The sequence below is a fragment of the Astyanax mexicanus genome, chromosome 9 (assembly GCF_023375975.1).
Source record: "Astyanax mexicanus isolate ESR-SI-001 chromosome 9, AstMex3_surface, whole genome shotgun sequence".
Lineage (NCBI taxonomy): Eukaryota > Metazoa > Chordata > Actinopteri > Characiformes > Acestrorhamphidae > Astyanax > Astyanax mexicanus.
In genome coordinates, this window is record NC_064416.1 from 43,625,469 (window position 1) to 43,690,786 (window position 65,318).

Consider the following 65,318-nt stretch of genomic DNA (forward strand, 5'->3'; position numbering starts at 1 on the left):
CTTGCTCTAGTTATTTTCAAATAGAAAACATTTTGTGTTTAACTCTGCTGTCACGGAGGACCCAGGCAGGGAGACGAGGAGACGGACGCAAGTGCAGGTAGGGCGAAATAAATAATAATTTAATAAATAAATAACAAATATAAACAAAGAAACAAGTAAACACGTAACAAAGATAATAAAGCAAAATAAACGAGGGTGACTAGAGAACATAAACTAGAGATAATAACAATGATAAACAAACAGGGAATATATACAAGGAGCTAAACTAGAAATAAACACAAAGCAGGGTATATACAGGGAAATAAACAAGAAGCTAAACAAGATAAGGAAAACTAAACTAAGCAGGGCAAGGGAGAAAACAATGGAAATAAACAAGGAACTAGAAATAAACAAGAAGATAAACAAAGAACAAAAGACAAGGACTAAGGCCATGAAAACGAGGGCTAAGCTAGAGAACACGAGATCGACAAAACAACAGAGGTTAGAGCAAAGACCGACGAGGGACAAGTGACAGAGGAGGGCTATTTATAGTAACATGAAACACACTAGAGGTGGAGACACCTGGGGAAGGGGCGGAGCTACAAATGAGACACGTGGTGGAAAACTACTGAGACAGGGGACACAGAGGAGCAGGGGTCACGTGGGAACCAAGGGCGTAGGAGCGGGTTTGATACTGGGGGGGGGGACACATCTGCCAATATAACCCCAAGCTCACCCTATAGTTTCCTAGAACAACATTTGTGGAAATTACTTTTAATTAAAAGTAAATTATTATTATGAGGTGATTTTACAACCTAAACATGTTACTCCATGTTACAGTTACTGTTTTTAGAAGAAATTATGCATGCAATGTCTGAATTATATACATATGACAAAAATGATCAGTTATCACCTAATATTTAAAATAATATAACAGATTTGTTTATTATTATTATTATTATTATTATTATTATTATTATTATTATGGCATGTCAATTCTGTCGTACATTTTCTCCTGCGCTTTGATTTTTTTTCTACTGAGAGCTCTTCTTAAGATGGTGTCCTTTTATGTAAAAGAATGTAACTTTACGTTTCATAGAGACTTTTATAAACGTCAGGACATGTGGTCTTACTGTAAACTACAAATGAACAGAAGTCACTTTACAGCAGTGTTTCTCAACCCTGTTCCTACATATTCTACTGCATATTAACACTGTTCTCCATATTCTAGAGCTTCCTCTGCTTTAAAGGCATTTCATAGAGTAAGTGGTGGTATGATGTGTTTAATACACTGCTGGATATACATGATTAATTTAGGATCCATAGGGGGCTAAAGGATTTTAACAGGTAAACTCAGTAAAGGACTGTTTATTAGCTGATCAGCTGGATCAGGTGGAAAACACTATTTTGGGGCAGTGATGATCAGGGTTAAGAAACTGCTTTAAAATACAAACATAAAGTACTGTACTAATCTCTGGCTATCCACTACATGCAGCTTCTAGATAACTAGTTAACTAAATGAATTTTTGTTCTTTATAGCTCACAGTAAGTCCAGTAATACTAAATTAATAAACACAGTTTGAAAATGAAATAGTGATTAGCTGATCAGGTACAGGGCAAGTTGAACATTATATATATAGTTTTTTTTTTTTCTTTAACCTTGACTCCCAATCTAGCTCATTCCAAAGTTAAGCTAACTCACTAACAAGCTCCAGTTTATTAATCATAGTGGGTTTAATCTGTGTGCTGATTCAGATACTGTATTTTTAACCAGCTATCAGAAACATCTCATCACAGTTTACATGGTTAGCTCTGTTAACTTTCTTTTAGAAAAATCTATATACCTATCTATAACATATATGTTTTAAAATCAGCTGAAGCTGCTGCATCCCGATCCCGCTGCTAAATCTCACAGCGAGGGGGCGGGGCTTCCCCAACAGCACACTGCCTCTCCTCCGTGTGCCGCAAAACCAGCAAGCTGATTGGCTGTTTCTACTGAGAGGCGGGACTTAATACCTGAACCGGCTCCGTAATTGGTCCGGTCTGTCTCCTCATTAATATTACAGCTGATCTGAACTGATATCATTTTTGGGGTGACAAATCCACCTGTGTCCCACCCATCCCCCCTGGTTCCTACGCCAATGGTGGGAACAACACACAAGCACGAGAACAGACAAAACAGGGCGAGGACGTGACATCTGCCTTTAAGCTTCTTTCCCCCTTTCTTTACTACAACCTTGTATAGCAAAGAATCACAGTTCCACTGCTGTACATTTGCCTTTATTTTAGTTAGAATTAATGCAATAAAGAACATTATTCTTGCAAAATGTGTATTTTTGTGTCTTGTTTATATTAAAAATAACACTGCAAAATATGACAAAGTAGAACAAAATAAAATAACTTTAATTATAATAACTTTATAGTGCTGCCTGTGTTTAAATACTGTACATATTAAAAACCATATAAGGCATATTAACTGCAAAACATGTTCTTTTTTAAAACGCTTGTAAACAGTCAAGTGAAATATATCCTTTCCTCTTCCTGTAGCTCTTCTCCTATTGGTTGTTGATATTGTTGTTGTCCCTATTTGCGTGAACCAAGTCTCAAAACTTGCAATAATATTAAACACGGTTGATTTTATCAGAGCGCCAGGACGAGAAAAAGACTGACTAAAACTTTTAATCCAAACCACATTACACTAAACAATCAAGACGACGCAACCACAACTCAACTGCACTGCAAAAAACGAAATCTTAGCAAGTGAATTTTTCTAAATTTAAGGCAATAAATCTTATTTTCTTCTCTGATAAGACTTTTTTGTCTTAAGGCCCTGTCCCACTGCGATTGCGTCTAAATATCCACTAAAGTACGTCCAAATTTCAGTGGACGCAGTTTAGTGGATATTTAGTGGATATTTAGACGCAATCTGGACGTAGTTTGGTGGATATTTGGACGGCACCGTCCAAGTGGACGTAGTTTAGACGTTGCCGTCCACTTTAGACGCAAAAGTGGTTTTGGTACCTCCCAAAATTTTCGGAATAGACGGCGACTAATATGGACGTTTTTTAGTGGATATTTGGACGGCACGTCCATAAAAATATTTGTCTGGCGTCCATCGCTTTACCATCAGCCAGTCATACAGTCCAAACTCCACCCGGCGTACAATCCAAGGCCTGACCCATACAGTCCTCTCCTGCTGCCGCCTCCTCCTCCTCCCGGTCTGGTCCAGCACATGGAGGAGTATGTTCTGCTGCTGCACCATCACTGCAAGGAATCTGTGGTCCATGGTTGTGTAGAAGAGAATAGATGTGCTCTCTCTTGTAGCTCAAGAAGAAATGATGATTCACTAGAAAAAACAACCATATATAGTTCCAAAAAGTGGAAGTCGACGTACAAATTTGGAAGTCGGCGTCCAACTTCAATTTAGACGGAATATTTGGACGCAGTGCGTCTATATTTTGGACGCAGCGCGTTCACTCAGTGGACGCAGTGTTTTCTGATAAATTTGGACGTACTTTAGTGGATATTTAGACGCAATCGCAGTGGGACAGGGCCTTTACTAAGCATTGTGTAAGGGTTAGATTATTTTGCTTATTTTAGAGATAATTATCTTAATCATTCTTACTTAGAATTTGTACCTTATTTTAAGTAATCAAGTTATTCTGATTCTTGTGTCCAAAAACAGTGACTTTTGCTTGATTTAGGTGTTACTTCACTCATTTTGAGACTTTGCCTGTCATGGTGGGGTACAGAATACAGACACTCGCGGAACCAGTTAAGGATTTTATTAAAAACCCACAGGGTACAGAGAATGAGATTAGCAATGCAAACAAAACACCAGTAAAGGTATACCTGGGAGCGAAGAGCTTAACAGGATAGTGAGGCAGTCCAGTGGTCATACACGAAGTAAGCAGTATCAGAGGCAATCCAAGAACAGAAACGATAAACAGTCCAATGGTCATATACGAGGCAGGCAGTATCAAAGGTGATCCGAAAAACATAAACGATAAACAGTCCAGGGTAATACACGAAAAAATCCACAACGAAGGCAAAGGCAAAAATCGGTAGTCAAAAACAAAAGGCAAGGTCATACACAGAAAAATAATCACAGAAATAACGCTTTGTAATGTCGGACGAAACCTAGGCAATACGCGGTGCAGGTGAGCGTCTGAGCAGTGCTTTTATACTAATGCTAATACTCAGGGCTTACTGGCCGGGGTAGGTGAGGTGTCACGTGATCAGCAGTGTGTGTGTTGTCAGCGGGTGGTGCATTCTGGGTATTGTAGTTGTTAGGCTGACAACCTCCGTTGGAGACCAGTGTGGAAGGACAGGAAGTCCCTACAGCACCAGACATGACAGTGCCATTGCTTTTTGTAAGAAATCTTACTAAGAAAATTTTGCTTACGTCATTGGCAGATTTTTTTGCTTAATATACATATATTTGTCTTAATTTGCATTTATTTTTGCCAAAGGATTTTTTGCAGTGTGAAGCGCGACTCTCATGATTTTATCCCGACCCTGTATCCAAACAAATCTAGCCCTGTTTGAAAAAGTATTTGCCCTCTAAATCTATTAACTCAGTTGTGCCACCCTTGGCGGCAACAACTGCAATCAAGCTTTACTGATATCTGGCAATGAGTCTTTCACATCTCTGTGGAGGAATTTTGTTCCATTCTTCTTTACAGAATTGTTTTAATTCACACACATTAGAGGGTTTTCCAGCATAAACGTCCTGTTTAAGATCATCTACATCATCTCAATCAGACTTTGACTAGGCCACTCCAAAACCTTCATTTAGTTGTTTTAAGTCATATAGAGGTGAACTTGTTGGTGTGTTTTGGGTCATTGTCCTGCTGCAGAACCCAAGTACACCTGAGCTTGAGGTCATAAACAGATGGCCGGATATTCTCCTTCAGGACTGTCTGTCTGGTAAACAGCAGAATTCCTGCTTCCATCTGTTACAGCAAGTTCAGATCATCACACTACCACCACGATGCTTTACATTCAGTATGATGTTCTTTTTCTGAAATTATATGTTTATAGTTTTACACCAGATGTATCGGTTTGAAACACACCTTCCAAAAAGCTCCACTTTTGTCATGTCAGTCCACAGAATATTTATCCAAAGTTCTGGAGATCATTAAGATGTTAGTTGGTAAATGTGAGACAGGTGGTTGTGTTCTTTTTGGTCAGCTGTGTTTTTTATCTTAGAATTCTCCCATATAAACCATTTTCCCCCCAGTCTTTTTCTTATTATTGAATCATTAACACTGGCCTTAACTGAGGCGAGTGAGATCCTGCAGTTCTTTAATAAATGTTGTTCTGGGTTCTTTTGGGATCTCCTGGATGAGTTGTTGATGCCCTCTTGGAGTAATTTCGGTAGGCCGGTCACTCCTGGGAAGGTTCACCAGTGTTCCATGTTTTCTCCAATGATGAATAATGGCTCTCACTGGGTGTCTGGAGTCCCGAAGCTTTAGAAATGACTTTGTAATCTTTTCCAGACTGCTAGAAGATCAATGACTTTGTTTTTTTTTCATCTGTTTTTAAATTTCTTCAGATTGGGGCATAATGTGCTGCTTTTTTAGATCTTTTATCTGCTTCATGTTGTCAGACAGGTTCTATTTAAGAGATTTCTTTATTCAGACTTAGCATTCCAAAAAGTGATGAATCACTTTTTTTTACGCCACTCTTTATGAAGTTTTACACATATTAAAAATTAACACAACTAGTGATTGGTTTCTTTAAAACTTTTTTTCAAAAGTTTGAGTCGTCTCAAAACTGAAAAATCTGGTGCAGAAATTTGCCTTGAAGTTTTACATTTCCTCATTTTTTAAATGTTTGCACTGTACACTGTCCTGGTCTTGACTTGGACTCCTCCTCTGGTTAGGTTAGTATGTATGGAGTAAATTATTTGAGAATCATCCAGAGCTACAGTGTTTTATAAAGGACTGAAATGACATCACATGAAAGAAAGTCTACTACTGAACTCCAACACTATTATATAATATCACCAGCTGCTCACACTGTATCCTAACAGTGCCAAAGCCTCTTAACCACCACACTGGAGAAAGCGTGCCATTCTGTGTTGTGTTTTTTATAGAGGGCAGTCCTAAAGTACGCAGTCCAGACAAACATGAACAAACACAAACCTCTTTACTGTTTACTGCTGTCCTTAAATAGCAAAGCAACTACAGTCTCAGAAATAAACGTACATCATGGTACAAATTCTGTATTTAAAAAAAAGATCAAAAACTGATTACATTTAGCTTTCTAGAAACACATAATATGTCTTTTTTCTATTGACTTATACAGATGTTGGACAGTAAAACTAAAACACCTGTCATTTTAGTGTGGGAGGTTTCATGGCTCAATTGGAGCAGCCTGGTGGTCAATCTTCATTAATTGCACATTATTGCACCAGTAAGAGCAGAGTGTGAAGGTTCAGTTAGCAGGGTAAGAGCACATTTTTTTTTTTTTCAAAATATTACAATGCACACAACATTATGGGGGATATACCAGAGTTCAAAAGAGGACAAATTGTTGGTGCACGTCTTGCTGGAGCATCTGTGACCAAGACAGCAAGTCTTTGTGATGCATCAAGAGCCACGGTATCCAGGGTAACATCAGCATACCACCAAGAAGGACCAACCACATCCAACAGGATTAACTGTGGACGCTGTAAGAGGAAGCTGTCTGAAAGGGATGTTCTGGTGCTAACCCGGATTGTATCCAAAAAACATAAAACCACGGCAGAATTCAAAAAAGGCACAGCACACCATCATCAAAACTTCATCCCAACTGTGAAACATGGTGGAGGGAGCATCATGGAACTGCGACCTGCTTTCCGACCTTTAGTTCTAACAGTTCTACAAGGACTACTGGTTCATTCTTTACAAACTAACATACAGACACTCTGCCAGAAGCTGGAAAGAGACCGAATATGTCTGTGAAAGCCAGAAAATGAGAAAGAGAAACTAAACGAGCACAGAATCTCAATCCTACCTAGTGGAGCTTTAAGTGTGGAGTTTAAAAAAAAACTTCAACTTCTACTAAAGTCACTTTTTTAAGCTCTTAACCCTCCTATTATGTTTGTGGTCAATTTGACCCCATTCAGTGTTTAATGCCTTTAAATAAGTAATTAATATTGTTAATAATATGATTTTATTTACTTCATATTTACTGACTTTTTCTAATTTAATGGGGACAACTGTGTAAACATATAATTAACATGATGGTATGTTTTCTGTATCCTGTACACATGTTGTATACATCAGTGTTTTTTGGGGTCAATTTGACTCCAGGCTGTTTTAGCTGTATAAAACATATAAAAATATCAGAATGTTTCACACATCATGTTAAATGATGTGAAAGAAACAAGGCAGGGCTGATGAGAGCTTGAATCAATTCACAGTGATATGGGATGTATGGAACAGGTAAATTCACAGATTACCCTTTTTCTTACAATACAGACAATCCAGAAGGAATTATGTTAGTTTTTTTTTCCCTTAAAACCTAATACTTGTTACTATTCTTGATAAAATAAACTCTTTTTCATTCTAAATGTTTTAGTTTTTTATTAAATATGTACTTAGAAATAATATGAAGCGATGATATTGTATATTTTATTATTAAGATATGCATATTTCTCCATGGTCGCATTACATGTATGTATTAAATTTTAAGGGTATTTAAGTACTCAACAAACAAATATAGCATGTAACATAAACTTGGGTACCAATTTATTTCTTATATAATACATTTCTGGCATTTAAATTAATGCAGTCTAATTGACCCCAAACATAATACATGTTACTATTCTTGATAACATAACATATTTTAATTCTAAATGTTTTAGATTACAAAAAGTTAGAAATATTAGAAATTATTAAACATTAGAAATAATATAAAGACATTACAATACCAATAAGATTGTGACGCGGGGATGAGACGGGAGGCGGATTTATATGCGGGTAAGACCAGACTTTTAATAAATAACAAATAAACAAATAAACAAACAGGGGAATAACGAATATAAATATGTACATAAACAAACAGGGAAAACAAACAAAGAGCTAAACTAGACAGATAAGTAGCTAAACTAAACAGATAATAACTAAACAGGGCTAGGGATATATATACAAAGGATAAATACATAAATATATACAAAACAAGGAATATAAACAAACAAGAGATATAAACAAATAATACAAACTAAACAAAGAACTAGAAACATGGAGATGAGAAAATAGGATACGTGGCAAAACTAAGCAAAGACGTGACGAGACAGACAACGTAGGAAGGTGCAAAGACCGACAGCAAACGTAGACTAACAGGTACTATTTATACTAAACATGAAACAATGAACACCTGGGGAGACAGGTAACGAGGGGCGGAGCTACAAATTACACACACGTGATGGAAAAGTACTAGAGAAACACACTAGGAAACGGGGAAAACACAGGAAAACATAGCGAGGGCGTAACAAAGATCTCTATTTCTTTTTTCTATATATTTTTTGTTTGTAAAATAGATTAGATTTTATAGGTACAGTATAGTTGGTAACACTTTACATTACGTGTTGACTAACTAACTTGAATTAATGCATTAGTTACAATGAACAAGACATAAGGTAATACATAAGCAGTGCTTTAACAGTGAAATAAGAATACCTCATGTAAAGGGAAAGCCAATAATGCCTTTGTTAAGCATTATTAACATCTATTATCCATTACTAAACACTTAATCATCTTAACAAATGCTTCACTTGTAAGGTTAGTTCAACTATTTTTCCTGTGAAAGTAACATTATTTAATGCTGTTCCGTGTTTAGTTAACATTACCTAAGCATTGTTTTAAGCTATGTATTACCTCATGTCTTGTTCATGGTAACTAATGCATTAATTTGTGTTAGTTAGTCAACACTTAATCTAAAGTGTTACCATATAGTTCATAGTATAGATTTATAGATATTTCTCCATAGTCGCATAACATGTATTCTGCTTGTATGAGATTTTTTTAAATGGCTATTTAAGTAGTCAGCAATCAAATATAGCATGTGACATAAACTTGGGTAAAAAGTTTATTATTATATGATATTTTTTTATAGTTCAAAATAGCTGGTCAAAAATAGGGTCAAATTGACACCAAAACTAAGTAAGTAATGAGTAAATTTGAAGGTAACAGGAGGGTTAAAGTACGTTTTTACTGAAGTCTGGGTCTCTGGTTGTCACAAACCTTGGCATCATGGGACCCATTCAGAGCTCCTGCCTTGAGGAGATACTGCCGTCCAATCCCAGCAGAGGGGGGCGGGGCCTGAGTGAGTAGAGCGTGTAAAGATAAACAGCCCGGTGGAGTTCAGGTCTATAGCTGAGCTGCTGCTGGTTGTAATTGAGAGCAGCCGGGCTGTAGATCTGGATGGAGAGAGAACTCAGTCCTTGTAGCTTTAGGTTATACAGTAGTTGGTGTTGATGAGCTCCTGATTGGATAGTTCCTCTCTGTGTGAGTTGAGTTAGGAGGTTGGGAGGATGATGAGGGACGCAGGGAAGCTGAAGAAGAGGAGGAGAGAGGTGCTGCTGGCTGTTCTGGGGGTGGTGATACTCATCTACTGCGCTGTTCACCTGGTTTTCTACATCGCTGAACCTGCTCGAGATCTGAGGTCCTCCAGGATCCGCCGCGCAGTGGGTAAGAAACTAAGAGTCAACTCCTCCCTCATTATGAGTAAACATTGAGTAAATGTTCATTATTTGGTTCAATCACATCTTTTAAGGTATAAGATGAAAAATATATATTTAAACTATAATATATTTAAAATATATTACATTTTACATTCGAGACAGCAAAATAACATTTAATAATTGTTTATTCTTTGGTTGCATCACAGCTTTTAATGGTTAAAATGGAAAAACATCCTTAAAACAATCTTTAACATCCTGTTCAAGTAATTAATATATTCCCTGATTGCGAAGAACATTGAGTAAAATGTTAAAACAACCTTTATTTAACATCCAAGAAAGTTAATGACCATATCATAAACTTTCATTTACTGGTTGCATCACTTAAAAGCATCATATTTAAGGTTGATGATGGAAAAGCGACATCTGAACTATATTTATTTAACATCCCAGATAGCAAAAGAACATTGAGTAGATGTTCATTCTTTGGTTGCATCACATCTTTTAAGGTTGATGATGGAAAAACTGTCTTTAAGCTACATTTTTTTAACATCCCAGATAGCAAAAGAACATTGAGTAAATGTTCGTTATTTGGTTGTTTCACGTCTTTTAAAGCTTCTAATGGGAAAATAACCTTTATTTAACATTCCAGATTGCAAATGAACATTGAATAAATGTTTGTTATTTGGTTGTTTCACGTCTTTGAAAGCTTCTGATGGGAAAACAACCTTTATTAAACATTCCAGATTGCAAATGAACATTGAATAAATGTACGTTCTTTGATTGCATCACATCTTTTAAGGTTGATGATGGAAAAGCAACATTTAAACTACCTTTTTTTAATATGCCACATAGCAAACGAACATTGAGTAAACGTACATTTTTGGTTGAATCACATCTTTTAAGGTTGATGATGGATAAGCAACATTTGAACTATATTAATTTAACAGATAGCAAAAGAACATTGAGTAGATGTTCATTCTTTGGTTACATCACATCTTTTAAGGTTCATAATGGGAAAACAACTTTTATTAAACATTACAGATAGCCAAAGAGCATTAAATATATGTACATTTTTGGTTGCATCACATCTTTTAAAGTAGATGATGGAACAAAAACATTTAAACTACATTTATTTAACATCCCAGATAGCAAAAAAACATTAAATAAATGTTTGTTCTTTGGTTGCATCACATCTTTTAAGGTTTATAATGGGAAAACAACCTTTATTTAACATTCCATATAGCTAAAGAACATTAATTATATGTACATTTTTGGTTGCATCACATCTTTTAAAGTTTCTGATGGGAAAACAACTTTTATTAAACATTCCAGATAGAAAAAGAACATTGAATAAATGTTCATTCTTTGGTTGCTTCACATCTTTTAAGGTTGATGATGGGAAAACAACATTAAAACTAAATTTATTTTACACTCTAGATAGCACAAGAACATTGAACAAATGTTCATTATTTGGTTGCATCACATCTTTTAAGGTTTACAATAGAAAAACTTTAAAACTACATTTATTTAACGTCCCAGATCGCAAAGGATTATTAAATCATTGTTCTTTCATCGAATCAATGTTCTACCAATCTTTCATCGGTAATGGAAGTAAAACTAAAACATCCTTGATCTCAGATTTATTTGTGCACATCAATTTTATGTTGATTCAACATTGATACAGCTTTAAAGTTTAGTATTTATGGCTTGTTTTAACTTACATTACTTACATTACATATGTAGCCTATATCTTGATAGCATATGTCTTCTATTCTTATAACCTGTACTGTGGTTCAGCAGTGTAGAAAGGGACATTTATCTAAAAATAAGTATTAATAATATTGCATACATATAAAACCATGATGGTGAATCAATGTTTAATCTACATTAAATCAATGCGTCAGAGACCAACATTGTCTCAATGCATTAGTGATGGAAAAAATAACGTTTGAATCAACGTCCTTTAGCTATCTATTAGACAATGTTAAAGTAAGGTTGTATAAAGGTTGTTTTACTATCATTACCATAAAAGATGTAATGCATTTAAAAAAAATCACGTTTTTTTTAGATTGTTTGTTATCAGGAGTTGCTTAGTTTGCATTGGTTAATGTTGAAATTCTGACATTGAATCAACGTTCATTCAAAGGTTTTAAAGGGCCACAATACTTTGAATCAATGTTGAATCTATGTAAAATTGATTGATTGTGCACAAATAAATCTATTTTAGCATTGGAGATCAACATTGTTTCAATACATTAACGGTGCAAAAGTGAACGTTGAATCAACGTCCTCTAGCTATTTATTAAACAATGTTAAATGAAGGTTGTAGACAAGTTGTTTTTGCTGTCATGAATCGAAATAGCTGCTACTAAAAAATATAAGTTTTCAATGTTCTTTGTTTTCAGGGGTTGTGTAATTTGCATCGGTTAATGTTGGAATTCAGACATTGAATCAACGTTCATTAAAAAGTTTTGAAAGGCCCATATGTATAAAACCATAGTGTTGAATATACATAAAATCAATGCATCAGAGATCAACATTGTTTCAACTATAAAAGATGTAATGCAAAAAAAAAGAAAAAATTAAGTTTTCAATATTCTTTGTTATCAGGGGTTGCTTAACTTGCAAATTATGACATTGAAGCAACGTTCATTTACAGGTTTTAAAGGGCTTTTGAATGGCCTATACATATGAAATTATAGCATTTAATCAATGTTGAATCAATGTGCAATGTCGGAGATCAACGTTGTTTCAATGCATTAGCGATGCAAAAGTGAACGTTGAATCAACGTCTTCTATCTATTAAACAATGTTAAATGGTTGTAAAAAAGGTTGTTTTAAGGCCAATAAGTGTAAAACCATAACATTGAGTTAAGGTTCATTTAATGTTTTTAAAAGGCAGAAAAGTATAAAACCATAACATTGAATCAACGTTCATTTAAAGTTTTTAAAAGACAGATAAGTATAAAACCATAAAATTGAATCAACGTTCATTTTAAGTTTTTAAAAGGCCGATAAGTATAAAACCGTAACATTGAATCAACGTTCATTTAAAGTTTTTAAAAGTCAGATAAGTAAAAACCATAACATTGAATCAAAGTTCATTTAAAGTTTTTAAAAGGGCGATAAGTATAAATCCATAACATTGAATCAAAGTTCATTTAAAGTTTTTAAAAGTCAGATAAGTAAAAACCATAACATTGAATCAAAGTTCATTTAAAGTTTTTAAAAGGCTGATAAGTATAAAACCATAACATTGAATCAAAGTTCATTTAAAGTTTTTAAAATACCGATAAGTATAAAACCATAACATTGAACCAATGTTCATTTAAAGGTTTTAAAATACCGATAAGTATAAAACCAAAACATTGAAACAACATTCATTTAAAGTTTTTAAAAGGCAGATAAGTATAAAACCATAACATTGAATCAATGTTCATTTAAAGGTTTTAAAATACCGATAAGTATAAAACCATAACATTGAAACAACATTCATTTAAAGTTTTTAAAAGGCAGATAAGTATAAAACCATAACATTGAATCAATGTTCATTTAAAGATTTTAAAAGGCCGATAAGTATAAAGCCATAACATTGAATGCAAGTTCATTTAAAGTTTTTAAAAGGCCGATAAGTATAAAAACATAACATTGAATCAATGTTCATTTAAAGTTTTTAAAAGGCCGATAAGTATAAAACCATAACATTGAATCAACGTTCATTTAAAGGTTTTAAAAGACAGATAAGTATAAAACCATAACATTGAATCAACGTTCATTTAAAGTTTTTTAAAGGCCGATAAGTATAAAACCATAACATTGAACCAATGTTCATTTAAAGGTTTTAAAATAACGATAAGTATAAAACCATAACACTGAATCAACATTCATTTAAAGTTTTTAAAAGGCCGATAAGTATAAAACCAAAACATTGAATCAACGTTCATTTAAAGTTTTTAAAAGGCAGATAAGTATAAAACCATAACATTGAATCAACGTTCATTTAAAGGTTTTAAAAGGCTGATAAGTATAAAACCATAACATTAAATCAACGTTTATTTTAAGTTTTTAAAAGGCTGATAAGTATAAAAACATAACATTTAATCAATGTTCATTTAAAGTTTTTAAAAGGCCGATAAATACAAAACCATAACTTTGAATCAATGTTAAATCTAGGTAAAATTGATGGGCACGAATAAATCTGTTCTAACGTCGGAGATCAACGACGTTTCAATGCTTTAGCGATGCAGAAGTGAACGTTGATTAAACGTCTCTGGATTAGATGAGCTGGAAGCTGCAGGCTGGGCTCTGAGACACTGTAGGGACTGTGTGCTGCACTGGTTAGAGTCGGGACGAATGGATTGGTTTCAGTAAACGCTGTATTGGTTTAATTGGTTTAATAGCCGCTAAATTTCAAACACCAACAGTTTATTTTCTCCTGTTTTGTTTTTTTTCTGTAGAGAATGAGACGCAGTGTGTGACCCCGCAGTCCTCCGAGTTCCCGGAGGGATTCTTTACCCTGCAGGAGCGCAAAGACGGAGGGATTATTATTTACTTTATGATTGTTTTTTACATGCTTTTAGCAGTCTCTATCATTTGTGATGATTATTTTTTACCTTCTCTGGAAGTCATCAGCGAGCGTAAGTTTGTATTGTTGATAACAATGTTATTATTAAATTAGGGCTGCAAGATATATATCGTTTTAACATCGTCATTGCTATGTGGGTATGTCAAATGCATTTGGAAACAAAAGCAAAAATAAGATTATATTGGCCCAATATAATTTATTTTACATTAATCTTGGATAAATGGAGTGCATAATTAGTCTCATAACATGATGGATCATTGACTTCTGTTGCAATCTGGTTAAAATCTTTTGATCAATATTGTGCAGCCCTATATTTACTGTTATGTTATATTATGTTTAGATATTATTAGTATATTTTTATTTAGCATTAATATTATTATTGACAACATTGTTAACTTAATTAATGAATTGCATTATAATTAGTATGTTTTCCTCGTGATGGATTTGTGTGCGTCTTCAGGTCTCGGGCTCTCCCAGGATGTGGCCGGGGCAACCTTCATGGCGGCCGGAAGTTCAGCCCCTGAGCTGGTCACTGCTTTCCTGGGTAAAAAAAAAATTTTACCACTAATTTATTTCATAATATCAGCCAAAAACTATTTTGTTTAAAACTTCTAGAGCAGTGAAACAAACCTAAAGAAATTTCACAAAGACTCCTGCTTTATACCCCACCCATCACGTCTTGCATTTTGTGAATATATCTACACTGATGCTCCTGGTGGTCTTGAAATAAAGTGTATTTAGGTAAAATTCTGGCTGACTAAAAAAAAACAGACAAAAGTCAACAGTCAGACGTTCATTGCTATCTTGGCAATACAGGCATGCCATACATACAGCCCCGCTCGTTACACACACACAGACAGCAGTGCACAAACCCAACTTTAACATCAACAATAAACAGAAGACAAAATAATATAACACTGGTGTTCCTGTAAATTATCTGCTTCGACACCTTCACAGTGTGAACCAGCAGGTCAGTTTTATCTGTTGAGAAGTGCAGAAGTGCTGCGCCGTTAAAATGCCAATCCGCCAAAGTCTGAGCACACTTGGCTCTTAAATGGAATGACAAGTGACAATTTTTCCCATTTTCTCCCTAATTTACACGGCCAATTACCCATCCCACTCATAAGGACTCCCCCTATCACTAGTAAAACCCCAACACACCAGGAGGGTGAAGACTAACACATGCTTTCTTTGATACATGTGAAGTCAGACTCCGCCTCTTTTTGAGCTGCTGCTGATGCAGCATTACCGAGCAGCATCACAGCGCTAACGCTCGGAGGAAAGCGCAGCGACTCGGTTCTGATACATCAGCTCACAGACGCCCTGTGCTGTGGACATCGCCCTTTAGTGATGTGGTTTATTTCATGTTACTCCCAAAACACACCCGTGAGTAATTAAAAGAATAGAACATGCCTTTTTTGCATTTCGAGTCGGGCATAGCATACTGTTCCCGTCGTTACGATAGTAAAGACAGAATGGCAGTCCCTAAATAAGCAGTTTGTCTTTAGATCGCTAAATTAGGACCCATACTGCTGCACGATGAAATGAATCTTTATATTCTGCTTTAACCAGAAGAAATACAACATATCCCAACTCATTTCAATCAATAACCTCCTTATTAGTCTCCTTATTCAGTGCTAACCTCTAAAATGTATCAAATAAGCTATCTGGTGCCTAGTTCTATGTTTATCAGACCCTGGATGATGGGACGATGTTAATCTGGAGCCCTGGTGCACAAACTTAGATCATCTCAGATTTTCATTCGCCATCTGCATTAAGCAGAACCCATTGCAGCAAATGTTTAAAAGGTTTGAACAATCGATGGATCATTTTCCACATACAGACACATTTTTATTTGGAGCACATTGTAAAACACAGACGTGTTTCTGATGCTCAGTCAGCCTCTAGTGTATTTGCACTTGGGGTGTCATGATTCTCTAAATCCTCGACTCGATTTTATTTCTGATTTTAGGGTCACAATCGATTCAATTCTCGATTTTCTTTTTTTCTTTTTTTTTTACAGCAGAGAGTCCTATGCCAGTTTTAGATTAGTCTATGATCAGTCATTGGTTTAATTCATCAAATTTACAATATCTTATTTCAAAAGGTGTTCTTGATATAAGTGATACAAGTGATCTGTAATACACCACATTAGGCACTAATGGTCAAATTTAAACAATTTAATAAAGATATATATGTAATGCCATCTAGTGGCTTTTTTTGGTAGCAGCAGTGTGCACTATTATATACTAATAATAGAACAATTAGAGCCTTTACAAACTGAACTCTATCCTACTATAACAGTTAAACATGAAAAATAAGACTCGGTCCCTAAGAATGACAAGTTTTTTTCTTTAATAAAGATATATTATTAACTTTATCTGAGAGAAAGATGCTCCTTAAGGTACCAAAACTATGAGCATATTTAAGGCTAGACAAGACAACAGTTATTTTTATATTTTCAAATTTTCTTTAAGAAGATGAGAATGTACACATTCTCTGGAGAAAGAGCTGCTCTTTCAGCAGTCACAATGTCCGCAGCGTCGGCTACAGTGTGCTGTGCTATTTGCGTAGCGTGGGTGCCTGCGTAGCTTACAGTGAGGGATCGTTGATCATCTTTTTGACTTTGAGGCTCGAGACCATGAAATAATTTTGAGCGATTTTGATGAAATATTGAAATCGTGACACCCCTAATATGCCCCATATGGTGCCAGAACTCAACTGCTCTTCTATTTAAGGTGATTTTGTTGAATTCTGTCTGAATTTACTCAAATTTACTTTATTTTCGAATGAACCCCATGTATATTTAAAGCGCTAAGGCATGTTTGGGTTCTGAGGTTTGCCTCTTTAGCATTACACTAAGCTATAAGCCTAAAAGTTAACAAAAATGCATGGAATGCTGCAAGCCAGAAAATGGACTGAAGTGAACTATAGCATAGACTGACTGTGCCCATGTTTATAGGTACCACTGAATGAGATATATGATACTGATTCCACCAGCTTTATTGAGGATGTGTTGCATTGGGCTTGAACAGGTAACAGAATCCCTGTGCTTCTCTCTCAGGTGTGTTTGTGACGAAGGGAGATATTGGCGTGAGTACAATTGTGGGCTCGGCTGTGTATAACCTGCTGGGCATCTGTGCTGCCTGTGGAATACTAACTGCAGTGGTATGTTCTATTAATGACAACACACACATGAACACTATGCTACTGTTTCCAATGGTCATAAGCAGAGGTGTCAAGCAATGAAGTGCACATACAGTGTTGGTAACAATACTTCACTGGAGTAATTATTTATTTTTAGACAACTTTTAACTTCTACTTCTTACAATTTCACACAATCATCTGAACTTTCTCCTCCTTACATTTTAAAAATAGCCTCGTTACTCCTATTTCATTTCAGCTGGTTTTCATTCCGGCTTCTCATCCTTCAATAAAACCCCCATCCAGATAAATCTCTCCATCCAGATAGAGTGAATCTGATTGTGATTGGATGTAGAGAAGTATAAACACATACCATTCTGACTCCCTATTGGTTTATACTGTGATCCATCACACCTGCATGACCCCCCCCCACACACACACACACACACTCCAGCAAGAACATAGCAGATGTATTTAGTCTAGTCTGAAGATGATCCGTGCAGAGACTCAAGAGAACTCCAGATAAACTCCAGCTCAACTAAACTTCTTTAATATATTTACTATATTCTACTAAAATACATTCATTTACAATCAGCATTTATGCAGCTGAAACAGGGAACAGCCTAGTGCATCCCACATTATATTATCAACATTAACATTTTAATAAAACATTATAGTCATTATGGCTTTTAGAAAAATGTGTTTTTAGTGCACTATGGGACTCTGTGGGCATGGCTTAAGCTTTTTTTCTCATTGGCTTTATTTTTTTTCTCCTTAAATCATTTTTCCTAACTACTTTAAGTAGTTTTGAAAGCAGTACTTTTACTCTTTTACTTAAAGAGTAAAAAGCTTGAGTTAATACCTCAGCTTCTACAGAAGTATTTTAAACTCTAGTATCTATACTTCTACCTACAGAGTAATGAATATCAATACTTTTTACACCTTTGTCCGTGAGAGGGGTTTGGGTTAATGACAGTGGTGTAAAAGTGATTTACACTACCTAAAATACCAATTCTCATATTTTATGTAAAGTAACACAAAAAAGGGAAAATATATTTATTTCAGTCAAGTTTGTTATTGTATATGTCATTTTATATTTATATAATATGATTAATATCAGATTTTTTGCTCTGTCTCCAGGTGGGGCGTTTGACCTGCTGGCCACTATTCAGGGATTGTGTGGCGTATGCAATCAGTGTTACTGCAGTGATCGCCATCATCTCTGATAATCGAGTTTACTGGTGAGTTTTTACATGTTTGTCTGATCTCTTTATTGTAAAACAATACACAAAATTTACAAACCAAACACTGAATTTGTGTTAGAATTGCACAGGATTGCATTTCGTCTTGGAGCAGTGTAGTATTCGTGCCAAAATGCAATGTAATCACTGTCCAATCAGAACCCACTACTGAAATTGGGGCGGAGTTTAGAAACTAGTCAGAAGCGAGCACTCATATCTGTACTTTAAACCAGAGAAAATGTCTTCCATGACAGGATATAAACAGTATTCTTATAAATTATTCTTATAAATCCTTATTCTATAAATTAAGATTAACACAGTTACAGATGACTGCGTGATTTTCAGAGTTGAGTACATTTTAACACAAGCTCGGTTCTCATGCTTGGGACGTTTTCACACTGGCCTTTTTCCGGACCTGAGTGTGTTTTTTTCAGGGTTTTGGTACTTTTGGTCCAGTTTGAACAATGCTTTGGGGCTCAGAAGTAATTAGTCCAGAGCCCGGGTACGAGTGGGGTGGTGTAGGTGTGTTTGGGGTCCGAGTGGGGTGGTGTTGCTGTGTCTGGGGTCTGAGTGGGGTGGTGTGGCTGTTTTCAGGGTCCGAGTGGGGTGGTGTTGCTGTGTTCAGGGTCTGAGTGGGGTGGTGTGGGTGTGTTCGGGGTCCGAGTGGGGTGGTGTGGCTGTGTTTGGGGTCCGAGTGGGGTGGAGTAGATGTGTTTGGGGTCTGAGTGGGGTGGTGTTGCTGTGTCTGGGGTCCGAGTGGGGTGGTGTGGCTGTGTTTGGGGTCCGAGTGGGGTGGAGTAGATGTGTTTGGGGTCTGAGTGGGGTGGTGTTGCTGTGTCTGGGGTCTGAGTGGGGTGGTGTGGCTGTTTTCGGGGTCTGAGTGGGGTGGTGTTGCTGTGTCTGGGGTCCGAGTGGGGTGGTGTGGCTGTGTTTGGGGTCCGAGTGGGGTGGAGTAGATGTGTTTGGGGTCTGAGTGGGGTGGTGTTGCAGTGTTCAGGGTCCGAGTGGGGTGGTGTGGCTGTTTTCGGGGTCCGAGTGGGGTGGTGTTGCTGTGTTCGGGTTCCGAGTGGGGTGGTGCTGCTGTGTTCAGGGTCCGAGTGGGGTGGTGTTGCTGTGTTCGGGGTCCGAGTGGAGTGGTGCTGCTGTGTTCAGGGTCTGAGTGGGGTGGTGCTGCTGTGTTCAGGGTCTGAGTGGGGTGGTGTTGCTGTGTTCGGGGTCCGAGTGGGGTGGTGTTGCTGTGTTCAGGGTCCAAGTGGGGTAGTGTGGCTGTTTTCGGGGTCTGAGTGGGGTGGTGTTGCTGTGTTCAGGGTCCGAGTGGGGTGGTGTTGCTGTGTTCAGGGACCGAGTGGGGTGGTGTGGCTGTTTTTGGGGTCCGAGTGGGGTGGTGTAGCTGTGTTTGGGGTCCGAGTGGGGTGGTGTGGCTGTTTTCAGGGTCCGAGTGGAGTGGTGTGGCTGTTTTAAGGGTCCGAGTGGGGTGGTGTGGCTGTTTTCGAGGTCCGAGTGGGGTGGTGTTGCTGTGTTCAGGGTCCAAGTGGGCTGGTGTGGCTGTTTTCGGGGTCCGAGTGGGGTGTTCGGGGTCCGAGTGGGGTTGTGTGGCTGTGTTTGGGGTCCGAGTGGGGTGGTGTTGCTGTGTCTGGGGTCTAATTGGGGTGGTGTGGCTGTGTTTGGGGTCCGAGTGGGGTGGTGTTGCAGTGTTCGGGGTCCGAGTGGGGTGGTGTTGCAGTGTTCGGGGTCCGAGTGGGGTGGTGTTGCAGTGTTCGGGGTCCGAGTGGGGTGGTGTTGCAGTGTTCAGGGTCCGAGTGGGGTGGTGTGGCTGTGTTCAGGGTCCGAGTGGGGTGGTGTTGCTGTGTTCGGGTTCCGAGTGGGGTGTTGTGGCTGTGTTTGGGGTCCGAGTGGGGTGGTGTGGCTGTTTTCGGGGTCCGAGTGGGGTGGTTGTGTGGCTGTGTTTGGGGTCCAAGTGGGGTGGTGTGGCTGTGTTCGGGTTCCGAGTGGAGTGGTGTGGCTGTTTTCGGGGTCCGAGTGGAGGGGTGTGGCTGTTTTCGGGGTCCGAGTGGGGTGGTGTTGCTGTGTTTAGGATCCGAGTGGGGTGGTGTTGCTGTGTTCAGGGTCCGAGTGGAGTGGTGTGGCTGTTTTCGGGGTCCGAGTGGGGTGTTCGGGGTCCGAGTGTGGCGGTGTTGCTGTGTTCAGGGTCCGAGTGGGGTGGTGTGGCTGTTTTCGGGGTCCGAGTGGGGTGGTGTTGCTGTGTTCAGGGTCCAATTGTAGTGGTGTGGCTGTTTTTGGGATCCGAGTGGGGTGGTGTTGCTGTGTTCGGGGTCCAAGTCGGGTGGTGTTGCTGTGTTCAGGGTCCGATTGTAGTGGTGTGGCTGTATCTGGGGTCTGAGTGGGGTGGTGTGGCTGTTTTCGGGGTCCGAGTGGCGTGGTGTGGCTGTTTTCGGGGTCCGAGTGGGGTGGTGTTGCTGTGTTTAGGATCCGAGTGGGGTGGTGTTGCTGTGTTCAGGGTCCAAGTGGGCTGGTGTGGCTGTTTTCGGGGTCCGAGTGGGGTGTTCGGGGTCCGAGTGGGGTGGTGTTGCTGTGTTCGGGGACCGAGTGGGGTGGTGTTGCTGTGTTCAGGGTCCGAGTGGGGTGGTGTTGCTGTGTTCGGGGTCCGAGTGGGGTGGTGTGGCTGTGTTTGGGGTCCGAGTGGGGTGGTGTTGCTGTGTCTGGGGTCTAATTGGGGTGGTGTGGCTGTGTTTGGGGTCCGAGTGGGGTGGTGTTGCAGTGTTCGGGGTCCGAGTGGGGTGGTGTTGCAGTGTTCGGGGTCCGAGTGGGGTGGTGTTGCAGTGTTCGGGGTCCGAGTGGGGTGGTGTGGCTGTGTTCAGGGTCCGAGTGGGGTGGTGTTGCTGTGTTCGGGTTCCGAGTGGGGTGTTGTGGCTGTGTTTGGGGTCCGAGTGGGGTGGTGTGGCTGTTTTCGGGGTCCGAGTGGGGTGGTTGTGTGGCTGTGTTTGGGGTCCAAGTGGGGTGGTGTGGCTGTGTTCGGGTTCCGAGTGGAGTGGTGTGGCTGTTTTCGGGGTCCGAGTGGAGGGGTGTGGCTGTTTTCGGGGTCCGAGTGGGGTGGTGTTGCTGTGTTTAGGATCCGAGTGGGGTGGTGTTGCTGTGTTCAGGGTCCGAGTGGAGTGGTGTGGCTGTTTTCGGGGTCCGAGTGGGGTGTTCGGGGTCCGAGTGTGGCGGTGTTGCTGTGTTCAGGGTCCGAGTGGGGTGGTGTGGCTGTTTTCGGGGTCCGAGTGGGGTGGTGTTGCTGTGTTCAGGGTCCAATTGTAGTGGTGTGGCTGTTTTTGGGATCCGAGTGGGGTGGTGTTGCTGTGTTCGGGGTCCAAGTCGGGTGGTGTTGCTGTGTTCAGGGTCCGATTGTAGTGGTGTGGCTGTATCTGGGGTCTGAGTGGGGTGGTGTGGCTGTTTTCGGGGTCCGAGTGGCGTGGTGTGGCTGTTTTCGGGGTCCGAGTGGGGTGGTGTTGCTGTGTTTAGGATCCGAGTGGGGTGGTGTTGCTGTGTTCAGGGTCCGAGTGGAGTGGTGTGGCTGTTTTCGGGGTCCGAGTGGGGTGTTCGGGGTCCGAGTGTGGCGGTGTTGCTGTGTTCAGGGTCCGAGTGGGGTGGTGTGGCTGTTTTCGGGGTCCGAGTGGGGTGGTGTTGCTGTGTTCAGGGTCCGATTGTAGTGGTGTGGCTGTTTTTGGGGTCTGAGTGGGGTGGTGTTGCTGTGTTCAGTGTCCGAGTGGGGTAGTGTTGCTGTGTTCGGGTTCCGAGTGGGGTGGTGTGGCTGTATCTGGGGTCTGAGTGGGGTGGTGTGGCTGTTTTCAGGGTCCGAGTGGGGTGGTGTGGCTGTTTTCGGGGTCCGAGTGGGGTGGTGTTGCTGTGTTTAGGGTCCGAGTGGGGTGGTGTGGCTGTTTTCGGGGTCCGAGTGGGGTGTTCGGGGTTCGAGTGGGGTGGTGTTGCTGTGTTCAGGGTCCGAGTGGGGTGGTGTGGGTGTGTTCGGGGTCCGAGTGGGTTGGTGTGGCTGTGTTTGGCGTCCGAATGTGTTAGAGTAGGTGTGTTGGGGTCCAAGTGGGGTGGTGTGGCTGTGTTTGGGGTCCGAGTGGGTTGGTGTTACTGTGTTTGGGGTCTGAGTGAGGTGGTGTGGCTGTGTTCGGGGTCCGAGTGGGTTGGTGTTACTGTGTTTGGGGTCTGAGTGAGTTGGTGTTGCTGTGTTTGGGGTCCGAGTGAGTTGGTGTTGCTGTGTTTGGGGTCCGAGTGGAGTGGTGTGGCTGTTTTCGGGGTCCGAGTGGGGTGTTCGGGGTCCAAGTGGGGTGGTGTTTCTGTGTTCAGGGTCCGAGTGGGGTGGTGTGGCTGTTTTCGGGGTCCGAGTGGGGTGGTGTTGCTGTGTTCAGGGTCCAATTGTAGTGGTGTGGCTGTTTTTGGGATCCGAGTGGGGTGGTGTTGTTGTGTTCGGGGTCCAAGTCGGGTGGTGTTGCTGTGTTCAGGGTCCGATTGTAGTGGTGTGGCTGTTTTTGGGGTCCGAGTGGGGTGGTGTTGCTGTGTTCAGTGTCCGAGTGGGGTGGTGTTGTTGTGTTCAGGGTCTGAGTGGGGTAGTGTTGCTGTCTTCGGGTTCCGAGTGGGGTGGTGTGGCTATATCGGGGGTCTGAGTGGGGTGGTGTGGCTGTGTTCAGGGTCTGAGTGGGGTGGTGTTGCTGTGTTCGGGGTCCAAGTCGGGTGGTGTTGCTGTGTTCAGGGTCCGATTGCAGTGGTGTGGCTGTTTTTGGGGTCCGAGTGGGGTGGTGTTGCTGTGTTCAGGGTCCGATTGTAGTGGTGTGGCTGTTTTTGGGGTCCGAGTGGGGTGGTGTCGGTGTGTTCAGTGTCCGAGTGGGGTAGTGTTGCTGTGTTCGGGTTCCGAGTGGGGTGGTGTGGCTGTATCTGGGGTCTGAGTGGGGTGGTGTGGCTGTTTTCGGGGTCCGAGTGGGGTGGTGTAGCTGTTTTCGGGGTCCGAGTGGGGTGGTGTTGCTATGTTTAGGGTCCGAGTGGGGTGGTGTGGCTGTTTTCGGTGTCCGAGTGGGGTGTTCGGGGTTCGAGTGGGGTGGTGTTGCTGTGTTCAGGGTCCGAGTGGGGTGGTGTGGGTGTGTTCAGGGTCCGAGTGGGTTGGTGTGGCTGTGTTTGGCGTCCGAGTGTGTTAGAGTAGGTGTGTTGGGGTGCAAGTGGGGTGGTGTGGCTGTGTTTGGGGTCCGAGTGAGGTGGTGTGGCTGTGTTCGGGGTCCGAGTGGGTTGGTGTTACTGTGTTTGGGGTCTGAGTGAGTTGGTGTTGCTGTGTTTGGGGTCCGAGTGAGTTGGTGTTGCTGTGTTTGGGGTCCGAGTGAGTTGGTGTTGCTGTGTTTGGGGTCCGAGTGGGGTGGTGTGGCTGTGTTTGGGGTCCGAGTGGGTTGGTGTTGCTGTGTTTGAGGTCCGAGTGGGTTAGAGTAGGTGTGTTTGGGGTCCAAGTGGGGTGGTGTGGCTGTGTTTGGGGTCCGAGTGGGGTGGTGTTGCTGTGTTCAGGGTCCGAATGGAGTGGTGTGGCTGTTTTCGGGGTCCGAGTGGGGTGTTCGGGGTCCGAGTGGGGTGGTGTTGCTGTGTTCAGGGTCCGAGTGGGGTGGTGTGGCTGTTTTCGGGGTCCGAGTGGGGTGCTGTTGCTGTGTTCAGGGTCCGATTGTAGTGGTGTGGCTGTTTTTGGGGTTCGAGTGGGGTGGTGTTGCTGTGTTCAGTGTCCGAGTGGGGTGGTGTTGCTGTGTTCAGGGTCTGAGTGGGGTAGTGTTGCTGTGTTCGGGTTCCGAGTGGGGTGGTGTGGCTGTATCTGGGGTCTGAGTGGGGTGGTGTGGCTGTTTTCGGGGTCCGAGTGGTGTGGTGTGGCTGTTTTCGGGGTCCGAGTGGGGTGGTGTTGCTGTGTTTAGGATCCGAGTGGGGTGGTGTTGCTGTGTTCAGGGTCCGAGTGGAGTGGTGTGGCTGTTTTCGGGGTCCGAGTGGGGTGTTCGGGGCCCGAGTGGGGTGGTGTTGCTGTGTTCAGGGTCCGAGTGGGGTGGTGTGGCTGTTTTCGGGGTCCGAGTGGGGTGGTGTTGCTGTGTTCAGGGTCCAATTGTAGTGGTGTGGCTGTTTTTGGGATCCGAGTGGGGTGGTGTTGCTGTGTTCGGGGTCCAAGTCGGGTGGTGTTGCTGTGTTCAGGGTCCGATTGTAGTGGTGTGGCTGTTTTTGGGGTCCGAGTGGGGTGGTGTTGCTGTGTTCAGTGTCCGAGTGGGGTGGTGTTGCTGTGTTCAGGGTCCGAGTGGACTGGTGTGGCTGTGTTTGGCGTCCGAGTGTGTTAGAGTAGGTGTGTTGGGGTGCAAGTGGGGTGGTGTGGCTGTGTTTGGGGTCCGAGTGAGGTGGTGTGGCTGTGTTCGGGGTCCGAGTGGGTTGGTGTTACTGTGTTTGGGGTCTGAGTGAGTTGGTGTTGCTGTGTTTGGGGTCCGAGTGAGTTGGTGTTGCTGTGTTTGGGGTCCGAGTGAGTTGGTGTTGCTGTGTTTGGGGTCCGAGTGGGGTGGTGTGGCTGTGTTTGGGGTCCGAGTGGGTTGGTGTTGCTGTGTTTGAGGTCCGAGTGGGTTAGAGTAGGTGTGTTTGGGGTCCGAGTGGGGTGTTCGGGGTCCGAGTGGGGTGGTGTTGCTGTGTTCAGGGTCCGAGTGGGGTGGTGTGGCTGTTTTCGGGGTCCGAGTGGGGTGGTGTTGCTGTGTTCAGGGTCCAATTGTAGTGGTGTGGCTGTTTTTGGGATCCGAGTGGGGTGGTGTTGCTGTGTTCGGGGTCCAAGTCGGGTGGTGTTGCTGTGTTCAGGGTCCGATTGTAGTGGTGTGGCTGTTTTTGGGGTCCGAGTGGGGTGGTGTTGCTGTGTTCAGTGTCTGAGTGGGGTAGTGTTGCTGTGTTCGGGTTCCGAGTGGGGTGGTGTGGCTGTATCTGGGGTCTGAGTGGGGTGGTGTGGTTGTTTTCGGGGTCCGAGTGGGGTGGTGTGGCTGTTTTCGGGGTCCGAGTGGGGTGGTGTTGCTATGTTTAGCGTCCGAGTGGGGTGGTGTGGTTGTTTTCGGTGTCCGAATGGGGTGTTCGGGGTTCGAGTGGGATGGTGTTGCTGTGTTCAGGGTCCGAGTGGGGTGGTGTGGGAGTGTTCGGGGTCCGAGTGGGTTGGTGTGGCTGTGTTTGGCGTCCGAGTGTGTTAGAGTAGGTGTGTTGGGGTGCAAGTGGGGTGGTGTGGCTGTTTTTGGGGTCCGAGTGAGGTGGTGTGGCTGTGTTCGGGGTCCGAGTGGGTTGGTGTTACTGTGTTTGGGGTCTGAGTGAGTTGGTGTTGCTGTGTTTGGGGTCCGAGTGAGTTGGTGTTGCTGTGTTTGGGGTCCGAGTGAGTTGGTGTTGCTGTGTTTGGGGTCCGAGTGGGGTGGTGTGGCTGTGTTTGGGGTCCGAGTGGGTTGGTGTTGCTGTGTTTGAGGTCCGAGTGGGTTAGAGTAGGTGTGTTTGGGGTCCAAGTGGGGTGGTGTGGCTGTGTTTGGGGTCCGAGTGGGGTGGTGTTGCTGTGTTCAGGGTCCGAGTGGAGTGGTGTGGCTGTTTTCGGGGTCCGAGTGGGGTGTTCGGGGTCCGAGTGGGGTGGTGTTGCTGTGTTCAGGGTCCGAGTGGGGTGGTGTGGCTGTTTTCGGGGTCCGAGTGGGGTGGTGTTGCTGTGTTCAGGGTCCGATTGTAGTGGTGTGGCTGTTTTTGGGGTCCGAGTGGGGTGGTGTTGCTGTGTTCAGTGTCCGAGTGGGGTGGTGTTGCTGTGTTCAGGGTCTGAGTGGGGTAGTGTTGCTGTCTTCGGGTTCCGAGTGGGGTGGTGTGGCTGTATCTGGGGTCTGAGTGGGGTGGTGTGGCTGTGTTCAGGGTCCGAGTGGGGTGGTGTTGCTGTGTTCGGGGTCCAAGTCGGGTGGTATTGGTGTGTTCAGGGTCCGATTGCAGTGGTGTGGCTGTTTTTGGGGTCCGAGTGGGGTGGTGTTGCTGTGTTCAGGGTCTGAGTGGGGTAGTGTTGCTGTGTTCGGGTTCCGAGTGGGGTGGTGTGGCTGTATCTGGGGTCTGAGTGGGGTGGTGTGGCTGTTTTCGGGGTCCGAGTGGCGTGGTGTGGCTGTTTTCGGGGTCCGAGTGGGGTGGTGTTGCTGTGTTTAGGATCCGAGTGGGGTGGTGTTGCTGTGTTCAGGGTCCGAGTGGAGTGGTGTGGCTGTTTTCGGGGTCCGAGTGGGGTGTTCGGGGTCCGAGTGTGGCGGTGTTGCTGTGTTCAGGGTCCGAGTGGGGTGGTGTGGCTGTTTTCGGGGTCCGAGTGGGGTGGTGTTGCTGTGTTCAGGGTCCAATTGTAGTGGTGTGGCTGTTTTTGGGATCCGAGTGGGGTGGTGTTGCTGTGTTCGGGGTCCAAGTCGGGTGGTGTTGCTGTGTTCAGGGTCCGATTGTAGTGGTGTGGCTGTTTTTGGGGTCTGAGTGGGGTGGTGTTGCTGTGTTCAGTGTCCGAGTGGGGTAGTGTTGCTGTGTTCGGGTTCCGAGTGGGGTGGTGTGGCTGTGTCTGGGGTCTGAGTGGGGTGGTGTGGCTGTTTTCGGGGTCCGAGTGGGGTGGTGTGGCTGTTTTCGGGGTCCGAGTGGGGTGGTGTTGCTCTGTTTAGGGTCCGAGTGGGGTGGTGTGGCTGTTTTCGGGGTCCGAGTGGGGTGTTCGGGGTTCGAGTGGGGTGGTGTTGCTGTGTTCAGGGTCCGAGTGGGGTGGTGTGGGTGTGTTCGGGGTCCGAGTGGGTTGGTGTGGCTGTGTTTGGCGTCCGAATGTGTTAGAGTAGGTGTGTTGGGGTCCAAGTGGGGTGGTGTGGCTGTGTTTGGGGTCCGAGTGGGTTGGTGTTACTGTGTTTGGGGTCTGAGTGAGGTGGTGTGGCTGTGTTCGGGGTCCGAGTGGGTTGGTGTTACTGTGTTTGGGGTCTGAGTGAGTTGGTGTTGCTGTGTTTGGGGTCCGAGTGAGTTGGTGTTGCTGTGTTTGGGGTCCGAGTGGAGTGGTGTGGCTGTTTTCGGGGTCCGAGTGGGGTGTTCGGGGTCCGAGTGGGGTGGTGTTTCTGTGTTCAGGGTCCGAGTGGGGTGGTGTGGCTGTTTTCGGGGTCCGAGTGGGGTGGTGTTGCTGTGTTCAGGGTCCAATTGTAGTGGTGTGGCTGTTTTTGGGATCCGAGTGGGGTGGTGTTGCTGTGTTCGGGGTCCAAGTCGTGTGGTGTTGCTGTGTTCAGGGTCCGATTGTAGTGGTGTGGCTGTTTATGGGGTCCGAGTGGGGTGGTGTTGCTGTGTTCAGTGTCCGAGTGGGGTAGTGTTGCTGTGTTCGGGTTCCGAGTGGGGTGGTGTGGCTGTATCTGGGGTCTGAGTGGGGTGGTGTGGCTGTTTTCGGGGTCCGAGTGGGGTGGTGTGGCTGTTTTCGGGGTCTGAGTGGGGTGGTGTTGCTGTGTTTAGGGTCCGAGTGGGGTGGTGTGGCTGTTTTCGGGGTCCGAGTGGGGTGTTCGGGGTTCGAGTGGGGTGGTGTTGCTGTGTTCAGGGTCCGAGTGGGGTGGTGTGGGTGTGTTCGGGGTCCGAGTGGGTTGGTGTGGCTGTGTTTGGCGTCCGAATGTGTTAGAGTAGGTGTGTTGGGGTCCAAGTGGGGTGGTGTGGCTGTGTTTGGGGTCCGAGTGGGTTGGTGTTACTGTGTTTGGGGTCTGAGTGAGGTGGTGTGGCTGTGTTCGGGGTCCGAGTGGGTTGGTGTTACTGTGTTTGGGGTCTGAGTGAGTTGGTGTTGCTGTGTTTGGGGTCCGAGTGAGTTGGTGTTGCTGTGTTTGGGGTCCGAGTGGAGTGGTGTGGCTGTTTTCGGGGTCCGAGTGGGGTGTTCGGGGTCCGAGTGGGGTGGTGTTTCTGTGTTCAGGGTCCGAGTGGGGTGGTGTGGCTGTTTTCGGGGTCCGAGTGGGGTGGTGTTGCTGTGTTCAGGGTCCAATTGTAGTGGTGTGGCTGTTTTTGGGATCCGAGTGGGGTGGTGTTGCTGTGTTCGGGGTCCAAGTCGTGTGGTGTTGCTGTGTTCAGGGTCCGATTGTAGTGGTGTGGCTGTTTTTGGGGTCCGAGTGGGGTGGTGTTGCTGTGTTCAGTGTCCGAGTGGGGTAGTGTTGCTGTGTTCGGGTTCCGAGTGGGGTGGTGTGGCTGTATCTGGGGTCTGAGTGGGGTGGTGTGGCTGTTTTCGGGGTCCGAGTGGGGTGGTGTGGCTGTTTTCGGGGTCTGAGTGGGGTGGTGTTGCTGTGTTTAGGGTCCGAGTGGGGTGGTGTGGCTGTTTTCGGGGTCCGAATGGGGTGTTCGGGGTTCGAGTCGGGTGGTGTTGCTGTGTTCAGGGTCCGAGTGGGGTGGTGTGGGTGTGTTCGGGGTCCGAGTGGGTTGGTGTGGCTGTGTTTGGCGTCCGAATGTGTTATAGTAGGTGTGTTGGGTCCAAGTGGGGTGGTGTGGCTGTGTTTGGGGTCCGAGTGGGTTGGTGTTACTGTGTTTGGGGTCTGAGTGAGGTGGTGTGGCTGTGTTCGGGGTCCGAGTGGGTTGGTGTTACTGTGTTTGGGGTCTGAGTGAGTTGGTGTTGCTGTGTTTGGGGTCCGAGTGAGTTGGTGTTGCTGTGTTTGGGGTCCGAGTGGAGTGGTGTGGCTGTTTTCGGGGTCCGAGTGGGGTGTTCGGGGTCCGAGTGGGGTGGTGTTGCTGTGTTCAGGGTCCGAGTGGGGTGGGGTGGCTGTTTTCGGGGTCCGAGTGGGGTGGTGTTGCTGTGTTCAGGGTCCAATTGTAGTGGTGTGGCTGTTTTTGGGATCCGAGTGGGGTGGTGTTGCTGTGTTCGGGGTCCAAGTCGGGTGGTGTTGCTGTGTTCAGGGTCCGATTGTAGTGGTGTGGCTGTTTTTGGGGTCCGAGTGGGGTGGTGTTGCTGTGTTCAGTGTCCGAGTGGGGTGGTGTTGCTGTGTTCAGGGTCTGAGTGGGGTAGTGTTGCTGTGTTCGGGTTCCGAGTGGGGTGGTGTGGCTGTATCTGGGGTCTGAGTGGGGTGGTGTGGCTGTTTTCGGGGTCCGAGTGGGGTGGTGTGGCTGTTTTCGGGGTCCGAGTGGGGTGGTGTTGCTGTGTTTAGGGTCCGAGTGGGGTGGTGTGGCTGTTTTCGGTGGCCGAGTGGGGTGTTCAGGGTTCGAGTGGGGTGGTGTTGCTGTGTTCAGGGTCCGAGTGGGGTGGTGTGGGTGTGTTCGGGGTCCGAGTGGGTTGGTGTGGCTGTGTTTGGCGTCCGAGTATGTTAGAGTAGGTGTGTTGGGGTGCAAGTGGGGTGGTGTGGCTGTGTTTGGGGTACGAGTGGGTTGGTGTTACTGTGTTTGGGGTCTGAGTGAGGTGGTGTGGCTGTGTTCGGGGTCCGAGTGGGTTGGTGTTACTGTGTTTGGGGTCTGAGTGAGTTGGTGTTGCTGTGTTTGGGGTCCGAGTGAGTTGGTGTTGCTGTGTTTGGGGTCCGAGTGAGTTGGTGTTGCTGTGTTTGGGGTCCGAGTGGGGTGGTGTGGTTGTGTTTGGGGTCCGAGTGGGTTGGTGTTGCCGTGTTTGAGGTCCGAGTGGGTTAGAGTAGGTGTGTTTGGGGTCCAAGTGGGGTGGTGTGGCTGTGTTTGGGGTCCGAGTGGGTTGGTGTGGCTGTGTTTGAGGTCCGAGTGGGGTGGTGAGGCTGTGTTTGGGGTCCGAGTGGGGTGGTGTGTGGCTGTGTTTGGGGTCTGAGTGGGGTGGTGTGGCTGTTTTCGGGGTCCGAGTGGGGTGGTGTGTGGCTGTGTTTGGGGTCTGAGTGGGGTGGTGTGGCTGTTTTCGGGGTCCGAGTGGGGTGGTGTGTGGCTGTGTTTGGGGTCTGAGTGGGGTGGGGTGGCTGTTTTCGGGGTCCGAGTGAAGTGGTATGGCTGTGTCTGGGGTCCGAGTGGGGTGGTGTGTGGCTGTGTTAGGGGTCTGAGTGGGGTGGTGTGGCTGTGTTCGGGTTCCGAGTGAAGTGGTGTGGCTGTGTCTGGGGTCTAAGTGGGGTGGTGTGGCTGTGTTCGGGTTCCGAGTGAAGTGGTGTGGCTGTGTCTGGGGTGTAAGTGGGGTGGTGTGGCTGTTTTCGGGGTCCGAGTGGGGTAGCATTGCTTTCATTTGATTTTGGCATATTCTTCATGTTATTAACGGAAAATAATGCATATTGTTGACTGCATTTACATTTTTTCATGGTAGTGTTTCCTTTTTAATTTTGCACTGATTTAACTCCATAGATTTGAGGAGTTTTATCATGTAATGGTGTGCAGTTAGGACATGCTCCCTTATTCGGTTAAGTTTCAGTTTTGAAAGCCAGCTAGCTACATTAGCCTTGCAGCTCCAGTGAAAATAAATAAAAATTGGCTTGAAAAAATAAAATTTAGACCAAACTATTACTGTAAATAGGGGCTGAACTATGGATTCCCAAGTTGTCCTTGTCTAATCATTGGGTCTCTCATCAGGAGGGCACATATTTGATCTTGGGAATACCACAGAAATCCAGAGAGAATGTGGGTCGCTCTGGGTGCTGGGCTCCAGTGGTACTGCGTTGGAGGCAGTTTAAAAAGATGTGATAAAGCTTCATGTGACTTGTCTCTAGAAGCATGTGCTTGTCTTCACCCTCACAGTGCTGGTAGCATTGTGTGATAGAGGGAGTCCTAGTTATTAAGTTTATCTAATGTCTATGGCTAAGTTCTGTGTGGAATTGTAAATGACAAAAAAAATCCATAAACTAAACATTTTTTAGTTCTGATTTGAGCCACTCTATTGTGCGGTATCCAAATCAGATAACTATTAATGCAATTTAGACTGAAGAGCCAGATTGGTTGGGACTTTTAAGCCAATTCATTTGTTAATTGTTAAATGTTTGATACATTAAGAATTGCCTGTGGGCCATTATTCATGGCAGTGTGTCTTTGCTATCGTAACAGTGGGAAAAGTACATGGTGCATGCTATGAAATGCACAAAAGGCATGTACTTAGTTTCCTGTTTTTTTTTTTATTGCCAAGATAGCAATACGCCAGAAATAGATGGTATTGTGTGGTATTAGTTTTAGCAGACTGTGTTTGTCTATTGATGTGACTTAGCTGAAGATCAGAGCACATTTAATGACCAATTTATGCAGAAATCTAAGTAATCCCAAAGAGTTCACATACTTTTTCTTGCAACTCAAAGTGGTTTCTAACACTGTGTGAACTGGGTTATGTATTGGTTGCTGATATAATGCCCATATAATAATTTTCTAATCATAATTTGTTCGTATTTGGTAACATTTGCCTGTGTGTGTGTGTGTTTAGGTATGATGCAGCGTGTCTGTTGCTGGTGTACGGCGTGTACATCGTGGTGCTGTGTTTTGATCTGAGGATCAGTGAGTATATGATGCGGAGGTTCAGTCCGTGCTGTGTGTGTTTGAGTAAGAGCGTGAATGAACGTTCTGAACAGCAGCCTCTCATGGGCTGGAATAACGAGTCTAGCCTTCGAGTACCACGGCGCTCCCGGACCGACAGCGGGATCTTTCACGATGATTCGGGATACTCCCACCTGTCCCTCAGCCTGCACGGCCTCCACGAAATCCCGGAAGGTACCAAAACATAAACAACATCAATATTAGATTTTTTATTTTTAAATTAATTGTTTGCTTGTTGCTTTAGCCATTTTGCTTTAAAGCTGTTGGTTTTTGCTACAATTTTGAAAATGCATCTTAAACGATTATATTTTAAATGCTTTGACAAATTTGTCAAATCCTGCAATATTACTGTATTTGTCACACTATAAGGTGCACAGGATTATAAGGAGGATTATAGAGCGCAATACTTTGCCTCTGAACGGCGAAATAGCTAGCATTTAGCATGGTTAGCGGTTAATGCTAATGCTGTTCCAGCAGTGCAATCTGGGGTTAACAGTAGGCTACAGGCCGATAATATTCACCTCTGAATGGCAAAAGAGATAGCAGTTAGTGTGGTTAGTGGCAAATGCTAATGCTGCTCCAGCAGTGCTAGCCAAGGGTTAGGAGCAGGCTACAGGCAGATAATTCATACCTCTGAAAGGCTAAAGAGTTAGCACTTAGCATGGTTAGCAGCTAATGCTAATGCTGTTTCAGCAGTGTTTGCCGAGGTTAGCAGCGGGCAACAGACTGATAATACTCATCTCTAAACGACAAAAGACTTAGTGTAACTTAGTGTAGTTGGGTAATGCTGATCCAGCAGTGCTAGCCAGGGTTAGCAGCAGGCTACAGACTGATAATACTCATCTCTGAACGACAAAAGACTTAGTGTAACTTAGTGTAGTTAGTGGGTAATGCTGATCCAGCAGTGCTAGCCAGGGTTAGCAGCAGGCTACAGACTGATAATACTCATCTCTGATTGACAAAAGAGCTAGTGCTTAGCTCAGTTTGTTGGTAATGCTGCTACATCAGTGCTAGCCAGGGTTAGCAGCAGGCTACAGCCCAAAAATACTCATCTCAGAACGACAAAAGACTTAGTGTAACTTAGTGTAGTTAGTGGCTAATGCTGCTAACCCTGCAGTGCTAGCCAAGGTTAGCAGCAGGCTACAGGCTGATAAAAGTTAGCTCTGAACAACAAAAGAGCAAGCCCTTAGCACGGATAGTGTCTAATGCTAATACTGCTCCAGTCTTGGTGATGGAGAAACTTAACTGAAAATCGTGTTATTGCTGTATTCAGCAGTGTGTCTTTACTGCTCCTTAATACCTGACTGGTAGAATTCATACACAAGTCGCGCCGCATTATAAGGCACACTGGCGATTTTTGGGAAAATAAAAGGATTTTAAGTGTGCCTTATAGTGCAAAAAATACGGTACTCTGCCATCTCAATCTACATGTGTTGTGATTGCTTTCAGTGACGGTTCTATGCCTCTCAGCTTGTCCAGAAATGCATGTTTTTTAGAAGTGGCTCCAAACTCATATAGGCTAATGCTTCCCAAGTATAAGGGGAGCACAGGAGCATAAAACACCAATTTTCACATAATGCTGCCTAAAAATGTCATCATTTAGAAGATATAGAACTATTTGTGTGGATCTTCACTGTAACGTAATTTTGAATTATAGAGCAGAAGAGCGTGTTCAGTATGCCGGAGAATGACCTGAAGCGGATCCTGTGGGTTCTGTCTCTGCCCGTGATCGTGCTGCTGTACCTGACCATACCAGACTGCAGGAGGCGCTACTGGAGGAAGTGCTACATGCTGACCTTCTTCATGTCTGCTGTGTGGATCTCCGCCTTCACCTACGTTCTCGTCTGGATGGTCACTATAATCGGTAAATAGCACTTTTTTAAAAGTAGATAGTATTGCTTTAGGTAGTTTCTGATATTATAGTTACTAACACACTGTACAGGACATATGATAATACCCTAGCAACCATCTAGAAACAGTTTTGCCAATTTTCCAATCATTTGGAAACCAATAGCAACCATATTTAGAAACTATAACACTTGGAAACAGATTGCAACATCCTAACAACCCCACATCAACCACCTGAAGTATCATTAAACCTTGAGGGAGATCTACTGGGACACCCTAAGTTACCCTAAGCTAACTTCACTGCAACACCATAGCAACCACCTGGGATTTGCTTAAGCTTTGCAGTCACACTGCATTTCCACTCTGCATTCAGAATGTAATGAACCAGTCAAATTTTGAACAAACAATTCATTGCTTTTTTATTGTTCTAAAATTGTAAGTGAATACTAAAGTCAAGTTTTAGATTCTTCAACATAGCATCTCCTGCCTAGATAGAGACAGATTTGCACATCTTGGCTGGATTTTCTCAGTCATTTTTATGAAGTAGAGTCTCCTGGAATTCAGGCTTTCAGTTAACAGCTGTGCTGAACTCATCAAGAGTTAATAACTTGATTTTTTTGTCTCTTAATGTGTTTGATAGCGTCAGTTGTAAAGTTGTGAAGAGGTAGAGTTACAGGTACACAGTGAATTACAATTACATTTACAGCAGACGCCCTTATTCATAGCAACTTACAACAGTGCTTTGTTATTTACTTTAAATAACCACAGCTAGTCTGTAGAGGATCACCAAGCTTGACAATGTTTAGAATGCTATGATAATTTTATATATTTAGGGTTCAAGCACCGAAGGTGCGTAGAACCCTATTGTTTTTGCTAAGATTTTTCTTCTTATTATTATTATTAGGGGTTCGAGCACGTAGTGCTAGAAACCCTATTGTAATTGTTCTGATTATTAGGGGTTCGAGCACGTAGTGCTAGAAGCCCTATTGTAATTGTTCTGATTATTATTAGTGTGATTGCAGTAATGCAATCACAGTATTGTTCTTCTTAAGTCTTATTCTTATTATTATTATTATTATTATTAGTGTGATTGCAGATCACACTATTGATCTTCTTAAGTCTGTTTCTTATTATTATTATTATTATTATTATTATTCCACCTGTTTTTTGTCCGGTTAACTAGTGCCGCAGTTTTCGAAATATCGACTTCGTTCAAAAGAGAAAACGTGCGTCCATATCGGGAATGGTGGGCTTGTATACAGCTTTCCGATCGGACTTACGTTTTTCGTAAAAACTTCGTAAGTACGCGTTTTTTTGCCCATTGAAAATGAATGGGCAGAACTTTGCACGCCCGTGGACGTCGCAATTTTTGAAATACGAAGATGAAACCAATTGAGGACCTGTAGAACTTATTGAGCTCTTTCCGAAAATATGCGTTACGAAAAGTTACGACGTACGGATTTCGTACGATTGTCGTACGAAGTGGCCCCATTGGAATGAATGGGGCCAATCGGAGGACGGCAGCTAGATCGAAGGACAGGTAGCTAGAACTCCAGTACTGTGAGTGTATGGAGCAGCTATGGGATAAAACAGCATTAGGTCAAAAGTTTGGACACCCCGGCCCCCCAGTACTGTGTGTAATGGAGCCACGGGTCAAAAGTTTGGACACCCCGGCCCCCCAGTACTGTGTGTAATGGAGCCACGGGTCAAAAGTTTGGACACCCCCGAACGGCCAGAGCAACCTAGCGTGCATAGCTGATTGATGTATTTGCACGTTGCGTAGCAACGTGCAAACACCATTTAATCTAATTTATGCATATAAATCACCTAGCAACCACCTAGAAACACCATAGCAACCACCCCGGATACCATAGCAACACCTTAGCAACCGCCTAGCAACATCCTAGCAACCACCTAGCAACCACCTAGCAACACCTTAGCAACCATCCCGGATACCATAGCAACACCTTAGCAACCGCCTAGCAACACCTTAGCAACCACCTAGTAACACCTTAGCAACCACCCCGGATACCATAGCAACACCTTAGCAACCGCCTAGCAACACCCTAGCAACCACCTAGCAACCACCTAGCAACACCTTAGCAACCACCCCGGATACCATAGCAACACCTTAGCAACCACCTAGCAACCACCTAGCAACACCTTAGCAACCACCCCGGATACCATAGCAACACCTTAGCAACCGCCTAGCAACACCTTAGCAACCACCTAGTAACACCTTAGCAACCACCCCGGATACCATAGCAACACCTTAGCAACCGCCTAGCAACACCCTAGCAACCACCTAGCAACCACCTAGCAACACCTTAGCAACCACCCCGGATACCATAGCAACACCTTAGCAACCACCTAGCAACCGCCTAGCAACATCCTAGCAACCACCTAGCAACCACCTAGCAACACCTTAGCAACCATCCCGGATACCATAGCAACACCTTAGCAACCGCCTAGCAACACCTTAGCAACCACCTAGTAACACCTTAGCAACCACCCCGGATACCATAGCAACACCTTAGCAACCGCCTAGCAACACCCTAGCAACCACCTAGCAACCACCTAGCAACACCTTAGCAACCACCCCGGATACCATAGCAACACCTTAGCAACCACCTAGCAACCACCTAGCAACACCTTAGCAACCACCCCGGATACCATAGCAACACCTTAGCAACCGCCTAGCAACACCTTAGCAACCACCTAGCAACACCTTAGCAACCACCCCGGATACCATAGCAACACCTTAGCAACCGCCTAGCAACACCCTAGCAACCACCTAGCAACCACCTAGCAACACCTTAGCAACCACCCCGGATACCATAGCAACACCTTAGCAACCGCCTAGCAACACCCTAGCAACCACCTAGCAACACCTTAGCAACCACCCCGGATACCATAGCAACACCTTAGCAACCGCCTAGCAACACCTTAGCAACCACCTAGCAACCACCTAGCAACACCTTAGCAACCACCCTGGATACCATAGCAACACCTTAGCAACCGCCTAGCAACACCTTAGCAACCACCTAGCAACCACCTAGCAACACCTTAGCAACCACCCTGGATACCATAGCAACACCATAGCAACCGCCTAGCAACACCTTAGCAACCACCTAGCAACACCTTAGCAACCACCGCAGATACCATAGCAACACCTTAGCAACCGCCTAGGAACACCTTAGCAACCACCTAGCAACCACTTAGCAACACCTTAGCAACCATCCCGGATACCATAGCCACACCTTAGCAACCACTTAGCAACACCTTAGCAACACCATAGCAGATACCAGCCAGCACTGCAATCACACTCGCAGTTTCTGTAGGAACTGCAATCTAGTTATTATTATTATTCCACCTGTTTTTTGTCCGGTTAACTAGTGCCGCAGTTTTCGAAATATCGACTTCGTTCAAAAGAGAAAACGTGCGTCCATATCGGGAATGGTGGGCTTGTATACAGCTTTCCGATCGGACTTACGTTTTTCGTAAAAACTTCGTAAGTACGCGTTTTTTTGCCCATAGAAAATGAATGGGCAGAACTTTGCACGTCCGTGGACGTCGCAATTTTTGAAATACTAAGATGAAACCAATTGAGGACCTGTAGAACTTATTGAGCTCTTTCCGAAAATATGCGTTACGAAAAGTTACGACGTACGGATTTCGTACGAATGTCGTACGAAGTGGCCCCATTGGAATGAATGGGGCCAATCGGAGGACGGCAGCTAGATCGAAGGACAGGTAGCTAGAACTCCAGTACTGTGAGTGTATGGAGCAGCTATGGGATAAAACAGCATTAGGTCAAAAGTTTGGACACCCCGGCCCCCCAGTACTGTGTGTAATGGAGCCACGGGTCAAAAGTTTGGACACCCCGGCCCCCCAGTACTGTGTGTAATGGAGCCACGGGTCAAAAGTTTGGACACCCCCGAACGGCCAGAGCAACCTAGCGTGCATAGCTGATTGATGTATTTGCACGTTGCGTAGCAACGTGCAAACACCATTTAATCAAATTTATGCATATACATCACCTAGCAACCACCTAGAAACACCATAGCAACCACCCTGGATACCATAGCAACACCTTAGCAACCGCCTAGCAACACCATAGCAACCACCTAGCAACCATCTAGCAACACCTTAGCAACCACCCCAGATACCATAGCAACACCTTAGCAACCGCCTAGCAACACCCTAGCAACCACCTAGCAACCACCTAGCAACACCTTAGCAACCACCCCGGATACCATAGCAACACCTTAGCAACCGCCTAGCAACACCCTAGCAACCACCTAGCAACCACCTAGCAACACCTTAGCAACCACCCCGGATACCATAGCAACACCTTAGCAACCGCCTAGCAACACCCTAGCAACCACCTAGCAACACCTTAGCAACCACCCCGGATACCATAGCAACACCTTAGCAACCGCCTAGCAACACCCTAGCAACCACCTAGCAACCACCTAGCAACACCTTAGCAACCACCCCGGATACCATAGCAACACCTTAGCAACCGCCTAGCAACACCCTAGCAACCACCTAGCAACCACCTAGCAACACCTTAGCAACCACCCCGGATACCATAGCAACACCTTAGCAACCGCCTAGCAACACCCTAGCAACCACCTAGCAACCACCTAGCAACACCTTAGCAACCACCCCGGATACCATAGCAACACCTTAGCAACCGCCTAGCAACACCCTAGCAACCACCTAGCAACACCTTAGCAACCACCCTGGATACCATAGCAACACCTTAGCAACCGCCTAGCAACACCCTAGCAACCACCTAGCAACCACCTAGCAACACCTTAGCAACCACCCCTGATACCATAGCAACACCCTAGCAACCACCTAGCAACCACCTAGCAACACCTTAGCAACCACCCCGGATACCATAGCAACACCTTAGCAACCGCCTAGCAACACCCTAGCAACCACCTAGCAACACCTTAGCAACCACCCCGGATACCATAGCAACACCTTAGCAACCGCCTAGCAACACCTTAGCAACCACCTAGCAACACCTTAGCAACCACCCCAGATACCATAGCAACACCTTAGCAACCGCCTAGCAACACCTTAGCAACCACCTAGCAACCACTTAGCAACACCTTAGCAACCACCCCGGATACCATAGCCACACCTTAGCAACCACTTAGCAACACCTTAGCAACACCACAGCAGATACCAGCCAGCACTGCAATCACACTCGCAGTTTCTGTAGGAACTGCAATCTAGTTATTATTATTATTCCACCTGTTTTTTGTCCGGTTAACTAGTGCCGCAGTTTTCGAAATATCGACTTCGTTCAAAAGAGAAAACGTGCGTCCATATCGGGAATGGTGGGCTTGTATACAGCTTTCCGATCGGACTTACGTTTTTCGTAAAAACTTCGTAAGTACGCGTTTTTTTGACCATTGAAAATGAATGGGCAGAACTTTGCACGCCCGTGGACGTCGCAATTTTTGAAATACGAAGATGAAACCAATTGAGGACCTGTAGAACTTATTGAGCTCTTTCCGAAAATATGCGTTACGAAAAGTTACGACGTACGGATTTCGTACGAATGTCGTACGAAGTGGCCCCATTGGAATGAATGGGGCCAATCGGAGGACGGCAGCTAGATCGAAGGACAGGTAGCTAGAACTCCAGTACTGTGTGTAATGGAGCAGCTATGGGATAAATCAGCGTTAGGTCAAAAGTTTGGACACCCCGGCCCCCCAGCACTGTGTGTAATGGAGCCATGGGTCAAAAGTTTGGACACCCCGGCCCCCCAGTACTGTGTGTAATGGAGCCACGGGTCAAAAGTTTGGACACCCCCGAACGGCCAGAGCAACCTAGCGTGCATAGCTGATTGATGTATTTGCACGTTGCGTGGCAACGTGCAAACACCATTTAATCTAATTTATGCATATAAATCACCTAGCAACCACCTAGAAACACCTTAGCAACCACCACAGATACCATAGCAACACCTTAGCAACCGCCTAGCAACACCTTAGCAACCACCTAGCAACCACCTAGCAACACCTTAGCAACCTCCCCGGATACCATAGCAACACCTTAGCAACCGCCTAGCAACACCCTAGCAACAACCTAGCAACCACCTAGCAACACCTTAGCAACCACCCCGGATACCATAGCAACGCCTTAGCAACCGCCTAGCAACACCCTAGCAACCACCTAGCAACCACCTAGCAACACCTTAGCAACCACCCCGGATACCATAGCAACACCTTAGCAACCGCCTAGCAACACCTTAGCAACCACCTAGCAACCACCTAGCAACACCTTAGCAACCTCCCCGGATACCATAGCAACACCTTAGCAACCACCTAGCAACCACCTAGCAACACCTTAGCAACCACCCCGGATACCATAGCAACACCTTAGCAACCGCCTAGCAACACCTTAGCAACCACCTAGCAACCACCTAGCAACACCTTAGCAACCACCCCGGATACCATAGCAACACCATAGCAACCGCCTAGCAACACCCTAGGAACAACCTAGCAACCACCTAGCAACACCTTAGCAACCACCCCGGATACCATAGCAACACCTTAGCAACCACCTAGCAACACCCTAGCAACCACCTAGCAACCACCCAGCAACACCTTAGCAACCACCCCGGATACCATAGCAACACCTTAGCAACCGCCTAGCAACACTCTAGCAACCACCTAGCAACACCTTAGCAACAACCCGGATACCATAGCAACACCTTAGCAACCGCCTAGCAACACCTTAGCAACCACCTAGCAACCACTTAGCAACACCTTAGCAACCACCCCGGATACCATAGCAACACCTTAGCAACCGCCTAGCAACACCCTAGCAACCACCTAACAACCACCGAGCAACACCTTAGCAACCACCCCGGATACCATAGCAACACCTTAGCAACCGCCTAGCAACACCCTAGCAACCACCTAGCAACACCTTAGCAACCACCCTGGATACCATAGCAACACCTTAGCAACCGCCTAGCAACACCTTAGAAACCACCTAGCAACCACTTAGCAACACCTTAGCAACCACCCCGGATACCATAGCAACACCTTAGCAACCGCCTAGCAACACCCTAGCAACCACCTAGCAACACCTTAGCAACCACCCCGGATACCATAGCAACACCTTAGCAACCGCCTAGCAACACCCTAGCAACCACCTAGCAACCACCTAGCAACACCTTAGCAACCACCCCGGATACCATAGCAACACCTTAGCAACCGCCTAGCAACACCTTAGCAACCACCCCGGATACCATAGCAACACCTTAGCAACCACCTAGCAACTGCTTAGGAGTGACCTACCAACCACTTAGCAACACCATAGCAACCACCCTGGATACCATAGCAACACCTTAGCAACCGCCTAGCAACACCCTAGCAACCACCTAGCAACCACCTAGCAACACCTTAGCAACCACCCGGATACCATAGCAACACCTTAGCAACCGCCTAGCAACACCCTAGCAACCACCTAGCAACCACCTAGCAACACCTTAGCAACCACCCCGGATACCATAGCAACACCTTAGCAACCGCCTAGCAACACCCTAGCAACCACCTAGCAACACCTTAGCAACCACCCCGGATACCATAGCAACACCTTAGCAACCGCCTAGCAACACCCTAGCAACCACCTAGCAACCACCTAGCAACACCTTAGCAACCACCCCGGATACCATAGCAACACCTTAGCAACCCACTAGCAACACCTTAGCAACCACCTAGCAACACCTTAGCAACCACCCCGGATACCATAGCAACACCTTAGCAACACCATAGCAGATACCAGCCAGCACTGCAATCACACTCGCAGTTTCTGTAGGAACTGCAATCTAGTTATTATTCTTATTCTTTTTCTGCCATAGAAGTGATTGGGCAGAAGAAACCGTAAGGCCTACAGAGCTGAGACTTGGTCATATGGTAGTACTTCTCACCGCTACTCAGATTCAAAAGATGAGCCCGAACGGCCTCAAGGGGGCGCTATGGCGAAGCAAAACGCTTTTTGCCTCGTTACTCCCACACCCTGATAGCTAGACGAAAAATTCTTTCGTTTTATGATTCCTTGGTTTATGGCAAATCAAAAAGGTCAATAGAACCACTAAGCTCCGCCCACTTAGATTTTTTGCTATTTAGCATAATATGCAAAACCTACTTTTGAGAACTTGTTCTAGGGGCATTGACCCATCCTATCATATTTGGTGTCAAACAACTCAGCAGAGTCCCAACCTCAATAATTATCAAAAAAATCTTGAACTTTGTGAACAATATGGTCGCCATATGCAAATTAATCTTACCGTGGCACACCCAAGTTTACTCTAACAGCTGTAACTTTTGAATGCTTAAACCTACACTAATGCCACTTTACAACTTTGATGCCAACATGATTCTGAGGTAGCCCGTCAATCTGTGTAGACATACGCCCCCAGGGGGCGGAGCCAAAGCTAAAAATCTGTTTCTCAGGAACCGTACAAGCTATGAAGCTCTCCTTTGGCATGTATCATCTATGGCCTATGTCCTAATGTTTTACAGAAGGAAAATTTGATATGCAAATTTTTGCGATCGTTATTAGCCAATCAGATTCCAGCAAGCTTTTGACATACTAAACAATGACCAATCAGGACAATACTTATACCCTACATGTATATCAGGGCCTTCTATCATCCATTAAATTATGGCGTTGATTGGCCTCAAGGGGGCGCTATAGCAGAAAATCAGTTATATCTAAAGGTACAAGTGGCCTAGGCTCGTTATTCTTTTTTATTTGTATACTTTTCTGTAGCCTTTACAACTTTGTAATTACATGTATTTACCAAAAATGCAAAGATTTTCATCAGTGGCCAAAAGAGTAAAAATTGCTCTTTTCGAACTTGTCTTTAAGTCCTTAATCAATCAAAACAAATTTGGTCTTGATGCAATCTTGAGACCCTGTAGGTAAATAATTATCAAAAAAATCTTGACATTTTAACTATTTAAGGCCCATAAACCTTGATCAAACATGTACGTGAAAGCCTTTTCAGAGTTATTTGGCCCAAACTCTGTCAAAGTTTAAAACATGCCAAAACTGTTGAAGCTACTAATTAACAATGACATTTCAAGCACATGTGCCAAGTATGAGCCAAATAAGTCTTCAGTAGGCTCTACAGTGACAAATTAACTATTTTCAATTTATTCTATTTATCGCTATTTTCCAACCTAAATGGACAGAAGACAGGAACCTTTGACCCTATCAACACACAAATTTATACACGTATATAGACTGATAATCTGATCTTGATTGCAAATTTTCAGCCAAATCGGACATGTTTTGCCTCTACAACGGCTGGAAAACTACAGCGATTTTGTAGGCCTCAAGGCTGTATTATCGCTTTTTTCAAACCTAAATGGACAGAAGTCAGGAACCTTTGACCCTATCGACACAGAAATTTACATACATATATAGACTGATATTGTGATCTTGATTGCAAATTTTGAGCCAAATCAGATATTCTTTGCCTCTAATATGGCCAAAGAGCAACAGCCATTTTGTAGGCCATAAGCCTGTATTATCGCTTTTTTCAAACCTAAATGGACAGAAGTCAGGAACCTTTGACCCTATTGACACAGAAATTGACATACATATATAGACTGATATTGTGATCTTGATTGCAAATTTTGAGCCAAATCAGATATTTTTTGCCTCTAATATGGCCAAAGAGCAACAGCCATTTTGTAGGCCATAAGCCTGTATTATCGCTTTTTTCAAGCCTAAATGGACAGAAGTCAGGAACCTTTGACCCTATCAACACACAAATTTACACACATATATATACAGACCACTTGATCATGAGAACCAATTTTGAACCCAATCGGACTTTTCTTCTCTTTTTAATAAATAGAAACACACTGATAGGGAATGTTCTGTCTTACTTATAGAGTGATAGATTTCCAGCAGGTTATATGTGGTCTCTTGCTGCGCTCTGGTGGTCATTTGGTGAAACAGTTACAGTTGAATTATTCTAAATTAAAGCTCTGCTGAACTTATTCAAATCTTGCTTGTCTTGCTTAATTGAACATATTTATCCTTCTTGTTCATGCTGGTCAGCCGCCTGGGTCATTCTTGTTTATGCTCCACACACTTATTTTTTTTTTTTAATTGCATAATATGCAAAACCTACTTTTGAGATCTTGTCCTTGGATCCTTGACCAATCATGACATGTTTGGTGTCAAACAGTTCAGCAGAGCTTACTCCTCAATAATTATTAAAAAAATATTTACATTTATAAACAATATGGCCGCCATATGCAAATGAGTTCTACCATGGTGCAGTAAAATGTCTTTAACACTTATAACTTTTGAATGCTTAACCTGACACTAATACCACTTCAGTCCTTTGATCATTACATGATTCTCAGATACCCTGTCAGTTTAAGTAGACATACACCCCCCCAGGGGGCGGGGCCAATGCTCGATAGCTGTTTCTCTAGAACCATACAAGCTATCAAGGTCATCCTAGCCAATTATCATCTATGGCCCATGCACTAATGGTACACCAAATGAAAATTTGATATGGACACTTTTGTGGTCACTATTAGCCAATCACATTCCAGCAAGCTTTTAACAGGCGGAATGTTAATCAGGTCAAAACTTATATACTATATACGGGTTATTTATATGCCCTTTTTATGCCTTGTGTTTTTTCAATTTAAGAACTGAATTTGTTTCACCAAATGCGCACTAGAGTGCAGTAAGACACCACATAAAACCTGATGAATACTACAGCTCAATTTATCAATGCTTTTCAACTAGTTTACTCACACCACTCATCTAGCATTGCCATTATGGTCTTTATGGTCACGCTGGTCACCCAGCTTGGTTATGCTGGCCATCCAGCTTGGTCATGCTGGCCATTCACATTGGTCATTATGGTCCTGCTGGTCATTCAGCTTTGTCCTCATAGTAATGGTGGTCTTCCAGCTTGGTCATACTGGCCAACCACCTTTGCCATGCTGGTCATCCAGTTTGGTCATTATGGTCTTCCAGCTTGGTCAATATGGTCAACAAGTTTGTCATCCAGATTAGTCATGCTGGTAATCTAGCTTGGTCTTCACGGTCATGCTGGTCATCCTCATCCAGTTTGGCGATGCCGGTCAACCGGCAACATGTTTTAAGCCTAACTGGCCTCCAGGGGTCTCTTTGCCTGTAACGCTCGAACCCCGTAAATCGCCGCTTGCGGCTATATTTATTATTATAGTTCTTATTCTTTTTGTGCCATAGAAGTGATTGGGCAGAAGAAACCGTAAGGCCTACAGGGCTGAGACTTGGTCATATGGTAGTACTTCTCACCGCTACTCAGATTCAAAAGATGAGCCCGATCGGCCTCAAGGGGGCGCTATGGCGAAGGTCAACGCGTTTGGCCTCGTAACTCCTACGCCCTGATAGCTAGAGCAAAAATTCTTGCATTATATGATTCCTTGGTTAATGGCAAATCAAAAAGGTCAATAGAACCACTAAGCTCCGCCAACTTAGATTTTTTGCTATTTAGCATAATATGCAAAACCTACTTTTGAGAACTTGTCCTAGGGTCATTGACCAATCCTATCATATTTGGTGTCAAACAACTCAGCAGAGTCCCAACCTCAATAATTATCGAAAAAATTGTGAAATTTGTAAACAGTATGGCCGCCATATGCAAATTAATCTTACCGTGGCACACCCAAATTTACTCTAACAGCTGTAACTTTTGAATGCTTAAACCTACACTAATGCCACTTTACAACTTTGATGCCAACATGATTCTGAGGTAGCCCGTCAATCTGTGTAGACATACGCCCACAGGGGGCGGAACCAAAGCTAAAAATCTGTTTCTCAGGAACCGTACAAGCTATGAAGCTCTCCTTTGGCATGTATCATCTATGGCCTATGTCCTAATGTTTTACAAAAGGAAAATTTGATATGCAAATTTTTGCGATCGTTATTAGCCAATCAGATTCCAGCAAGCTTTTGACATGCTAAACAATGACCAATCCGGACGATACTTATACCCTACATGTATCTCAGGGCCTTCTATCATCCATTAAAATATGGCGTTGATTGGCCTCAAGGGGGCGCTATAGCAGAAAATCAGTTATATCTAAAGGTACAAGTGGCCTAGGCTTGTTATTCTTTTTTATTTGTATACTGTGCTGTAGCCTTTACAACTTTGTAATTACATGTGTTTACCAAAAATGCAAAGATTTTCATCAGTGGCCAAAAGAGTAAAAATGGCTCTTTTCGAACTTGTCTTTAAGTTCTTAATCAATCAAAACAAATTTGGTCTTGATGCAATCTTGAGACCCTGTAGGTAAATAATTATCAAAAAAATCTTGACATTTTAACTATTTGAGGCCCATAAACCTTGATCAAACATGTACGTGAAAGCCTTTTCAGAGTTATTTGGCCAAAACTCTGTCAAAGTTTAAAACATGCCAAAACTGTTGAAGCTACTAATTAACAATGACATTTGAAGCACATTTGCCAAGTATGAGCCAAATAAGTCTTCAGTAGGCTCTACAGTGATAAAATAACTATTTTCAATTTATTCTATTTATCGCTATTTTCCAACCTAAATGGACAGAAGACAGGAACCTTTCACCCTATCAACACACAAATGTATACACATATATAGACTGATAATGTGATCTTGATTGCAAATTTTCAGCCAAATCGGACATGTTTTGCCTCTACAACGGCTGGAAAACTACAGCGATTTTGTAGGCCTCAAGCCTGTATTATCGCTTTTTTCAAACCTAAATGGACAGAAGTCAGGAACCTTTGACCCTATCGACACAGAAATTGACATACATATATAGACTGATATTGTGATCTTGATTGCAAATTTTGAGCCAAATCAGATATTTTTTGCCTCTAATATGGCCAAAGAGCAACAGCCATTTTGTAGGCCATAAGCCTGTATTATCGCTTTTTTCAAACCTAAATGGACAGAAGTCAGGAACCTTTGACCCTATCAACACACAAATTTACACACATATATATGCAGACCACTTGATCATGAGTACCAATTTGGAGCCCAATCGGACTTTTCTTCTCTTTTTAATAAATAGAAACACACTGATAGGGAATGTTCTGTCTTACTTATAGAGTGATAGATTTCCAGCAGGTTATATGTGGTCTCTTGCTGCGCTCTGGTGGTCATTTGGTGAAACAGCTACAGGTGAATTATTCTTAATTAAAGCTCTGCTGAACTTATTCAATCTTGCTTGTCTTGCTAAATTGAACATATTTATCCTCCTTGTTCATGCTGGTCAGCCGCCTGGGTCATTCTTGTTTATGCTCCACCCACTTAATTTTTTTTAAAATTTGCATAATATGCAAAACCTACTTTTGAGATCTTGTCCTTGGATCCTTGACCAATCATGACATATTTGGTGTCAAACAGTTCAGCAGAGCTTACTCCTCAATAATTATTAAAAAAATCTTTACATTTATAAACAATATGGCCGCCATATGCAAATGAGTTCTACCATGGTGCAGTAAAATGTCTTTAACACTTATAACTTTTGAATGCTTAACCTGACACTAATACCACTTCAGTCCTTTGATCATTACATGATTCTCAGATACCTTGTCAGTTTAAGTAGACATACACCCCCCCAGGGGGCGGGGCAAATGCTCGATAGCTGTTTCTCTAGAACCATACAAGCTATCAAGGTCATCCTAGCCAATTATCATCTATGGCCCATGCACTAATGGTACACCAAATGAAAATTTGATATGGACACTTTTGTGGTCACTATTAGCCAATCACATTCCAGCAAGCTTTTAACAGGCGGAATGTTAATCAGGTCAAAACTTATATACTATATACGGGTTATTTATATGCCCTTTTTATGCCTTGTGTTTTTTCAATTTAAGAACTGAATTTGTTTCACCAAATGCCCACTAGAGTGCAGTAAGACACCACATAAAACCTGATGAACACTACAGCTCAATTTATCAATGCTTTTCAACTAGTTTACTCACACCACTCATCTAGCATTGCCATTATGGTCTTTATGGTCACGCTGGTCACCCAGCTTGGTTATGCTGGCCATCCAGCTTGGTCATGCTGGCCATTCACATTGGTCATTATGGTCCTGCTGGTCATTCAGCTTTGTCCTCATAGTAATGGTGGTCTTCCAGCTTGGTCATACTGGCCAACCACCTTTGCCATGCTGGTCATCCAGTTTGGTCATTATGGTCTTCCAGCTTGGTAAATATGGTCAACAAGTTTGTCATCCAGATTAGTCATGCTGGTAATCTAGCTTGGTCTTCACGGTCATGCTGGTCATCCTCATCCAGTTTGGCGATGCCGGTCAACCGGCAACATGTTTTAAGCCTAACTGGCCTCCAGGGGTCTCTTTGCCTGTAACGCTCGAACCCCGTAAATCGCCGCTTGCGGCTATATTTATTATTATTATTCTTTTTCTCCTGTAAAAACAGTTGTGCAGCCTAAACCGTAAGTCATAGAGAAATGAAACTTGGTAGGTAGATGTAGGATCAGTGCATCTCGGTGGACAACAAAAATGGCACCGATTGGTCAAGTGGTGGCGCTATAAACAAGGAAATTCATTTTTCACAATTTTCTCAATAACTCAAAAACCATAAGACCTACATTAAAAATTCTTTTTTTGATGGATTCCTTGGGTCAATACCAACAACTTTCCAATTTGGACCATGCACTTCCGTCTATATAGATTTTGTGCTAATTTGCATAATATGCAAAACCTACTTTTGCAAACTAGTCCTAGGAATTTTGACCAATCCTGGCATGTTTGGTATCAAAACACTCGTGAGAGCATGCGCTTCAATATTCATTAAGAAAAAGTTGAAATATGTAAACAATATGGCCGCCATATGCAAATTAGTACTTCCGGATATATGCCCCATTCACTTCAAGAGGTAAATTTGGAGCACTGTTTCTCAGCAACCGTGCAACCTAGCAAGTTGAAACTTTGCATGCAGAATCTATCATACAGCCTCTAAAGGATGTTCAAAGGGCAACTTAATCAATCAACATGGCTGAACACCATCAGCCAATCAGCATTCAGCAGACATTTTGGCAGGCTGAATGTTGCCCAATCTGGATGATATTTGGCAGTTATGTTCAGGTGGAGACACTGTAGTGACCTGCAAAGTGCTGAAACAATCCGCCCACTGGGGGGTGCTGTTCCAAAAAAACGAGTATATGTCAATCATGCTGTACTATTTTGACATCTAATTGTTTTTGCCATATTTAGTACAGTGGCTCTGACAAATTTCTCAATACAACTATGTTTAAAAAGTGCTTTGTTCATTCATAATTGCTAATTGTTTGAAAATAGCTATATTGAAACTACTCTCTGGATATTTGGCCTATCACCTCCATTTCAGTCTTGCTGCACACTGTAGAGTCTCTAGGTAAATGTTCATTAAAAACATTTGTGAAAATTTCACATACAATACTCTCCAGGCATCAAGCAATCTGTGCGTCCTTGGAATTTCTAACCTAAATTCCTGTAACTCTGCAGTATTTGCTGTAATCTCACAATGTTAAAGACCTCTGTACAATATCACTCTGATGAAGCGCCATTTAATACAGAACTAGATTAAGAATAACTTGACATTACATGTCATATCAGAACATTCACTCCTTTGTGCCTCTTCTCAACATTAATAACAGGTGAAAGACTTTTGATCATTTCTAAATGTGACAGAATGTCTCCAATTGTGTTAGACCTTCTTACACATCACCATCCTATGCTCTAGTAGGCACCATTGTGCTAGTTGGTGCTTGATGAAGCGCCATTTAATTCAGAACTAGATTTATAATAACTTCGTAATTACATGTCATATCAGAACATTCACTCCTTTGTGTTAATTTAAACTTGTTTGGTCAAACATTTCAGCTTGTTCTGCAAAGGTTCAAAGGTCAATCTGAATACCACTTTGTGAACATTCTGGTTGAAGCCACCTGATCAATACCAATAACATGTAGACACCTTTTGACTAGTTCTAACTCACTTAATGAATATCCTACAAAGTTCACTAGATTTACATGTGAATTTAAGCACTGATCAGGTTGAAAGGCCTCTGCTCAACATTAATAACAGGTGAAAAACTTGATAATTTCTAAATGTGACAGGGCATCTCCAATCATATTAGACCTTCTTACACATCACCATTCAATGCTCCAGTAGGCACCATTGTGCAAGTTGGTGCTTGAACCCGATGATTGCCGCTTGCGGCTATATTTATTTTTTTTAAGATTAGTTTAGGAACTAATTTTAAACTAAAAAGATGAGTCTTCAGTCAGCAGTGTTTAAAGACCATGAATGACATTGCTGTTCTGATACACAATGGAAATTCGTTCCACCATCTTGGTCCTGCAGCACAGAGAAGAGTTTGGATGTTTGTTTTCTGTGGGTTATTTTGAGGGATGGTGGTTCGAGCTGAGCTGAGCTGTACTGGAAGCTCTAAGAGCTCTTGGTACAGATCTGGGTTTGACCATCAGTGCCATCAAGTAGGAAGGAGCTGGTGCGTTTTTGGTTTTGTAGACCAGAGTCAGGGTTCTGCAGCAACAGGAAGTCAGTGGAGGGAACACAGCAGAGTCAAGAGTCACATGACTGAACTTCAGAAGATTGAAGACAGAAGATTGAAGATTGAGTTGTGCTGCTGCCGCTGATTCTAAACTAGTTGCAGGGTTTTGGTGGCTCTGCAGTGGAAGAGCAGCCAGTAGAGGGTTGCAGTAGTCGAGTATTGAGATGAGAACAGAGAAAGAGAGAGAGAATGCACAAGCACCTGAGTGACTTCCTGAGAAAGAACCGGTCAAATTCTTCAGATATTGTACAGGAGAAATCTGCATAACTGAGGCAGATTGGCAACATGGCTCAAGAACGATAACTGGTCATCCATTACTACACCAAGGCTATGTGCTAATGCACAAGTGACCAAAAGAGAGGTCTCGAAAGAGATGGAGAGATTGTGGTGAAGATCTGTAGTTCCTGGAATGAACAGAAGGTCAGTCTTGCTGGGGTTGAGTTTCAGGTGATGAGAACTCTATTTGAGTAATGTTCTAATCCGTTTTAGACAAGTTGGCCAAAACTACTCAACTAAGTAAGGAAGAAAACTTTAATAAATGAAGGTCAGACAATCTGAAACATTTCAAAAACTAAAATTATCAAGTGCAGTCACCACAAAGACCATCAAAGACATTATAATGAAATTTGCTATGATGACGTTATGATGAAACTATAGCATTGCTATGGTACCCATGGTGTTTCCCTTGGTGTTGTAAACCAGTTGCTTGGTGATTGCTGTAGTTTTGCTAGGGTGTCTGTGGTGGTTGCTATGGTGTTGCTAAGCAGTTGCTAGGTGGTTGCTAAGGTGTTGCTAGGTGGTTGCTAAGGCACTGCTATGGTATCCATGGTGGTTGTTACACACTAAGAAAAGTAAGTACTTAAAAAAGTACAAAGCTTGTCGCTGGGGCTGTACCTTTATTGAGGTACAAAAAAGTACCTTTTAGTATAAGTCCTTTTTTGTACCCATGGTTTTTGTGCCAGTAAAGATTATAAAGGTTATAAACATTATCATCAACTAAATATGTGTCAAGAACTTCATGATCCAAAACTGTCTGGCTTTCAAATAAAAAAATGTGCAAATAAAATATATATTGTTTATTAGTACAATGATACAGAATACTGAAATGTAAATTTTGGTTGGTTAAATGGTACAAATCTGTACTTATTGCTGTTAGGAATGACTTTGTACTTCAGAGGGAACAAATCTGACCCTGTAAAGACCAATATTGTACCTTTGAGGATACAATTATGAAAAGTGTACTTATGAGTACAAAAAAGTACTCGTATCGTACCTCTGTTTTTTAGAGTGTAAGGTGTTGCTAAGCAGTTGCTAGGTGAATGCTAAGGTGTTGCTAGGTGGTTGCTAAGGTGTTACTATGGTGTCTGTGGTGATTGCTATGATATTGCTAAGCAGTTGCCTGCTGGTTGAAACTGGCTCTCGGCAGGACTGAGCCAGGAAAGGAACAGCAAGAGTTTCCTCTGTTCACCAGACTTCAGTATTCATTTACAGTGAAGGAGAAAAGTTTTCACTTTGATTGATGCCCTCGATTTGACCATTGAACCTCTGCAGGGGTTTGTATATATATATTACGAAACCAGATTTATTCAATCGTGCGACTCCCGTCCAAAAGCTGTCTTGCTCGCGTCCAAGTCCACTTTCAAACTCTACAAGCTGGCAAAGACAAGTCAGGTTGATTAGCCTGCCATCATCACTCAGCCAAATAATTATTACTACTACTGGTCTTTGGTGTACAGCGTGCTTTCTCTGCTTTTTGGATTTAAGCCGTTAGCATGGGAAGTGGCCAGACTTATACAGACTTTAAACTGTGCAAATTCTGCACATTAATCCGAAGGATGTTCTGTAATCATTAACACAGCAGGCCTATTGTGTGTGTGTGTGTGTGTATAATTGAGATATAGTAATATTAAATATATAGTATATTTGATCTCTAAGTGCAGTTAACAGCTCATTACAGTGTAGATCATATTAAGAACCTTATGTTCTAGAGGTGCTGGGATTCTGAGAATCACACACAGCCTGGTCACATGCTCTTTCTGCCCATTCCTGAGATGCCAGCTCCATATCCTGAGGGTTTGTGGGAGACTAGAGGCCGGGGATTACGGGCCGCTGGACCCCGGAGAGCATGTGATTCAGGCGGTGGGATAATAGGATTATTATCCAGGGAAAGAGCACGCAGACTCACATGAGTACGAGCCGTGTGGAAAAGAGTAAAGCAATGGGCAGGTACTGAGGAGGAGCTAACCCTCGGGCAGGGTGCGTGTCAGAGCGTGTGTGTGTGTGTGTGTGTGTGTGTGTGATTGCCCTGTGGGCGAGTTTCTCTGAGTGCGTTTTAGAGCACGAGTCATCAGGCCTCCATCCCTACAACCACATGGGGGTCTGCTGGCTGGCTGGGGGCTGAAATCCCAAACACACACACACACACACACACAGTCTGCTGTGTATGAGGAGATGCATGAATGAACCTTATATATATATATATATATATATATATAAGGTTACAGAAAAAAAATATAAAAATTCTAAAAAATATATAAAAATATAAGGTGTTGCTAGGGTATCTGTGGCGGTTGCTATGGTGTTGCTAATGTGTTGCTAGGTGGTTGCAAAGCATTGCTATGGTATCCATGGTGTTTCCAATGGTGTTGTTAAGCAGTTACTTGGTAATTTCTGTAGTGTTGCTAGGGTGTCTGTGGTGGTTGGTCCATGGTTGTTGCTAAGCAGTTGCTAGGTGGTTGCTAAGGTGTTTCTAGGTGGTTGCTAAGGTGTTAGTCAGGTTATAATGCTAAAGCAATGCGCACACACACAAACACACACAGTCTGCTGTGTATGATGAGATGCATGAATACAGATGATAAATCTATATATATACTGTATAAAAAAGATTACAGAAAAAATATATAAAAATTCTAAAAGATATAAGGTGTTTGCTAGGTGGTTGCAAAGCATTGATGTGGTACCCATGGTGTTTCTTAGGGTGTTGTTAAGCAGCTGCTTGGTGATTGCTGTAGTGTTCCTAGGGTGTCTGTGGTGGTTGCTGTGATGTCGCTAAGCAGTTGCTGCTAGATAGTTGCTAAGGCGTTGCTATAGTGTCCATGGTTGTTGCTAAACAGTTTTACTATACTATGGTTTTACAGTGTTACTATGGTGTCTGTGGTGATTGTTATGATATCGCTAAGCAGTTGCCTGCTGGTTGCTGAGGTGTTGCTAAGGTGTGGCTAAGTGGCTGCTAGGAAGTTGCTAAGTAATGTATTAGCATAAGTCAGGTTATAATGCTAAAGCAATGCGCGCGCACACACACACACAAACACACACACACTGTCTGCTGTGTATGAGGAGATGCATGAATACCAATAATAAAAAAATATAAAAAAATATGTATAAAATATATAAAAAATATAAGGTGTTGCTAGGGTATCTGTGGTGGTTGCTATGGTGTTGCTAAGTTGTTGCTAGGTGGTTGCAAAGCATTGCTATAGTATCCATGGTGTTTCTTATGGTGTTGTTAAGCAGCTGCTTGGTGATTGCTGTAGTGTTCCTAGGGTGTCTGTGGTGGTTGCTATGATGTCGCTAAGCAGTTGCTGCTAGGTAGTTGCTAAGGCATTGCTATAGTGTCCATGGTTGTTGCTAAGCAGTTGCTAGGTGGTTTCTAAGGTGTTGCTAGGTGGTTGCTAAGATGTTACTATGGTGTCTGTGGTGATAGTTATGATATCGCTAAGCAGTTGCCTGGTGGTTGCTAAGGTGTGGCTAAGTGGCTGCTAGGTAGTTGCTTAGTAATGTATTCTCATTAGTCAGTTTATAATGCTATAGCAATGCGCGTGCGCACACACACACACACACACTGTATATATGTAATGTATACAAAAGATTACAGAAAAAATATTTAAACATTTTAAAAAATATATAAAAAAACATAATGTGTTGCTAGGGTATCTATGTTGGTTGCTGTGGTGGTTGCAGTTGCTAGGTGGTTGCTAAGGTGTTGCTAGGTGATTGCAAAGCATTGCTATGGTATCCATGGTGTTTCCTATGGTGTTGTTAAGCAGCTGCTTGGTGATTGCTGTAGTGTTGCTAGGGTGTCTGTGCTGGTTGCTATGATGCCGCTAAGCAGTTGCCAGGTAGTTGCTAAGGCGTTGCTATAGTGTCCATGGTTGTTGCTAAGCAGTTGCTAGGTGGTTGCTAAGGTGTTACTATGGTGTCTGTCTGTGGTGATTGCTATGATATAGCAATAAATGCATAAATGTTTTTTTCACTAAAGCTAGTCTAAAAACAAAGGATGTGCTTTGGGAAAAAATGCATATAAATTAAATTCTGTGATGTCAATGCAGGAAATTACAACGACAAGGGGATGCATCTCACTAGTTACCTACAGTAGAATATAACCAGACTGAAACATGTTCAGCAGTATCCATATACACCAGCTGTTCACTGTCTTTAACACTAGAACGGATAAAGCTACTGACTAACTGACATTAACAACACACCAAAATCTCAACCCATCCTTTATATTTGACAATATTTGATTAACTTTACAGGTCCTTACTCATCTTAAGCTTAAGCTAAACTGAACTAAGTTTTCAATGGTTAGTTTTTTTAGCTTTTTGTAGTGCATTTTGCCTCAATCTTGGTCAAACAACAATATAACATTTCAATAAAGATGGTGGGGATAAAGTGTTTTTAACTATTGCTTTGATGTTTGAACTACACTTGATCTGACGTTGTTTATTTTAATGTTATTAAATGTTGAGATGGTACATGTGGTGTGGTCCATTTTGCTTGAGGCCCCCAAATGCCTTGAAATTGATTCATCGTATATCTCTTATGAAAATATATAGATATTTTTTTAAATCTCAATATTTCACCCAGCCCTAGGTACTGATATTTTGTATATACCATGCTTATTTACACGTACTCAATCACAAACAAGGCTCTGAAACCAGCATGCGATATTGTTTAAAGTTAGGAAAGATTACATATACACTACATATACAACTACAAATAAAGGAAACGTTGAAATGTTCAAGTTCAACATATATCGCGCCTTTCTAGAAACCCAAAGACTCTTTAAAATGTACCCAATTTACACACAAAACCATTTATACTCAGCACTCATCCACACACACCATTGAGAAGTGGCAGCCAATAGTGCACAGCATACTCTCAACCGGAAACAACCATCCACCTAGAGGACTGCATCAGGTACTACAGCATTTACCCAATTGAGTGCCAATTAATACCTGGGCACAGTCATGCATACGTTTTATACTCACACACACTTAAATACATACCACACACTTACACATACACACCAGATCAATTTTGAGAAAGGCGACCACCCACAAACTTAAGCTAAACTTAAGCTAAAACTACATAAAAACTGCTTAAAAACTAAAAACACTACTCAGTGCCCTTCTTCTCGTGTTATAGTAAGTTAGGTTGTATAGTATAGTTAGCATAGCTGTTTTTTTTACCCATTTCTTTACTGAAAAATGCAACTTAAGACCAGCTATAGCAGGTTAACCAGCTCCTGATCAGCATTTTGGTCATGCTAGTCATGCTAAACAACCAGTTTGGTGATGCTGCTGGTCATGCTGGTTGACCAGCATGTTTGTGGTAGTCCACCAGTATGCTAAAACGTGGTTATACTGGTTCTTCAGCTTGTTCAGGATGATCATGTTAGAAAGCAGCTAAACTAATAAAAAACTTTGTTTCTCAGCCGTTTTTATCAGCAGGGTAATTGGCCTTATCCCACCCACAACATTCACACTCAGCCTGTTTGTGAAATGTACCAAACACTGTGGAAAATAACTGATCAGCTCAAGTGACTGCAGCCGAGCGATTGTGTAATAAGTGTGACAGGCCTGTGCCAAACATGTCTTGGCTGATTGACTATGTTTGGGGGCGGAACAGGCAGGAGGGGTGATAGGGGCTGTTGAGTTGTTGTCTGAAGTGATTAGTGCATTTGCAGTACACCTATTTCACCACTAATCCCACCGTGTGATTGCGTGTGCAGGAGAGACTCTGGCGATTCCCGACACAGTGATGGGTCTCACTCTGCTGGCGGCTGGAACCAGCATCCCCGACACAGTGGCCAGCGTGATGGTGGCACGAGAGGGTAAAGACACTGAATTCTACACGCCACTTTTTTTTCCACAAGTGATTCAAAACCTTTGACATGTACAGTTTCATCCATACAAGTTTCTAAAGGTCATTGCTCAGCAGCTATGAATTACGTAGTGGAACTTTTATAACGACTTCAACACGCTTTTGCCTTCAACAAATCCAGTCGTTCAATTTCCTCACTACTAAATAGTCCACAACCAACTGTCAGTGATATTATAACACAGCGGAAGAGACTGGGAATGACAGCAACTTGCTATGCCAGTGTAAAATAACTCAATCACTACATTACACAATTTTAAGAAGAGTAGAGTGTAGAGAGATTCATGGAATGGGTTTCCATGAACGAGGAGCTCCATCCAAGCCTCACTTCACCAAACACAATGCAGGCCAGCGGATACTTTTTTATCAGTATATGTTTACAGTATATACATGTGTCCATATGTTTGTGGACACCCCTTGTAATGAGTGCATCCAGCTACTTTACAGTGGCTTATAAAATATTCATTTTTTATTTTTTTTTATTTTTTTACCATTTTTCTCCCAATTTATCTAGGCCAAATGTCTCACCCATTCAGCTGCTACTCTGCAGTCCGCTAGTCAGCTGTATATTCCCTATCACAAGTGATGCCCCAACACCAGGAGGGTAAAAGCTAGCACATGCCTCCTCTGACTCTTTTTGAACTGTTGTTGATGCAGCATTGCTGAGTAGCCAGCATAGTGCTCGAGGAAAGTGATTCCGATACATCAGCTCACAGATGCCTTGTGCTGATCGACTTCACCCTAGAAACAATTAGGGGAAAGAGTGCCATCTGTCCATTCAGAGACGGCAAGGTCAAAAGTTGCAGCTGTTGCTGACATAAATGTGCACACACAGCTTGTCTAGTACCTGTAGAGAAGTATGTACTATAGAATAGATTAAGATAAACATGAACCTATTGGGCTAGAGAGGTATAAAAATCCATCCATCCATCCATCCATCCATCCAAAATCCTAAAATCACTGATGTGCTCATCAGCAGTGCTACAAAATCTAACATAAAGCCTTCCAATGACAGTAGAGACAGTGACTACAACAACAGAAGATTACACTTTTGAATACATTTGAAATTAATACTAAGATGCTAATGTAAAAGAGTACTTCAGGTGAAAACGTCTGTAAGTAAAGGTAATTATTCACAGATATGGTTGTGAATATGTGTGTATTTTTTGTTTGTGTGGTACACAGGGAAGGCAGACATGGCCATGTCCAACATCGTGGGCTCCAACGTGTTCGACATGCTGTGCCTGGGTCTGCCCTGGTTCATAAAGACAGCTTTCGTGGACACCACGGGTCCTGTGGTGGTAAACAGCACAGGCATGGTCTTCATCACCTCCACGCTGCTGTTATCTATCGTCTTCCTCTTCCTGGCTGTGCACATAAATGGATGGAAGCTGGACTGGAAGCTGGGCATCGTGTGTCTGCTGTGCTACATCCTCTTTGCTACGTTATCTATCCTCTACGAGCTGGGAATCATCGGGAATAACCCTATACGGGGCTGCGGAGACTAACTGACCTCAGTTCACCTGAAAGCCCAGTTTTTTTACCCCTGCTCCAAAATGTTGGGGTGTTTGGTACTTTTTTTATGCTGCTTACTATTTATCTTGGATGTCAGATGTTGGAGATTTGGAAAGATGCCTCAGCCAAGTTGATGATGGCGCTGCAGTTAACGTTAAAGCAACAGTTCTTAAGTTTGTATTTTTCTTTCTTTTGAATTGAAAGCAGTAGTATTCCTAAGTGGAAAGGGGACAAAATATTTTAATAAATGGCATTAGTGTGCTTCTGCCAACATCAGTAATTATAAAAAAAGAGGTGTCTGGCACAGGCATTGGACAATGAAACTGAAACACCTGTCATTTTAGTGTGGGAGGTTTCATGGCTAAATTGGAGCAGCCTAGTGGCCAATCTTCATTAATTGCACATTATTGCACCAGTAAGAGCAGAGTGTGAAGGTTCAATTAGCAGGGTAAGAGCACAGTTCTGCTCAATATATTGCAATGCAAACAACATTATGGGTGACATACCAGAGTTCAAAAGAGGACAAATTGTTGGTGCACGTCTTGCTGGAGCATCTGTGACCAAGACAGCAAGTCTTTGTGATGTATCAAGAGCCACGGTATCCAGGGTAACGTCAGCATACCACCAAGAAGGACCAACCACATCCAACAGGATTAACTGTGGACGCTGTAAGAGGAAGCTGTCTGAAAGATCACGGCAGAATTCAATGTGCACCTCAACTCTCCTGTTTCCTCCAGAACTGTCCGTCACCACAATCAATTATTGTGCTCTAAAACCAGGTGTTTCAGTTTCATTGTCCAACCCCTGTATGTCTTCCTGGGAGTTTTCTGGCTATAAAACATTTTGCTGGTTACTTGAGCAACTCTGTGCACTGCTAATACTGCTGATATGAGAGCTACTACCAACATGGAGAAATCAGAAGAGCAATCATCGTCATCTACCCATTTATACATTGTTAAACTAAAGAAACACAGAATTAGAAATTAGGAGAGCTGGCAAACTAAAAGAGACTGAGACAGAGTTATTGCTAAAAGCACCATTTTTTTTCTCTAAAAGCAGAGCGCACCACAACGCACGTTTTAAAAGTACTTTTCTACATGGATCTACAGGTGCACTTGCACATTCTCAGTAGAGAAACCCCTAGAGAAACTTACAGCAGGTCTTTTTTTCTAATATACAGCACCACTCAAAAGTTTGGATATACCTTCTCATTCTCATGTTTTTATCATTTTATTATAATTTTCCTACATGGTAAATGAATACTAATGTTATTCAGACTATGAAGGAACACATAAGGAATCATGTAGTAACTTAAAAGTGTTAAACAAACCTAAATTCTCTGTGAAGAAGCTTTTAGGTGACTCATATCTGGGGTTTTGTTAACTTGTGGTTTCTGAGGATGGTAACTCTGATGAACTTATCCTGTGCAACAGAGGAAACTCTTGTTCTTCCTTTCCTGAGGTGGTCCTGATGAGTGCCAGTTTCATCATAATGTTTTTAATGGTCTTTTTGACACTGCAATTCTTAAACTTTTTCAGTTGACTGACCTTCTTTACTTAAAGTAAGTTTGACTTTACTTTAGTTGAGTCATTCCTGCCATAACTGATGCTCTCAAACACATTAAGAGTCAAGAAATTCAAGTAATTAATTATTGATGAATTCAGCACAGCTGTTAACTGAAAGCCTAAATTCCAGGTGACTCTACCTTATAAAACTGACTGGGAAAATGCAGCCAAGATGTGCAAAACTGTCTCTATCTAAGCAAGAGGTGCTACTTTTAAATACTTTTTAAATATAAAAGTTATTCTGGATTGTGTAACTTTTTTTGTTCCATATAATAATTCCATTTGTTTTTCTTCACAGCTTGGATGACTTAAGTATTAATCTACAATGACAGAACATTTTTAAAATAATAAAAAACACTGAATTTAAGGTGTCCGAACTGTCCGAACATTTGATATCCCATTATTAGCATTGCAACAAGTTAGCATTGTTAGCGATTCCATTTGAAAATAATGCATTATACAATATATTGTGCATCCAACCACCAGAAAGATTGTAACCACATAAAGAGGTTGAACAGTTGGTGATGTAAATATACAAAATTGATGATAAACTGTATAAAACTATTGCTTTTACTGTTGATATGTATAGTAGCCATATTGGATTTTGAACTCAGGGCTGGTGAGGCTTTCTTGTGAGGTTTTCTCAGTAGGAATTCAGACTAGTTGGGGCGCTCCAGTTGAAATGACCTATTTGGAACTCCAACATCTCATTTTAAGTCAAATGCAGCATTAGTTTCACACTAAACCACAAGGCTAATTTGGTGGGAGCTCAAACTCTACCAGTAAACATGGTGCTAACTTAAGCTATAAATCTAATGCAGCTGATATAAACAAGCAAAACATGTTTATAATACATCAATTAGAAGCTTCTCTATGTAGCTAACAAGCAATGAATCCGAATACCCGACCATTTAACACAGTAATAACTTAAGCTACGGGGCTAATGTAGCTAATTATTGCTAATTGTAATAGCTTATACTCCACTAGCATATTATATATATATATATATATATGATATATGATGGTAAAGTCCTTATAAGCAAGTCAGTTCACTCGATAGCCATCTTTGTGAAATACTGAAAACCAAACATTAAATTACCATTTCAACAGCATATTTTAAATCACTAATAAAATCAGATTAAACATAATGACTGGTTTATAGTGTACAAAAACACTTTTCCATCTTATTATGACTACTGTGCCTGCGCAGATCTCCAGTAGCATGCTGATTTTGCCCCCTCTCTTTGCACAACTAGTAAGCTGATTGGCTGTTTCAGCTGAAGGATGGGACACTTTTATGTCCTTGAACAAACGCTTTGATTAGCTTAGGAGAAGTCCTATTTATACAGTGAAAAACAAAAATATAATTAAAAATAAGTAAAATTTAAGATACAGTATATACCTTATAGCACCTTATATACTGTTTAATATATAGTATATAAAACATCATAAACAGTTAGCATTACCAATTAGCACAGGTGGAAAAGTACGAAAAATTATAAAATTGTAATTAAGTAAAAGTACCTTTACTTTGCTAAAATTCTACTCAAGTAAAAGTAAACGTACCCATCTAAAAATCTACTCGAGTAAAAGTAAAAAAGTACTTAATTTAAAATGTACTTTGAGTAAAAGTGACATTACTTTTATTTATTTGATGTAAAATCATGCATTTTGCACCAAAGTACAAATCATAAATTAAATATTTTTAATGAATTATTATTCCAAGTAATAATTTGGACCTTTCAGGCAGTATTTGTTCAGACCACCCCATAAAACATTTTTATGAACAAGTGGTATAGGTTTCTATGATCCATTTTTTTTTCTTTACTGGTTAAAAGTTAAAAAGTTTGGTCATATAGGTGACTATAAACTGTATTTTTATAGTTTTACAGTTTATTATTATATAACTTGTCATTGCTATGCTTTAACTGCTACTTACATGTTTTTTTTAACATTTTAGCAAATTGTTTAATGTTTCCAATAAAAACTTAAGGAATTATCATGAAAAACATGAAATCATACAAAAAAATGTTGGTCAGCTCATGCTCAGTGCCGTAAAGAAGCACATATCGATGGGTAGCATAACTCAACAGAACACCGGTTCCCCCGAGCCGTGAGCACAGACCCCAGACTACACAGCTGATTTACACAGCGTCTCTCCCGCTAACCGTAATAAACACTGCATGGAGAAGTTCAGCTGCGCTGCCATGGAGAACAAAACTCTTTTTTTTTTTTAATCAGACAATTCGTTTTTTTCCCCCCAGCATTTCATTTGTTACTCAGTAACGGGGAGTTTTCCAATGTAGCAAAGTAAATTACTTGTGTCAAAATAAACTTGAGTAAAAGTAAAATTACCTATTTTAAAAATACATAATACTCAATTACAGTAATGTGAATAAATGTAATTAATTACTTTTCACCTCTGCCAATTAGCACAGAGCTAATTTAGAACTGCGTGTCTTAATCATCACACAATTTCATGTAATTGTGTAAAGTTTTTACTTTGAATTTTGCTTTTAAACTTGTATTTGGATATGTCCCAAATGTGTACTAATTACTAATACTTATTTAAATTTTGGAGTATGTAGTACAGATAAATGTGTGAAACTTTAGTATACTCGAACATCCAAGATACATACTCAGAACTGGCTGTTGTTTTTTTTGGTTGGTGTGTTTACGCTGGACACTTATCCCACAATGCAATGCAAAAATGAAATGTTTTTTTTTTTTTTTTTTTTTACATTAGTAAGAAACTCTCTCTGTCTTTTTTCTCCAATATAAAAGAGGAGTACAAAATCTCATGAGCATTAATTATTTATTATTATTAATTATTGTTTAAATATATTTATTTTTTAAAAAGCTGTCCACCAGTTTAGAATCGCTGCCTTATAGTATTAGTTTAGTATTAGTTATTAGTTTAGTATTAGTTGGTACTTTGTGTGTGATCATTTGCAGTTGACATGCAGTTGGCGCCATGCTAACTTTAATGGAGTATAGGCATTCATTACTTGTTAGCTACGTTAGCCTCATAGCTCAATGGTAAAACTAAAGAAGTACCAAACATGCCTTTGCCAACTGACAACAGCTGGATATTGGTATGTTGGACTGTTGATCACACAGAATAACTGACCTCGTATCAGCCAAAGGGGCCTTTTTATTTACAGGCATGTCAGTGGACGTGTCTCTGACCTCAGTGTATATACATTCACCTGAACTGGACCCTCACTCACCTGAAAGGAGTTGAGTTTGATCCACACAAACTGACCTCAGCCATGTATACGCTAAACAAACTGACAAGCGGACATTGGAAGTATGGACACTCAAAATGGACTACACAGTGACCTTCAAAGAGAACTTCAAAGCACTGACAACAAAAGAAGACCTCTCTATTGTCTTGTTGAACTGTCAGATATACTGCGTATCTTTCTTTATACACAGAAATACAAATAAAAAGTTACATTATTCTGCATTCTGTTCACACTTATGCATTTTTAACTTTTTAATCTCTACTGTAAAATATGTAAATTAACTCCGTTCTGTTTGTCTGCCCTATAATATGCCTCGTTTAAAATGTGGGCCAGGCTTAAACACCATTCTGATTGTTCTACAGGCAAGCGTGCACTATGCCGCTTGATTTAGAGCAGGGGTGTCCAAACTACGGCCCGTGTTCTACGAGGTGTTTTAGAAATAGGATGAAAGTTGGACCCCTGTTAAGCAGGTTTTTATAATGTTAGATTTAAAGTTTGAACGGTGTCAGAAACGGGCCAAAGAGTCTAAAATTGGAGAGAGTGCGCATTTATAGCGCAGAAAAACAGGCCAAAGAGTCTAAAAGCGGAGAGGGTGCGCATTTCTAGTGCAGAAAAATGGGCCAAAAGTCTAAAAGCGGAGAGGGTGCGAATTTCTAGCGCAGAAAAACGGGCCAAAGAGTCTAAAAGCGGAGAGAGTGCGCATTTCTAGCGCAGAAAAACGGGCCAAAGAGTCTAAAAGCGGAGAGGGTGCGCATTTCTAGTGCAGAAAAACGGGCCAAAAGTCTAAAAGCGGAGAGGGTGCGCATTTCTAGCGCAGAAAAACTGGCCAAAGAGTCTAAAAGCGGAGAGAGTGCGCATTTCTAGCGCAGAAAAACGGGCCAAAGAGTCTAAAAGCGGAGAGGGTGTGCATTTCTAGCTCAGAAAAACAGGCCAAAGAGTCTAAAAGCGGAGAGGGTGCGCATTTCTAGTGCAGAAAAACGGGCCAAAAGTCTAAAAGCGGAGAGGGTGCGCATTTCTAGTGCAGAAAAAAGGGCCAAAGAGTCTAAAAGCAGAGAGAGTGCGCATTTCTAGCGCAGAAAAATGGGCCAAAGAGTCTAAAAGCAGAGAGGGGAAAATTACAACAAATGTGTATTTAGCTTTAGCATTCCTCAAGTGACTGTTTGTGGCGTGTGCTCAGAAAAGGCTTCTTCTGCATTAATTTCTTTCCCGTACAGCCTCTTCTTGTGTAAAGTGCTCTGAATAGTGAACAATGCACAATGACTCCATCTGCAGTAAGATGATGATGTAGGTGTTTGGAGCTGGTCTGGAGGTCTGTGGGTTCACTATGACTGTTCTCTCCATCCTTCTCCTCTGATTATCTGAGATTTTTCTTGTTCTGTCTCTTCAGGTCTTAACTAGAACGGTGTCTGTGGTTCTTCCATTTCCTCACTCTGTTCCTCACAGTGGAAACTGCAGCTGAATCTCTGAGATTATTGAGCTTTTTATATCCTTCCTCTAAACCATGATGTTCAACAATTATGATGCCACTCTTTAGAGAAGATTCAAAGAGGAGAAAAACTAGCAATTGGCTCCTTAACCCTTTCTTTCTCATTATTGGATTCACCGGTGTATGAAGGTCAAGGGTCAATAAGCTTACCAAACTAATTTTGTGTTCCAATAATTAAACGGTATTCAAATAAATAAAATGACAAGTGTCTCCAAATTTATACATCTTTGATGTTGTTATATATTGAGGAAATGAGTACAATGTTCAGTATAAAAATAAAAGATTTATAAGCTTTTCATTTTGCTCAGTTGCTCCATACAAACCCATTCATTCTGGACCAAGAGCACCCTCTAGTGGCCCTACATACCTGGAAGAGATTCTCAAGGGGGTATTTTTCTATCTATAGAGATAATTCGAGGTTCAATGCCAAATTACACCACAGCCTCTAAATAGTGTAAAACAAGTCTTGAATTTTTTAGATTCTAAAACTGAGGAAGGAGTTTCTGGAGGTGCTGAATAATAGCTGCTGCTTTACCTTCACTCTGAAGTTCCAGCTCATCCCAATTAAATCACCTCAAATCACCATCTCAGTTCATCAGCTTTAGATCAGGAGATTAATGTGGAGGACAAACACATTTTTACTGTGTACTACATAATACCATGTGCCTCCTAACTGATTCTGATGGCTTTAATATTGAAAACATCTGCGTGAAAATTGAAAGTGACTGTACACCTACACATATACATTTCATGACTGCAGCAACATTGTATAACATATCAGGGCTGGATAGGACTATATAGCTATTTTACAAACCTTA

At 42.7% G+C, this 65,318-nt stretch overlaps 1 protein-coding gene across 1 annotated transcript; it reads left to right on the plus strand.

Moving 5' to 3' along the window:
- The first annotated feature begins 9,342 nt into the window (after positions 1-9,342).
- slc24a5 (solute carrier family 24 member 5) lies at positions 9,343-60,734 on the plus strand. Its single transcript, XM_022687015.2, has 9 exons — positions 9,343-9,659; positions 14,110-14,289; positions 14,698-14,781; positions 17,302-17,405; positions 18,522-18,622; positions 31,944-32,227; positions 33,711-33,917; positions 56,538-56,639; positions 57,872-60,734. Exons 1-9 carry the CDS (start codon positions 9,503-9,505, stop codon positions 58,192-58,194), a joined length of 1,542 nt encoding a protein of 513 aa, XP_022542736.2. The 5' UTR covers positions 9,343-9,502; the 3' UTR covers positions 58,195-60,734.
- Positions 60,735-65,318: the final 4,584 nt, after the last annotated feature.

Bases quoted from the DNA above. Each gene is read 5' to 3' on its own strand.
- slc24a5 (XM_022687015.2), top strand. From the start codon at position 9,503: ATGATGAGGGACGCAGGGAAGCTGAAGAAGAGGAGGAGAGAGGTGCTG. The intron at 9,660-14,109 runs GTAAGAAACTAA...TTTTTTCTGTAG, and splicing joins CAGGATCCGCCGCGCAGTGG to AGAATGAGACGCAGTGTGTG. The intron at 17,406-18,521 runs GTATGTTCTATT...CTCTGTCTCCAG, and splicing joins GTGGAATACTAACTGCAGTG to GTGGGGCGTTTGACCTGCTG.